Source organism: Lygodium microphyllum, chromosome 3 (assembly GCF_053477565.2).
Source record: "Lygodium microphyllum isolate KBCC chromosome 3, Lygodium_microphyllum_v1.1.10, whole genome shotgun sequence".
NCBI lineage: Eukaryota > Viridiplantae > Streptophyta > Polypodiopsida > Schizaeales > Lygodiaceae > Lygodium > Lygodium microphyllum.
Window position 1 is genome coordinate 34513001 of NC_141137.1, and position 60948 is coordinate 34573948.

Below are 60948 nucleotides of genomic sequence, written 5' to 3' on the forward strand. Positions count from 1 at the left end.
ATTGAGGATAGGGTATTTTCCCCTTCTCCACCCTGTCTTTCTCCATCCATTCATGTTCCCTCCACATTTCCTATTTATCAATTAACACCCTTCCTTAGTGATTCCCTCCAAATTTCTGCCACTCCTTCTTTAACATTTTCTTCCTTTTATGATTTTGCCTATCCCTCACTTCATCCACTCTTCCTTATTCCACTATCCTCTCCTAACACTTCTATATCTCAACCACCTCAGTTGGTTAGTGACTGTGACGGGTTTGATAATCAGATTTCCATAAGAAGGGGATGGAGTTCGGATGATTCCCTTATAGGACCTCAGATCAATTGGCCGGTAATTCCAGGAGAATGGACAGCTTCCAGTCAAGCTTATCAGAACTATGTTCATTTTGCTCAGCAGTATTCACAGTCTACAGATCCCTCAGTGAGATTAGCTACTCACTTTGCTTGGTACCTGGCGTATATGTATAGGCACTCTCATAATGATTCCAAGCCTATTCCAAAGTTGTGCATGAATGCCAATGTGAGCATTGATTCCCAGCAGCTGGATATATTGTATTTTCATACCCTTTGTTTGCCTAGCAGATACGTGGTCCTGTTGGAAAGGATGTGCTATCTCCAGTTTTTTCAAAATCCTCCTAAAAACTTTGTAGATGAGTCCTTGTCTATGGATCGTTTCCGACAACATCAATCTTTCAAGAGGGATCATCTTCATTGATACCTTTCCAATGTATGGTGGATGCTTTCTAATGAAAAACTCTCTTTTTGAAGGAGTCATTCAGATGGTTGTGTTGTATTAGTGTTTGTATTGTGCGTTCCTTTATGTCATACGAGCGTGGTGGTTTCCTATTGGATTTTGTGTGCGAGCTACATTTTGGAGAATTGTGGTGATGGGGTCGTGGTTGCAGAGTTGAAGTTGATGCTGATGAAGACGACGAAAAATCTTATATCCTTTACAAATTTGTTGTGATTTTTAGTTTGATAAGAAGTGTTAATGTATAAAGGGTTTTCCTTTCTTTGTATTTTTATATCAGAAACAGGTTATAAGTTGGGGTCGTGGTGGATGGATTCTTTTTGAAACGATATTGAATATCAAAGTTGCGATTTTAAATGCACTTGTATTCCCTTTTTCCTGGGTCGCGAGGATGCTTCTTTTCTAAGTGTGGGGATATGTTGAGTGTTGAAATGACTTGTTTTTTGGCTGATTTTTGTTGTTTTTGAGAACTGAATGGTTGATTTTATGAGATGATTGATTGGTATGGTTTGAGAGTGTTTTGGATGATAATGATTGTATTTTGGAAGTTCATGATGTTTGTTGGTGGTTCTGTGATGTTCTGATAGGTTCTGATTGGTTCTGTATACCTTTTGTTTTGCTCTGTTTTGGTCTGTTTTGTTCTGATTGTCTTCTGTAAGGAGGGATGGAGTATTGATTGATGAAGATTGAGATCTTGATAAAGCTTATTGAATGGTTTATGAGAGTTTGGAATGGTTTGAGAATGAGTTATGTGGTTTTGATGACCTTCTGTAACCTTCTGTAGGTCTTCTGTAGAGCTTCTGTCTCTGTTCTGTTCTGTACTGTAGCTGTTCTGGTACTGTTCTGTGACTGTTCTGTATGCTTCTGTATGTGTTCTGATGGATGAGAGTGTAGCTTGGGAAAGTTTTCTAGCCTTGGAAAGAGGTGAATACAAGTGCAAAAGAGCTGAAAGAAGTGAAAGAAGTAGCTGCTGAAGACTCAAGTGAAGACTAAAGTGAAGTGACAGTAGTGAGCTATGAAAGGACACTGTAGTGGCTCTGGTGACTCTTCATATCAGACATACCTCTTGGGAGGGGTATCCACGACCTAAGAGGGATTATTGAGAGTGATTTTTGAGAGATTGTAGTGAGGATATGATGTATTATTGATGGAGGGAGAGAGAGAGAGAGAGTCAGAGATAGCCAATTCTACTCAACCAGAGTGATTGTATATGAGAGATTAAGAGAGAAGACTATGAAGATATTGAAGATGAATACTATGTGATGTATTTCCATTCAAAGATTGTGTATTCCTTTGCTTGGTGGTGGAGTAGGGGGCTTGGCACCCCTATACTAAAAAGATATTAATGGAGGAGCACTCTTTCCCCCCCTCCCCCATGCCCCCCTTGTGAGCTTCTATGTGTGCAAACGCCGGTGGGGGGGGGGGGGGGGGTGGAGAGGCGCTAAGCCTACCCTTCTTCAAGACATGGGCATCCATGCTTGTGGGAATGGGGAGGGGGAAGGGGAGCTTGGGCTCCCTATACAAAAAGGGGCTTGTCCCTCCTCACCCAAACACAAAGACTTAAAATGGGGGGACTTTTCCTCCTTGTCCAAACTGAGAAAAATAAAGAAAAGAGGGTTGTCAAGGTCCCCCTATACAAAGAATGAGCATATGAAGGGGGACTGGTGTCGGAGTGTTTGCGGTCGAAAGTCGACTGCGGGGGTAAGACATAGTAGGGTGAAGGGAGATTCAAGGAGTGGAGTAGACAAAAGATAAGGTGTTGAAATAAAGAGAAGATATGAAAGAATACTTGCAGAAAGAAATAGAAGACGTAGGATAATACTCACAGAATTGAAGCCTGCCAGTTTATTTTTCCATTATGAGAAGACAAATCCATTGTACACAAAAACGTACACAAAATAATGCCTTCCTCTTTGCTCTTCAGACTACCAATCTGATGCTCCCATTGGCTCTGAAAGGGGGGAAAAATACTAGCATACCTGGCCAGTATTCTGCCAGATTACTCCTTCTTCATCTCCCACTTCGAAGTGTTGTTCATTGCTTGAAAATAGCGATTGCGACGCATGTGTTTTCTTCCATCTCTCTTTTTACATAAAATCCTCATAGATGGCTGAAAGCTACATGCTTTCTTTTGCATGTCATCCTAATCTAGAAGTTGTCTATACCAGCAACTCTTCTTTATTCAAACCCTCTTCCCATGATAGAACACTCCAAGTAGCAATAGTCTCCTCAATAGGCATGATTGGTTGTTGTCCATACATTAATTCAGTAGGAATATACCCTGTAACTGCACTATGAGTGGTCCTATCAGCCCACAAAGCAAAGGGTAACATTCTTGGCCATTCTTTCATCCTGCCCTTGCATGACTTTGCTAATGCCTTAATGATAGGCTTATGAACTCTTTCACTTTTTCCATTTGCTTCAAGATTGTAGGCTGAAGTTAAAGCCAACTTGATATCCAATCGTGAAAAGAAGTCACGAGCCTCATCCACATCCAATTCTCCTCTATCAGCAAACCACATTACCAACACAACCATACCTGCAAAAGACTTTTTCCAATAAGAACCTGCAAACTGCTTGAGTAGTCTTTGTACTAAGAGCTCAACCTTCCACTTGATTTGTTAAGTCTTCTCATGCAAGCACAAGATATCTCATATTCCATAAACCTATAGGCATGGTATCCAAATCAACTACCCATTTGTAATGCATAGAAAATGGATAGGTTGGTTGCAACCCATCTCTATGCTTTACCATGGAATACATCTGACAGACATTGCATGATTCCACATCTTTATACATGTTTTTCCACCAATACTTTTCTTTGATCTTGGCGAATGTGCCCCAAACTCCTCTATGTCGCCATAAGCTTTCATGAAACTCTTGCATCACCTGTTGTTGAGAAGCCCTATCTCCCAAAACACGTATTGGAGCCCCTCTCTTTTTCTTTGCATGCTTCCATAAACATCCATCTTTTAAGAAAAAACCCATAAGATTTTCTTTTAATCCATTTGAATTCAGCTTCAGACCATTCAGCCTTCTTTGTCATGAGGCTGAGATATTGACCTATTTTCAGCCAATCATCCTCATGCAACTCTTCCAAAAATTGTGTTCTCACTGAAGCATAACACTGATGATTCTTTCTCTCTACTAACCATTTCTTCTCCATGGTTGTAAGCTCTTTTCTTACTGTTGAAATCCCTATTACAACAGTTGTGTTTGCAATAACAGTAGCTGCATACTCATTCCCTATTGTCATAAAGTCATTTTCAGCATCTATCACGTCATCCTCTTCATCTTCCATCAACTCCTCTTCATATTCAAACCTTGCTCGTGAAAGCATGTCAGCCACGGGGTTTTCTCTATGTGCAATATGCTGAAAATCAAGGTTAAGTGACTTTATATATGCAATCCATTGTAACATGGCAATATCAGGAATTGAGCAATTTGCTATCATGCCCGATAGAGGTAGACAATCAGTCTCTACCATTACATGAGCTCCCATAAAATACTCCCTATCACACTTAAGGGCTGTCACTACACCCCAAAGCTCTATTTTGACTTGAGATTACTGTCATTGGTATTCATTGAGGACCTTTGCTCTAAATTGAATGGCATATCTATTCCCATCAGCATCATCCTGACCCACTGCCCAACCAATGCCAATTGGGCTTGTATCCATAGTGAGAATAATAGGTTGCCCATTCTCATAAATTTCTCTCTTTAGTGTTGGGACTGAAATCAATAAGCTCTTTAACTTCTGAACTACCTTCGTATGATGTTTTCCCCACCAAAACTTTTGCTCTTTTCTCAAGAGCTGATATAGACTTTCAGCCACATGAGCAAAATGTGGAATCCATATCAAGTAAAAGACACATGCCCCCAAAAATCTTCTTACCTCGGATACATTCAAACATGTCTCCCGCATCTTGCTTATGGCATCAATATTTCTGGTGAGGGCTTTCTTCCATATGGTCCACACATGTGCCCAACAACCAATACTTTCTCTACTCCAAAAACTGATTTTTCTCCTGACAGAGTCAAATGCACTTCTTCAAGATAGCTCAAAATCCTATCACAATCAGCAATATGATCAGCCACAAATCCTCTACATCCCTGATCATTCAACTCTTCATTCTTCTCATGGATATCGCACCCTTTTATCGGCACATCATCAAGAAAGGGTAAGGCCAACTGAGGAATATAATCCCTCAAAATTTTATGCATAACATTCATCATATGTGCCACTGAATTGGTTGCCCCTTGTGGAAGCGTATACATCCTAACTGCCTTGCTTGTAAATGCTTCTGCAAATTCATCCACTATCGGGCCCGATCCAACATTCCTTATGGTGACTTTATTAACTAGTTGCAAATCTTGTATAAACCTCAATGAACCATTCTTCTTTGGAACAGTAAACCACCGATTCGAATATGGAGTTGAAGAGGGCTCCAAAATCCGCATCCTGATCTTCTCGTTCAAAAGCTTCAACAACTTAGGCAAATATGTCTGAGGTACTAGAATAGGCTTTAAATTCCATGGCACATGAGGTACTGTAAAGATCACCATAGGTGCAACTATGGTAAGATCAACACATCCAATTTCATCTGGCTAAAATGCAAAGGCTTTCCCATGCCTTGCCAACATCTACAAGAAATAAGCTCTTTCTGTAGGTAAAAGAAAGCTTGTATCACAAATTTTCAGCTTTTGTAAAGTTTTAGCTGTAAATTTATGTCCCACTCTATGTGGATCCCGTAAACTAGGCTGTTGAGTCACTTTTTCAGCCAACCCATCACTTTCAGGTGGTAAAGGAAAATCCGCAGGCTTAACCTTCTTTGCGATTGCTTTGTACTTTGTATCCACCCTTGCTTTAGCCCTGTTTTGCAGCCCATATTGTAGCCCATAACATTCATGCTTAGCAAACTCTTGAATGGCTTCATACATTTCTAAAACATAAATAACCTCTTTTTCTGCCATGCTTTCAACATTAATTGCTGCATAAATTTCAGCCACTGTATCAACATCAATTAGCCCTGAAAATAGCCCTAAAATACCTTCATTTGCAACCATCAAACCATATGTCTTTAGCTCTTTTTCAGCCCATCTTACATATTTCTTTTCAGCCTTGTAAATGGCTGAAACATTATTAAAATTGCCAAAACTACATGCTGTCCATTCTTGCAATCCAAACATAAACATAGTTTCCCCCTTTCTTGGAGGCATAATTATCTTCGTAGAGGCACTGCCATAGCCTTTCCTTACAGCAATGCTATCTAAAAACCCTTAAACTCACGTGCATTAGGTGGCATGGGATTATCCCGTAGCTTATCTCGATTGTGGGGATGATTCACACAAACAGTGAGAAACTGTACTACCTTTGTATTGTCTTTACTCCGAACCCGAGGATATGAAGAACCATCATCCAAGTCTTTTGTTTCCAGCCTTGATTGTGAAATATAGGACTGCCCCAAAATCACTGGATAACTACATGAATCTTGCACAAAAAATTATATTCATCCCTAACATCTCTAATATTCATGAATACATTCAGACAAGCTGCATAAAGATCCCTTGATGAATTGTTTGCCGCCCGCATGCGTCATCCTGGATCTACATCAATTGGTCAACCTCCATTCTTATACAAGCTGCGTGCTATAACATTGATTTCAGAACCATGATCCAAGAGAGCTATGCAAGGCGTCTCTCTTTCTCCCACTTTAACAATTGTCTCTATTGTAGCACGAGCCCAATGTATTCGTGAATAATGACTGCTTGGAATAAAATGTGCATCTTCTTCTTCATGTGCTTGTTGATGGACATCCCTATTATACATAGCATTTTCTCTATGCTTAGTGATGCCCATAATACCATTTTTAGCCACAAGCATATTGAATTATTTCTTAAGGCTGCAGATCCCATTCTACAAGAAAATCTTGTTGATCGCCTAGAAGATGCTACCTCCGAATCAGGAGTTAAGACTGCATGGACAAATGTTACTGATGCAGTTAACATGATTTCTCGAAGAGAGTGGGTGCGACTAAGATTGGGCTCTACTTCAACTTCAACAACTCCAAGGTAGAGTAACAAGACTTGGGTAGTTTTGGCAAAACCAACTCTCCTTCTTGGAAATCCATAGGGCACCTCTTCTCATTAGCATACATCTTCATCTACTCCTAGGATTTCTTAAGATTCACTTTGCACTACTGAAGAAGATTAGTATACTCTTTAATTCCTCTTTTCCATGAGGGTTTATCTTCTCACAAAAAAATGACAGTGGGGAGGGGAACTTTATAGCCATATAAGGCCTTAAAGGGTATAACTCAATACTAGCATGGATAGAGATGTTATAAGAAAACTCAATCAAGTATAATAAAATCCTATGTATGTTGCATATCATGATAGAAATATCAAAGCTAGGTCTCTAACCACCTGTTTACCCTTTCTGGCTAGTCATGAGCTATGGATGATAGGCTATAGGAGTGAACTTAGTACTTATAGAGTTGAATACCACCTGCCAAAAGTTACTCATAAAATTTATATCCCTATTATGCACAAGCACCTATAATAATCCATGTAACTTGAAGATATGCTCCATGAACTGACTAGCCCTTTATGATGTAGGGAACTACATCTTTGTGGGAATAAAATGGGCTACCTTAGTGAGTCTATCTACTATCACATAGATGTTGTCCCATCCCTTTTTAGTTGTATGCAAGCCAGTTATAAAATCCATAGTTATATACATCCACTTTCCTTCAAGAATGGGAAATAACTAGCTATAATAAACCACATGACTTATGACTAATATCCTTATTCTATTGGCACAAAATACACTTCATAACATAATCCTTTACATCTTTCCACAATCTTTTCTAATGAAAGATTTTTGTTGGTTGTGGAAATGATTTATTTTTTGGGTTGATTTTTTGTTGTTTTTGGTGATTGATTGTTTGAATTTGAAGATGTTTTGAAGTGTTTGGAATGGTTTGAGTATGTTTGAAGGGTTTATGTTGGTTTTTGATGAAGATATGTTGTTTTAAAGGGTTCTGTGATTCTCTCTGTTTGGTTCTGTAAGGTCTGATTTTCTTATGTTTTGTTATGTTTTGTTTATGTTTTGGTAGTTGAGATGGTTGAATGGATGTTTTGAGAGATGGTTGAGATTGTGTTAAAAGGTTTATGAAAGATTGAATTGGTTTTGGTTTGGCTTTTGTAGTTTTTATGGTCTTTGTTGATCTTTTGTAAGGTTCTTTAGCTTTGGTAGTTCTGTTCTTCTGTTGTCCTGTTGTTCTGTGATTTGTGTTGCTGTTTGTTTTTGTTGAGTGTTATGTTGGATGTATGGATGTTTTGGGAAGTGTTATTGTCTTAGAAAAGGATGAATGGAAGCTCTATTCAAGATAATTGAAGTGAAGAAGTAGCTAATGAAGATTCACAAAAGGTTACAGAAGAATAATGATAGAAGCCAGATCTCATAGGACACTATGATGTCTCTGGTACCTCTTCTCATCTGACACACCTTTTGGGAGGTGTATCCACGAACTAAGAAGGATTATTGTAAGTGATTATTGAGTGTTGTAGTGAGGTTTTGATGTACTATTGAGAGTGTAATATTGTGAGAGAGATCATATGCAAGAGAGTTAATTCTATGCAAAACAATGTATCTATCTATGAGAGATTGAGAGAGAAAACTATGAAGACAATGAAGGTGAATACTATGTGATCTTATTTCCATTAAAATTGGCATTCCTCTTGTGTTCTCTTTGTCTATCAATGAAAAATATGAAGAAAATGAAGAGAATGATGAATTTTGTTGAAGATAAAACCGTGGGAGAATTGTTTCTATGATGCTACATGAAGATTTCTTGTTCATGGTGTTGTTTTGTTTGTTGAGATCATATAAAAGATGAAAAAGATAGTTGTTGATTTTACAAGATAGATTTTCTTTCAGTAGAAACCCCTTTTCCTTGGTGTCTCTCTTGGGGCTCCAATTTTTCTAATGTTTTTGGAAGTCTTAAGCATGCCAAAATGTCTAGCTATAGGTGAAGAATGCATCTCCTCTATAAATTTTAGCTTGAATGAAGAAGTAGAGGGAATAAAAATCTTGTCACTGAGCTAAATGAGGCCATTCTTAAGTTGAAAATATGAGTTTTCCTCCATTATTCATTACTAAAACTTTTGAATTGCATGGCTAATCTCTTCATCCAAAAGATAGGCTTCCTGTATCTCTTCAACATAGTCACTCTATAGCTCAGTTATGGTTGAAACTTTACGTGCTCACATCCTTGAAAGAAAATTGACCACTATATTAGCTTTGGCTCATGTAAGTGTGATGTTAAACTCATAATTTTGTAGGAAAGTCACCCTCCTGTGCTACTTTGGAGTGAGATTTAACTGGATAAGAACTGGTATCACTAATTGAATGGCTATAATTTTGTAAGAAAGTCACATTCATAGCCATCTCTTTATCCATGAGCTTAAAATTCTCAAAGGCAATGATACCATGCTCATGTAATAATACAACCCCTATGCCTCTACCACTGTGGTATCACATTGCATGGTAAACTCCCTAGAGAAGTTTGGACATAGTAAAATAGGAGCAAAATTGAGGAGTTACATTGAAGCTTCTGTTTACAAGGGCATCCCAAAAGAAAGTTTCCTTCTTCAATGTGTTAGTCAAAGGAGCTTTTATAGTCACATAATGCTTCATAAACCTACAATAGAATGATGATAGACCAATAAATCCACTAACAGAAGTAGTAGTGGTAAGTGTTGGCCAATCTCTAACACATTGCACCTTCTTATGGTCAGCTTGTATCCCTTTCTTACTAGCAATGTGACTTAAGCACTCCACCTTTCTCACATTGCACCTTTTTATGGTTAGCTTGTATCCCTTTCTCACTAGCAATGTGACCTAAGCACTCCACCTTTATCTACATGAATGGACACTTTTTATCCTTAACAAAGACTCTATGGTGCTTTAATACATCAAACACCTTCCTCATATGAGATACATTGTTATCCAGAATCTTGCTATAAATTAGTTTGTCATCGAAGAATACTAGATTAAACTTGAAGAGAAAAGTCTCTAAAAACTTATTTATTAGGCTCTAGAAGATGGATGGTGCATTGGTTAGCCCAAATTTCTGCACCTGTCTTCTTGAACCTCACTTCATGACCAAGATCAGTTATGGCAGCAACTGATAAGAGATTTCTCTTGATTTCGGGAACATACAACACATTTGAAAGCTTTTTGACTTCACCATTTGCAGCAACAAAAGAAATAGTACCTGTGCCCGCAGCAGGGCATTTAGCATCATTTCCAACCGTCACAGTGATGGATTCTTGTAGAGGCTACATAGAACTGTATAGACCTTTCTTGTTGGTCATGTGACGGGAGGCCCCACTATCCAACACCCAAGAGTCAGTGGTAGATTCTTCTTGCGCCGAGGAGCACACTTCCTCAATGGTCGCCATGAATAATTCCAACTCTGCTTCAGCCGTATTGGCTGTCTCTTTCCCTTTACTTTTAAGGGTACCATTCTTTTCATCTGCCTTCTTGACACGACAATCTGCAATTGCATGTCCTTTCTTCTTACAGTAGAAGCACTCTCCTTGAAACTTCTTCTTGCCGCCCTTCTTCTTTTTGTCACCATCATTTTTGGTGGAGGAAACACCTTTGCCTTTTGCATTGGCAGAGAATGCAGCATCTCCATTGTTGCTTCCTTCTCGGGCTTTCAGCCTCAACTCCTCCTCCATTAATAATGCACAAAACTCCTCAAAAGTCAAAGCTTGAGGTCTCACCTGAGTATTAAGGGCAGTTACTAGTCCATCAAACTTTTGTGGACAAATCCAAAGACACCTCCGAGCTAGCTCTTCACTAGTCTTTTGTATCCCAGCTCCAGCCATCTGGTCGTGCAGATTCTTAATCCGAGTGATGAATGCTTCCATCGTCTCTCCTTCAGCAAACTTCTCCGCTGCTAGTTGATTCTCCAAGTTTTGAATCCTTGTTTGGTTTCGTGTTTCATACTGACTCCTTAGTACATTCCAAGCATCTGACGCTTTGGTTGTATGCTGAATCAGAGTCAAAACACTGTCAGAATAGCTTGTAACTAAGGCACACAATGCATCTGCATTCCTTCGTTTCCAAGCTCGTAGAAGATCTGCATTCGGAGGAATCATCACACTAGGATTTGATGGGTCAGGGGTAGGCTGTGGTTCTGCGTCAGTCCCCAGCACAGTCTCCAGAAGCTCATAAGAATCAAGGATAGTTGTAATTTTGAACTTCCACAAGGTGTAGTTTGTACCATCTAACTTGCCTTCGCTGAAGGTTGGTGGACGAATCCTCAGTGTTTGAATAGCCGGTACAGCAGCACCACCTCCTGCACCGCTTCCTGATGCACCAGAACTGCTTCCCGGAGTCGACATCGTTTCTCTTTGCTGTTGAAGCCTTTGCCTCTTGCACGGTCTCCGATCTCTAGAGCCCCCTGGGCTCTGATACCATGTAAAATATTACACGGCGCAGCGAACAGAATCTGAGAAAGAGATAGAGAGTACACAACAGATAAGAGGAGAATCAGTAAATTCTTTAACTCCAAACAACTGATACAAAGATGGCTCTGTCCACCCGTGCGCTTCCACTGTGTGAAGCTTAGATGGCGATCTAGACAGAAGATAGGTGAAGAGCTTAAGGCTAGCTGGAACAACAACTCTGACTGGGTGAAAGATGAGTGTTAGATGGCTGCGAAGGGGTTTAGCTTTTATAGCCCGCGAAGGTCGTTAGGTCAACCTGCTGACCGACCTGCCATATGAGCCTCCACTAGTCGGCCAGGGAATATTCCAGGGAATATTGGAATATTCCCTCTACCATCGGGCTGGGGGCGCTGCCCCCGGACCCTCGCCAGGGGGGCCGTTGGCCCCCCTGGGACCCCCCAGCCAGGGGCCGCTTTCGCGGCCCCCGGACCCCACAATAGGGGCCCCTTTTAACTCCCTTACCACGCAACTCAATGCAATGTGCCTCGAGTTGCTACCAGCTTAACCACTCCGTCTAACCCAAAGATTAGACCCACAACAGTCACCTTTTTGCCATCCGGTCACATAGACCTCATCTGATATACAAGTCAGGACTCAACCAATGTCCGGGCTCACATTTGGCTTCTCCTCATAATGGGGGCCTTACAACTTTGAGCACCATGGATCATTGGTAGCACCTAATGAGGGTGGGGCATTGATCATATCTAACACCCCCCCTCAATGTCCACCCATAGGTGAACTATCTCCTCGGCCCAATGCCGAGTCTCTGAAGATGAACTTGAAGCAGATCCTTCGTAAGTGCTTTGGTGAAGATATCTGCTCCGTTCTCCTCTGTTGGACAGTAGACCAATTCCACTATCCCATCCTCCATCAAATCACGCACATAGTGATACTGGATCTCTATATGTTTGGTGCGTGCATGAAACACTGGATTTTTGGCAATGGCGATGCAACTCTGATTGTCACATCTCAGCACAATTGGTTCTTCATCCTGCACTCCCATATGCCATAGAATCCTTCTCAACCATACCGCCTCACATGCAGCAAAACAAGCTGCCTTGTACTCTGCTTCGGTAGAAGACAATGCCACTGTTGGTTGCTTCTTACTAATCCAAGAGAAAATTCCTGAACCCAAAGAGAAACAATAACCAGAAACTGACTTCCTGGAATCAATGTCTCCTGCCCAATCTGAGTCATAGTTCCCCACAAGAGAAGTTCCGAAACTGTATGTGATACCATAGTCAAGAGTTTTCTTCAAGTATCTGAGCACCCGCATCCCAGCCTTCCAATGACTCTCATGAGGTTTGTTTGAGAACCTGCTCAAAACACCAACATCAAAACTGATATCTGGTCTGGTGTTACACAAGTAGATCAGACTACCGACCAACCTCCTATACCTCCCAATGTCTGCTAATGCTGATGTATCCTCGACGGATAACTTTGCATTCACCTCCATAGGTGTAGCTATCTCCTTGCACTCGGTCATGCCAAATGCCTTCAAGATCTCCCATGCATACTTCTTCTGAGAGATGAAGATCTTTCCTGGCTCTTGCCAGACTTCAATCCCCAAACAATAGTGTAGCAAGCCCAAGTCTGTCATTTCAAACTCAGAACTCAAAGCCTTTCGAGTTTGGTTGATCATATCTTCATAGTCACCTATAATAAGAAGGTCGTCCACATATAGGACAATCACTACAGACTTTTTACCATCCCTGTAAACATACAAGTTAGCATCTGAGGCACATCTTTTGAAGTTTAGGTTTAAAAAGAACCTATCTATCCGCTGGTACCATGCTCTGGGGGCTTGTTTCAGCCCATACAATGCCTTCTTCAGTTTACACACTTTGTTCTCAGAATGGGGGGCCTCAAACCCTGGTGGCTGAGCCACATACACCTCCTCCTTGAGGTCACCATTTAAGAACGCTGACTTAACATCCATTTGGTACACTGGCCACTTCTTGTGGGCAGCCACTGCAAGTACCGTGCGAATAGTGGTCATTCTGGCAGTTGGGGCAAATGACTCTTGAAAATCAAACCCTTCAACTTGTGAAAATCCTTGGGCAACCAGTCTAGCTTTGTACTTTTCTAAGGTACCATCAGCCTTGTACTTTACCTTCCAGATCCACTTGGTGCCAATAACCTTCCGCTTTGCTGGTCGATCCACTAGCTCCCAAGTGTCATTCTTCATTATGCTATCATACTCTGCCTGCATAGCATCCTTCCATGATGGATCTGCAAGTGCTTCTTCTAAGTCAGTTGGCTCCTTCACTTCTCTCATAATCTCAACCATCAAGGCCATATTGACTATGTGAGCAGAAGCCCTCCTTTGCTCCTCTATTCTCAGAGACCTCCTTGGTCCGTCTGCCTTCTCCTCAACAGATGCAGGCATAGGATTATTGTGGTCATAGAGCTGCTTCACCCAGCGTGGCAATGGCTTTTCTGGTGGGGTGATGTCAGGTTGGTGAACTTTTTCCTCATCATCTGAAGATGATGCTTCCTCCTCCTTAAGGATAGGGATAGCTCTCGGGACAGGTTCATAGTGGACTACTTCTTCGGTTGATGATAAAGTGGAAGAACTTGCCTTCTCCTCCTCCACTGTATGCGGCTCCTCCTTGAACACCACATCACGACTCGCGATGATCTTCTTTGCCTCTTGGTCATATAACTTGTAAGCCTTCTGCTCATCACTATAACCCAAGAAGATACATTTTCTGCTTTTTGGTTGTAACTTGTTTCTCTTCTCATCTGGAACATGTGCATAACATTCACATCCAAAAATTCTGAAATGTGAAACAGATGGTTTCTTACCAGTGTAAGCCTCATGAGGTGTTTTTTCCTTGAGAGCCTTTGTGTAGCTCCGATTTAGAATGTAGACTACAGTATTAACAGCTTCAGCCCAAAAATGGTTAGGCAATCCCTTGCCCTTTAGCATGCATCTTGCCATCTCCACAATGGTACGATTCCTGCGTTCCACAACACCATTCTGCTGAGGTGTGTGAGGCGTCGTCAATTGACGCTTGATCCCTTTGCTCTTGCAAAAGCCTTCAAACTCCTTTGAGTTGAACTCACCACCACCATCTGTTCTAAATTTCTTCACACTTTTCCCTGTTTCATTCTCAACAAGTATTAGCCATTCTTTAAACTTACCAAAAGCTTGAGCCTTATCACGAAGGAAGTACACCCACATCTTCCTACTGTAGTCGTCGACAATCAACATAAAATAAGAAGATCCCCCCAAGGCCTGTGTAGGCATCTTACCACACAAGTCAGCATGCACCAAATCTAGAGAAGCCTGTGCTCTATTCTTGCTTTCTTGTGGAAATGCCTTTCTTTGTTGCTTGCCCATCATACAAGCTTCACATGGTTCCTTCAATTCAGTTATTGTAGGTAGGTGAGCAACCATACCTTGCTTTTGCATCTCCTTCAATACTGCAAATCCGATGTGTCCAAACCTTTCATGCCAAAGCTTACTTGTGCCCACTCCAGCGGTGGCTGTAAGAGCACTTAGCTCATACAAGGTGTTCCTTCTTTCTCCTTTGCCAACAATTGTGCCAGCACTATCAATAATTTCTGCACCTGTCTTCTTGAACCTCACTTCATGACCAAGATCAGTTATGGCAGCAACTGATAAGATATTTCTCCTGATTTCGGGAACATACAACACATTTGAAAGCTTTTTGACTTCACCATTTGCAGCAACAAAAGAAATAGTACCTGTGCCCGCAGCAGGGCATTTAGCATCATTTCCAACCGTCACAGTGATGGATTCTTGTAGAGGCTGCATAGAACTGTATAGACCTTTCTTGTTGGTCATGTGACGGGAGGCCCCACTATCCAACACCCAAGAGTCAGTGGTAGATTCTTCTTGCGCCGAGGAGCACACTTCCTCAATGGTCGCCATGAATAATTCCAACTCTGCTTCAGCCGTATTGGCTGTCTCTTTCCCTTTACTTTTAAGGGTACCATTCTTTTCATCTGCCTTCTTGACACGACAATCTGCAATTGCATGTCCTTTCTTCTTACAGTAGAAGCACTCTCCTTGAAACTTCTTCTTGCCGCCCTTCTTCTTTTTGTCACCATCATTTTTGGTGGAGGAAACACCTTTGCCTTTTGCATTAGCAGAGAATGCAGCATCTCCATTGTTGCTTCCTTCTCGGGCTTTCAGCCTCAACTCCTCCTCCATTAATAATGTACAAAACTCCTCAAAAGTCAAAGCTTGAGGTCTCACCTGAGTATTAAGGGCAGTTACTAGTCCATCAAACTTTTGTGGACAAATCCGAAGACACCTCCGAGCTAGCTCTTCACTAGTCTTTTGTATCCCAGCTCCAGCCATCTGGTCGTGCAGATTCTTAATCCGAGTGATGAATGCTTCCACCGTCTCTCCTTCAGCAAACTTCTCCGCTGCTAGTTGATTCTCCAAGTTTTGAATCCTTGTTTGGTTTCGTGTTTCATACTGACTCCTTAGTACATTCCAAGCATCTGACGCTTTGGTTGTATGCTGAATCAGAGTCAAAACACTGTCAGAATAGCTTGTAACTAAGGCACACAATGCATCTGCATTCCTTCGTTTCCAAGCTCGTAGAAGATCTGCATTCGGAGGAATCATCACACTAGGATTTGATGGGTCGGGGGTAGGCTGTGGTTCTGCGTCAGTCCCCAGCACAGTCTCCAGAAGCTCATAAGAATCAAGGATAGTTGTAATTTTGAACTTCCACAAGGTGTAGTTTGTACCATTTAACTTGCCTTCGCTGAAGGTTGGTGGACGAATCCTCAGTGTTTGAATAGCCGGTACAGCAGCACCACCTCCTGCACCGCTTCCTGATGCACCAGAACTGCTTCCCGGAGTCGACATCGTTTCTCTTTGCTGTTGAAGCCTTTGCCTCTTGCACGGTCTCCGATCTCTAGAGCCCCCTGGGCTCTGATACCATGTAAAATATTACACGGCGCAACGAACAGAATCTGAGAAAGAGATAGAGAGTACACAACAGATAAGAGGAGAATCAGTAAATTCTTTAACTCCAAACAACTGATACAAAGATGGCTCTGTCCACCCGTGCGCTTCCACTGTGTGAAGCTTAGATGGCGATCTAGACAGAAGATAGGTGAAGAGCTTAAGGCTAGCTGGAACAACAACTCTGACTGGGTGAAAGATGAGTGTTAGATGGCTGCGAAGGGGTTTAGCTTTTATAGCCCGTGAAGGTCGTTAGGTCGACCTGCTGACCGACCTGCCATATGAGCCTCCACTAGTCGGCCAGGGAATATTCCAGGGAATATTCCCTCTACCATCGGGCCGGGGGCGCTGCCCCCGGACCCTCGCCAGGGGGGACGCTGGCCCCCCTGGGACCCCCCAGCCAGGGGCCACTTCTGCGGCCCTCGGACCCCACAATAGGGGCCCCTTTTAACTCCCTTACCACGCAACTCAATGCAATGTGCCTCGAGTGGCTACCAGCTTAACCACTCCGTCTAACCCAAAGATTAGACCCACAACAGTCACCTTTTTGCCATCCGGTCACATAGACCTCATCTGATATACAAGTCAGGACTCAACCAATGTCCGGGCTCACATTTGGCTTCTCCTCATAATGGGGGCCTTACAACTTTGAGCACCATGGATCATTGGTAGCACCTAATGAGGGTGGGGCATTGATCATATCTAACATCAAGTTCACCTTTACTTTTTAGTTTTCAACCAACTATATGTGAATCTATGGACACATTTAGGTGTTGATTTTTTATTTCACCATTGGCTACTTGAACTCTTATGGGCTATTGTAAATCAATACAAAGACAATTCAGCCTATCATCAATTAACTTATTTATAAAACTATGTGCACTACCACTATTTATCAAGATAAACACATCTTTACCATGAATAGTATCCTTCATACGTAGTGTATTAGGGCTCCTAGAACCTATCTAGGCATCCGTAGAGATAGAACAAAGTGTAGTAGTAGTCTACTAGGGTCAAATGGGAATCCATCTATTAGGGTCAAATGGGAATCCATCTACTAGGTCATAAGATTGATCTTGCTCAAAATCCTCAAATTTAGGTTGTGCATCCACAATTGGTTCCTCAATTACTTCCTCATCAACATCCTCAAGCACAATCATGTTATAGTCCTTAGATTTGGCATTCTTATAAGTGTACTTAGATACATAGTTAGCCGTACACTTTTCACCACACTTAAAACATAGATACTTCTCTTTGCACTCTCTAAAAAAATCCATATATATAAAACTTTTACTATTGGTTGAATTGTTCTTGGATCTATTGTCATCCTATTTAGGCTCAAATTTTTGGGTAACTACTAGCTTTCAAGAACTTTGCCATCTTGAAGCATTAAATGTGGGATATGTGAGGACTTTAGGGCTACCAAACAAAGTGGTAGATCCACTAAAATTGCCACAAAAGTTTTCCCTGTCTATTTAGAGTCCTTTGTTATCCAAAGAAAGCCTACATAGGGATATTTTTCATGTACTTTACGAGCATATGTCTCAGATAACTCAATAATTTGGAATAGTGTTGCAGGCTTCTAGGCCATAGCATCAGCTCACAAACTAGGCTCTAGACCATATATATATTTATAAAATTTTGTATCATGATAGCCTTCAAATTCATCCTAAAAAAGGCTAAGAGTCTTTGGATCTACACGGACAAATCTTTGATTTTGTCCAAATTTTTTTGCTATGTACACATTAACTACATTTCATTGATATATATTTTGGTACATTTGTAAATGCTTGCCTTGGAGCTATAAAAGCCATTGCATATGTCTTTTATTCTTAAAACCTTAGGAAATTTTCCTTAAATGAATGAAACACTAAAGGCTCATAACTTAGTTTATGTATGGTCAAATATTTGAATTTAATATCGATCCAAATGGGTGCAATTCTTGGGAATCGGTGATTGAGGAGGTTGGAGCACATCAGATTGTTGTGTCTCTTTATCTTCATTCTTTCTCAAAATACTTTTTTCCATCCTCTCTTCTCTCTCGTACTTTTGTAACAACTATGGATTCTTGGTGTGTGAATTTGAAGGAGGAGCCACCCGATCTTGTCTCTTGGTTGGTGTGGATGTCTTCAGTCTTTTGTATGCGTATATTTTTTTGGAAGAGAGGTGTAATTGCCGTTTTTAATGGTGAGGGGAAAAGCTCCATGCATATACTTTGCTACTTGGTTATCCTGGTTTTGTGCTTCTTTGTGTGCTAGGGTGAGAGCTAGCTCACTCACACTCTCTAGATATATGATAAGGTTCAAGAATTGGTTGGTATACTCTCTAATAGATAGGCTTATTTGGTCCAATAGATACCACCTCATGGCCAATTTCTCTTTCTCTATGGAAGATACAAAAACTTGAGCCATCTTTGCTTTGAAAAATTTCAAACTGTCAACTTGCTAGTTCTCTCTTTTAATGTACCTCCACCATGTGAGAAAAATTCTCAAGGTGAATGTAGAAAAATGGTTTTTTTGATTGTTAGACCTAGGAAAGATGCCAAAGTAAGACTCTAATTTTAATATCCACTCCAAATTTGCTTTGGTAAAGATGAATAGCCACTATATTTAGTCATCACTATTTTATCACTAAGTTCCCTTTCTAAAGCCTTGCTTCCCATTTGATGCTTGAGGATATGTATCCATTCAGCTATCAATGGGAGTTGAAAGATTAGAAGCACTCATGTGATAATTGGTTTGAAATCTTCTTCGAGGAATAGGTTTTGACTTCTAGATATCTTGGAGGAGGGTTAGATGCATGAATGCTCAAAATTGGCTCATTAGCCCTAAAAGTATGTCTCGCCAATCTCATAAAGTATGTGACATGCCTTCTTTCCGATGATACTAGGCTGTGGATTAGGATTTGAGGGCTTAAATGATTGTTGAAATGATTACTTGTCTCTATTTTCTTTGTCTACTATTTGTGCTGCCAGAAGCATAGATATCTAAGCCCTAAGCTTATCCAAAGTCTCTTTAGTGGAAGAGGAAAATTTCTCCAATGAATCCCTAGTAGAGTGGTCCATTTGCTCTATAACTTCCTTAGTTTGGGCATTTGAACCATCTTCTCAACCACTTGATCTAGCTTTGTAATAAGATCCTTATGTCTAGTGGAATTTCTAGTCTCATGTTGACAAAGTGTGGCATTTAACATACTATATGCACCATAACCACATATTTAGGAATTTGGAAATTTTCATAAAGTTTTAGAATTCCTAATGTGATTAATATTTGGACAAGTGGTCAAATCTTATCCCCTTGAAGGTGAAATTTTTCCTAGATACTATATAAGCACCCCCTCAAATCCACTCTCAAATATGGGGTTAAGATTTATCCACTTAGTCAAATCTTTACTCCTTATTTGAAAGTGGAACTTGGGAGATTCCCAAATTCTCTAATATGATATTCCATACACTTGTGATTCCTCTTCATCATTATGTGGCTCACATATTCCTTTACATCCTCATGTGATGTATTGTTGGACATCCTCATTTTCTTTGTTCTTTCCCTTATTTCTAGCCATTTTCACTCATTGTCAAAGTGCAGCCCAAGTAGACCTTCTATCACCAAAATGGCTATGAATTTTTACCACCATGATATCTGAATGAGAAATTTTTTTATTCAAAACAAAGTTAATGAATAGGTCTTTGAGATGAGCTATCAAAATTCACTTCAAAATTGAAGTATAATATTTTGAAAATATTATTTTCTTTCTGTATAGAATAATCCAATAGCTTAGAAACTCACTGTTTTGGTCTCTCAAGTACCTATAGGTCCAAAATAAGGTCTCCAAACCTTACAACAATCTAGATAAGGCATGTTGGCACTAAGTAACAGATATAATAATTGGTATAAGTCTTGTTTAAGCTCTAAAATACCTTGCAATACTTGTACTCAAGTGGATAATGCCCCCAAAATGACTCCTAGTATCCCCTTTTGCTATAATAACATATAAGCAACCTATGAATGGCCTAGAATAACCTATAGCACTTGTAAATGAATAAAAATATACCCCAATAAGTGCTCAAGTGCCCTATTTTTATTGCAAATACATGTAAACTCCTATTAAAGGCCAACATGACCTATAATCAATCTATAATCCCTATAATTTAATAAATAAGTGCCTTGTTTCAATGCTCTTGAGCTGAGATCTTTAAGTCTTCACCTGGGGTCAATTGTTTGCATCCTTTGAGATATTTAATAGTTAGAGAGAGTCATGTCTAGTTTGTCCCACTATCTCTCCTAGTATCTATCTTTTTCCTTGGTGGGTATATCCATGACAAGAGCATTCTACTCTATGAAAACCACGATGAGATGCATTTTTGAAATGATTCTTTCAACCTTTAACAAGGTACATGGATTGGTCAATAAAAGAGAATTGAAAATGGGAATTGGCTAGGGGTCTTATCTCTGCAAATCAACGGCTCACTGATTGCAATACTTACCCTTTTACAATAAATTTCTTGGGTATAAGAGAATCAAAAGTACAAATCAGGGTTATGTATTAAAGCATGGAAAATTGGATCCATGATTGAAAATTAAATGGAATCAGTGATAAAAATTGATTTAGAATCTCTAATTAGTCAAAAGAGGTATTAATATCTAATCTATGTTTCATTAAATCTCAATAAACCTTTCTCTCATGAACATGTAGATAAGCTTGAGCAAGTGGATTAAGAGAGATTTTAGATATTAAAAGAAGTTGAAATACCTCTTTAAAGCTTGAAGAAGATGCATTATTCAAAGGGAATCAACAAGCTTCAACCACCCATTGATTGTAGAACAATGCCTCATTCAATCCATAATGCTACATAGTCCATAATCTTCATGAATCACCTCGTACTTTGCTTGAAGACCATAAAGCCTTTGATTTAGAAATCTAATTAGGCTTGATGGGCATGGATAGAAAGTATATTTTTCTAGATGGGTGCATTGGAAGATTCAAAAGCCCATGTTAGTTATTAGGTCACCTTTTACCTCCTCAAGCATTTTAGCATGATAATCACATATCCTATTTACGTAAAATTCTCGGTAATTGCATAAATATTCAATCCTTTGAAAACATTAACTAAGTTGACCATTAAATTAGTGACCTCACTACAAAAAAAGAGTTAGATTAAGAAATGTTGATATTTACAATACATAATCACACAACAAAATTAGAGAATTATAGTGGTCAAAAGGAGGAAAAATAAGAGGAGAGAGAAGGAGTAGCACGTCCAATAGGATGGAGGCCAACGTTACATTGGATTTTCTCAAAAATTACTTACAAAATAACAAAAAAAACCTGAAAACCTTTTTTGTTTAAGGAGAATACCCTCTAAATGTCACTATCTACGGACAAGAAGAAGATTTGGAAAGATTCTAGAGGGAGGTTTTGGGAGGGAGGTTTTTCAAAAACTCCGCCTTATCCTAGCTACCGAGACCTTCTTCTCCTTCTAGAGTTCTTTGCACTCTTTCTTTGTTGTGAATCTCTAACGGCTTCCCACCCTCATCATCTAAGTTCTGGATATTCTACAGTGGTCGCAAACAATGCTACTCCCTTACCTGGCAGACCTTCAACTTTTGTCTTCTCTATCTTGGTTCCCATTACCCTTGATGGAAATACATGGACAAAAGTTCTCATCTCTAAGGGATCTTGGGTGCTCATGCAACCATGATGAGGAAAGTGCAAGCATGAGGGAAGTGCCTATAAATGGGCATGGAAGGGACGTGTGGTGGACTTTAAAATTCCACAAGGCAAAACAACTGTGAAGGAGATGCTCGTGCAACACGCCTACATGCACCAGTAGATTGTAATGGCACCTGGATATGAGACAAGGCTTCCACCTCATAGGCCAAACCGTAGGTTTGGCTTACCCTCTTAGTTTTTATGTATTGTTATTTTCATTGCTTCAAACATTTATTGTATTCTGTGTGAGAATATCATGTGTCATTGCTTCTTTAGACATTTATCATTCATTCTATGAGGAGTGGCAGCCCATTGAGTGCATTGTAGGAGTCACCCATTTTCTTCATGGACATGTTGGACAATTACAGTATGAGGGAAGGACTCGGGGGAGCCTTGCAGATGAAGGCCTCTTCTTTTATGATCATTTTTACTAGCTTCAAGACCGGTCTCACACGAAAGGTTACCTCCAAGAACTCCCTTTAGATGCAGACAAGAACATATTGGCATGACCAGTGCCTAATTGCTTTGGAGTATAGTCCACACAAAGCAAGATATACAGAGATGTGCAACAATCATTATGGGCTACCATTCCAACGAAATTAGTGAAGATGATGCTATCTATGTTTGTCAACATTTTTGTGTTACCAAGACAATGCTAGTTTGCATGGGAGTGGATAACGAATTATTGGCAAAGGTATTGCGGAGCCAATGGTTCATGAAACAGGTGGGACATGTACATTGTCGCATTGTCCTTGATATAGTTGTGGCAAAGTACATGATCACAACCCATACCTTTATACCATCGTTCTGGTATTGTCGGGAGCACTATATCAATGGATTTCTTGTGCCAATGGATTAGGAGGCTGCAAGATTGCAAGCCAACTAGGTTATAGACATTGAGGTGGTAGATGAGGCCTCATCTCTATTGACCATTATAAGCATAAGAGAGGAATATGCTTTGGTCAAGCTTTGCAAAGACATCAATGATGAGGCACCCAATATGCTACCAGAAGACTTATACTTTGTATACGATAGAAAGTGTGTACTAAAAAGAAGGGAATCACGGATTATGTGCAAGGACCTTCAAGGTAGAGTTTAGGCCAAAGCTTAGTACTACCAACTTGAGCCACTCTTGTAACATGCAACCTTGTAACTTGAGCTTCTCTTGCAAGATGTACCTTGTAACACACAACCCTTCTGTTAAGGGATCTTTTTTAACACACCTTTTGTTATAGAATGGATCTTTTGTAACAAACAAAGCCTTTGATAATTTATGGATAATTCCTGTCAATTTTCTCTCTACAATTAGTTGCATTATTATTTTGGTGTATTTTCGAGTGCAGAGATGGTAATCGACATGATGCAATTGACACAACAAGTTGTACCTTGTAACACACAACCCTTCTTAAGGGATGGACCTTTTATAGCACATAACCCTTTTGTTAAGAATTGGTTCTTTGTGTCATTTTTCTTTTACTGTTGGTAATGCTATTGTTTTGGTGTGTTTAATAGCACTTGCCTTTGAGGAATAAAAAGATGACGCAATTCAAAAATTTTCTTAAATTCACAAGATATCAAAGAAGATACATCACAATACACTGTCCAAATGTCTTTAACAATCAAAGAATAATGTGTTTCTACATTGCTCATTCGACCATACATATTCAGTAGCACATCCTAGAAACCAATACATATTATAGCTATGGTGTCAGAGCCACGAGAAGGTGGACATGATGACGGCTTCATCCTCTTTGGGGAGTGCTCTCGGTCATTCTCGTCTTCCACCTCCAACATCAGCATCACTGTGAAGGGGCCTTCATCAGGTTGTGGTAGTGCACCCTTGCATAGCCTTGCTTTCTTTTCCCTCATGAATCTTCTCTTCCCATATGGATGCAGGTCCTCAACTTGTGTCATCCCCGCTGCAATAGCTTGATCCGCATATGACAAATAATATGGCATTCGAAGTGCTTGGCATCCATATCCTATACCAAAAACTCGCAAAGTGAATTGCTTTGCTACCAATATCACCTTCTCGGCATTGGTTGCCATGGGATGGCCACCCAAATACCTCGAAACTACCTTTAGTGCAAAAAGAGGTAGCACCGCATTGTCTAGGGAGAAATCCTTGTGAAATATTATGATCTGTCAAGAAACAAGAAAAGAAAAGATGCTTGTAAGGAAACATTGCCAAATAATATGTATATAGATATTTGTCTCTCAGTTGTATATATGTACATGTGTACATATGACTTGTTACCTTTTTCTGATTGAAACCTCCCACATAGTGGGCCAACCTAGAATCCTTTCTAGTCTCTTTCAAATTGGAGGAAGGTGAGGATGCATTGCCTACCGACCTGCTTCCTTCGGCTCTTTTAATGAACTCATCTTCTCAAACGAGAAGCTGGAAATCAAACATATCAAAATTGAAAAATGCCATAGCAATAGCAACCACTTAACACTAAGAACTAAAGGAACACGCATTACTAGATGATTCTCATCGTTTTCTAGCCTTCTTCGTGACCATAGCGAGATTGTCCCCTCAATGTCTAGCATTGCTTCTCTCTCTTAGATCTTGCCCATGTCCAACACTCGTAAACGCTCTACATCTTGAGCAGTCTCTATCTTGGGGGGAAATCGGCTCTCTTGTGACTTAGCCTCCTCAAAAAGTTGTGTGAGTAATTGTTTTCATGTCCCTGTAATCCCCCTCCTTGACTTTTGAGTCGGCCAAGAAATATTTATCTTCTTCATCCGCAATGAAACCAATATCAACATCGTTGAATTCACCTAATGTCGCAAGACAGTAGTCCTCATGCATATTTAGTTGCTGCATAATGTCCACTAAAAGAATAAACTCTTCATTTTCTGGGCCCATCTTGAAGCTCAACAAGCATGATAAAGGAAGGCCTTGAGGCTCCTCCTCGGGTAACTTACTCATGGATATATGTGTGAATCACATGGGTTCAAAATAAGGTATTTTTAAAATACCATTTTTATATATTTATTACATATAGAAGGGTATAATATAAAGGGGTTACTTACACATTGAATAAAAAAGGGTTATGTTTTATTTAGGAAATTTTCATAGATAAGGATATTTATAAATAGGCCTTGAATGCACGTGATGTGGAGGATATACATATAGTAACTTCCCCAAGGGCTCGTCCTCCATCTCGTTACCCTTCCGTGGGGCATCCACATCGAATCCTAGCACCATAGGGTCGCTATCTGCCAAGGCTCACTCTTCCTCCAAGATGATGGATATCTCTTCATCATAATGCTCATCCTTTGCCAGTTGAGCACCCTTAGAGGTGGATGAAGCCTATGATTTTGCATCATCTCGAAGCTGAAGGTGCAAAAAACACAAAAACCTGTACTTGTACTGAACAAGTCGACATTTCTTCAAATGTAGGGGACAACTGTCTAGGCACACTATCCCACACGAGGGGATCTTCTCCAAATCCCTTCTAAGCTTTTTTGCACTTGCTGTATTTGATGACCTAAGCCCTGGACGGACATAAGTCACTCCATCTAGCACAACAACACTCTTCGCGGTTATACTTTTGAACTCATGTTCATAGTCCTCAAAGGCATCGAATGCTAGCACTTGCTCTATTAGAAAATCTACCGTAAACATACAAGAGTGCTTGTGTGCTCTAAGCACAACACCTGCTTTGTAAAAAATTTCAAAAAGCTTATCCTATGGAAGCTCCTGGGAAATCTCATCATCCGGAAGAAGAACGACGTTGAGTAGGGAACTTCGGACCATCACTTAATCACAACTCCTAAATAAGGGGCTCAAGAAAACAGGAGCCAAAGATTAGTAAAAGAATCAGGAAAATAGGAACCAAAGAAAAAGAATCAAGAAAATAGAAAAAAAGGAACTTTGGGCCATCACTTGATCACAACTCCTAAAAAAGGGGCTCAAGAAAATAGAAACCAAAGATTAGTAAAAGAATCAGGAAAATAGGAACCAAAGAAAAAAAAATCAAGAAAATAGAAAAAAAGAAACTTTGGGCCAATGGGCAAGAATGGCACAAGTGACGCCCAAGGACTTTCCTAAAGGGGTCTCTATCACATTGTTGTGACTCATGTTGATCACACTAGGCGTGTTGAAGGCCAATGGGCCGAAAAAAAATGCGAGTGAGGCCCAAGGACTAACTAGCGCAAGCCCTAAGGACTACTAATTGGTCCCTTTATTGCACAGGAGAGTTCTCCTAGTTCGACGGTGTAAATGTTTTGACCTAAAGGCAAAGATCCCCCAAATGACCTAAAGATAGACAGAGGAAAGAAAGGAGAAGACGAGAGGTGCAAGAGGGATTGCTTTTGGTTTGTGACAGGAGAAGACGAGAGGCGACAAGAGGGGCCATTGTCGCATACCATTGTGACTAGTAAGGGAAGATGAAGCATACCTTATAGGAGATCGAAAGGAAAGTAGATAGAAGACAAGAGGTACAAGAGGAAAGAAAGCAAGGAGAAGACGCGAGGTTCGTCAAAGGCAACCGTAGGAAGAAGATGCGAGGTTCCTCAAAGCCAACTGCAGACCAGTGCTTATGAAAAACTTTGTTCCAATCCAATGGAAAAAAGAAGTAGACTTAACCCTAACCGATTTTGGGAGGGAAGTAGTTGGTTTTATAACTAAAATACTAAAAAATAGGTAGTTTTCGTCAAGATGAGCTTCAACTTCAACCAGTTTAATAAGAATCTTGCTTAGAAAAAATACAGTAAAGAATGGTTTTATGTGAGCACTAATGACGGAGGAACATGACTCATGAGATTGATTTACTGGGAAGTGTGTCCATAATGTTCACATTTAACGCTACTTGAAGTGACCCACATCAAGTTTGTTACAGGCCATGGCCTCAGTGAAATCTCATTCCTTTTTTTTGAGAGAAATACAATTTAATTAAAAGGAAAAAAACAAATTACAAAGTGCCATGAGGAAGGTCCATGGCGAGACTCTTAGTAGCAACACATACTAACCATGTACGCAGGCTCAGAACCACGCACATAATAGAAATCAAACCCAATATGGAATGTACATAATAGGCTCAGAACCAAGCATATAATAGGATGAGTTTGTAGACAAAACACAAGAAATGGACACCGAATTTGCTAATCAACTTGAAGTTGAGGATGTGGTCATGATGAACAGACTTTCTCTTTCCCCTTCTAAAGAGAATCAGGGAACCCTAATGTCATAGAGGTTCAACCTAGCACTGGCAGAGTCTATCCCAAGATTGCTGCATAAGACATTATTAATTTTTTCGTTGAAGGCGGCATCTCATTCCTTATTATTATTTTTTTCATTGTAGGTACAAGAATTTTAGAAAGACTAGTTTTGGGCTTGTCATTTGATGAGCAGTTTTGGATTTTTTATTTTTTATTTTTTAAAACAGGAGGCACAATGTAAGTCACTTCTTTGTATTGCCACCCATTCCTTGCCTCTTCATGTTCATGTTGCTCACGTCATTCCCTTGCCTCTTCGTGTTCGTCTTGCTCGCCTGGTCCCCTACCACTTCATCTCTGCATCTTCGAGTTGCTCACTGTCAGAACACAAAGCTTCTCATCTACCAAGGTATATTAGGCCTCTCATCTTCCAAGCTTGGTTGTCTTCTTTGCAGTAGGGTTCCATTACTCTCTGTCCCACTTCCTCTCTTCTTGGGCCATCACAATGCGAGAGAGGCCCCTCAATCCGTCGACCTCGTCCCCCTCACCCCATGATGATCTCCCTTCCTAGGCCATCATGGTGCGAGAGAGGCCCCTCAATTTGTCGATCGTGCCTCCCTTGCCCCGTGATGGCCTCCCTTCTTGGGCCATCACGGTGTGAGAGAGACCCCTCAATCTGTCAATCGCATCCCCCTCACCCCGTGATGACCTCCCCTCCTGGGCCATCACTGTGTGAGAGAGGCCCCTCAATCTGTCAACTGCACTCCCTCGCCCCGTGATGATCCCCCTTCTTGGACCATCACGGTGCAAGAGAGGCCCCTCAATTTGTCGACCATGCCCCACTCACCCCCGTGATGACCTCTCCTCTTGGGCTATCATGGTACAAGAGAGGCACCTCAATTTGTGACTACGCCCCTTGGCCCCGTGATGACCTCCCTTCCTAGGCCATCATGGTGTGAGAGAGTCCCCTCAATTCGTCGTAGTGCCCCTCGCCTCGTGATGACCTCTCCTTTCTGAGCCATCATGGTCTAATGCAAGGCCTGAGGACCTTCCTTGTCTGATGTAAGGCCTAAGGACTTACTGTCATATGCTTACAGATGCCACGTTGAAAAGGCCAATCACAACAAAGCCTCACATTAGACCAAGGTGATGCTACGTTTCAGGTTTAGTCTAGGAGATGAAGATACAATGCACACAGGGGAGTTCTTAAGGAGCTTAGATGCATTTCGTGCCAGCCTGCAATCTTGAAGCTCCCTTTCCAGAGGTTGTCAGACAGAGAGATCTACAAAGGGATGCAGTGGACCACTTCTGCCCTCCTTTCCATCCAAGGGATTTGTGAAGTTTTCTTGATTGAATTCATGGAGGATTCCTACATGCTTGCTACACATGCACGTAGGGTTATTGTGATAGCAAGAGACTTTGACACTAATAGGAGGCTCCACTACAAATATGATTAGCTGCTTCACAACCTCCTCCCATCAGTGACCCTCGCATGCATGACATCCTTGCAATCCCTCATATCTATCCAGGGCACCATAATGTAGAACCATATCAAGCGTCCCACCCTCTCAATACAAGGTCGCAAAGAGGGCATGAATCGCAGATTTTTGTTGAGGAAGTGTTGCAAGAGTAGCTCCAACCCTAGGAGTCCTAGTCCTAGGAGCCCCAACCCATGGCCAAGTCGGAGCCCCATCCCCAGTAGCTGGAGTCCCAGCCCCAACCCTAGCTATAATTGGAGCCCCAAAAGCTGGAGCCTCAGGCCTAGTCGAGCCAGAGCCCATGACCCAACCACAAGACTTAGGAGCTATCCCCTCTAAAGAGTACCAAGTTATTAATGATGAGTGCATCATTAGTATGCTCAGGGCGGAGGTGGAGGGAAACCTCTAGGATTACGAGATTATGCTAACCTTCACTTCTTCTTCTTTTGTAAATTGTGGCTTTACAATTCTGGGGGCCATAGAGGTTTTATCGATGGACCTGCATGATGTGCAATGCATGCAACATTTTGAAAGCTAGATGACCATAGACACAGTAGTGCATGTGGAAATGCTGTAAGTATGCTATTCAATTGTCTTCTGCTTAATAAGTACTTGATCAAATGCTTGAGTCTTACTTGCCCACCAATTGTTATTATGTATAGGTTCAATTTGGCATCTCTAGCAGAGGAACATCAAAGACAAGTTTTTGTTCTTGACCCTCTGTTCTCAATTGCATTGCATGATGATGCACAAGCATTCATTTGACAACTTGATTGGTTTAGGCCTGTCAGACTAGATGACACTAAAACCATTTGTATGGCCTATAATCAAAGGTATGTTATGACTATTAAAGAATATCTTTAAGAGGCCTTAAGCAAGCACACTGCCAATAATTTTTTTTCCCTGTTTACTTAGTGAATATTGGAGCTTGTTGTTGTATTCGATCAAGATGAATACAATATTTTTAGCAAATTCAGGGAGATCCAGTGGATTCCATGGTCAAGTTAGACAGTGAGTAATCTCAACACTATATTCAATTATTTCATTCTATGCAAGCTCAATGCATTTGTTGCAACATCAAGGTGTCTTTGTAGTTGTGCAAAAAAAATTGTGATGATGTACGAGCATCTAATGTTGGAGGGGGGGCTGATGGACGGGATGCAAATACAATGGTCATGGTGCCTGTCCAGTCAGACGCGTTCTCTTGTGGATGGAGAACTGCTATGAATGCCTCACTTTTATGCATGTAAATTCTTGATATTCCTAATGTAAGAAGAGTGACTTATTCATGTTTATTTATATGTATGCAATGTGCATTGATAGGTAAGGTGCATGTGTTGCTTTATTTTCAAGACGTTCCATTGCGTTGTTATATTGCACTGTTATAGTGGCTCAACTATCACCCGGTATACCTTGGTCACTCAACAGGGTGGTATATAGTGACTGGCATTGATAGTCGACAAGTGGAGGAGGTATCACTACAAGAAGTTAACGAGCGCTAGCAACTAGAGTGCCTAGAGGCTATGCAAAAATTTGAAATGGACAAACCAGAGGTGGAGGAGTTTGTACGCGCGAGAAGGGCAGCTGACAGGGAGTGGAGAGAACAGCTGGAACAGGTAGCATGGGATGACATGGAGGTTGACCAGAGGGAGTGCTAGACATGATCCCCTCCACAATGCCAGGGGAGTCAACAGAGGGGGAGGTAGAGTGGGAGGGGGAGAGAATCAGCTCATTGATAACAAAAGCAGTAGACATTGACTCCAGAAAATCAAATGTATTATTGTTCAAAAGCATGTATTATACATTGGGGTGATCATAGTTATCAAGTCTACAATGTATCATCAATTTGAGAAGTTTCCTTTTGTATTCTAACCCAATGACAATTGTGATAGTGTAGACCTTGCCTCCATTTTGTGAGTCCTTCAAGTGCATTTGAATTTCTCAATGCTTCGATCTTCTTGTCTTTCTTTATCCTAGCATCTCATATTGCTTATGCAATGGTTGATGATTTTAAGTCGTCTTTTATCCGTAGTATCTGCAATATCCTTCTATAAAACCATTGGAATAGCTCACAAAAATTGTTGGCTTTTCTACTACCACCACCATATTGGGTATGCTTGAAACACGCATTGCGTCATGTAATGGGCCTTTTCCATGCCTTGCATGCTCCAAATACTTGGATCTCCATACTTTTCAATGAAATATGGCATATGATTGTAAATGATGTGCTGTAGATAAATGGTTAGTCTCTAAACAATGTTTAATAGACACGAACAATTTAGAACTAACATGTATGAAACCAAAGACTTGTCTTACCATGTAGTGTGTGAAATTGGTGGCTTCCTGGTGGCTTCCCATGCTTTTAGGAACTCTCTTGAATAGATCTAGAGTATTCTGAAACGTCTTCTTGTTTGTACTTGTCAATGTCTCCTTATCCAGCATCTGGAATATGATATCCATAGCACGCCACACTTCTACCTTTGTATGTCTTGAAAGAGGTTCATGATCCTTTACTGTGTTGTGCAACCTTCTCCATTGCTCAATTTCAATCCTACTTACATGCGTCCTTTTGTAGTACTTTTCACGTTTGATAAGCTTGTGTCACCTATTTGTCGATGGGTCTCGAGAGGAATTGTCTTGCCTTCACGCCTCCAAGAGAAGCTTTTCTTGGTAAGTCTATTTTGTTGTTTGACTTTTTTTAAATCCTGCACGATTTGTATCTCTCCTCCATGAAGCTTCATGCCTACCAATAACATCTCAAGAGTGGCAATCACCTTCTTTCGTTCTGTGTGGTTCCTGATCTTCCAAGAAAATCCAATGTACAGGTTGTCAAGCTTCTCAATCACCCGACAAAGTGCATGCATTGTACATATATGTGCATTCAATAGAGGTATATCAAAGATTGGTTTGAAATCTTTGTCAAATTGGTGATGATTAGGCGCCTTCTTCCACCCCTTTTGATCAAGTGTTTTTGCATCCTCAATGCAATACAGTCAAGAAAGGGTGATTCGGCCTCTATTACAATTATATAAACACTTTAGAGTCTTCAAGTCTAATGCAAGATGCCAATTAACTTGAAAGTTGCCCCTGCTAAGAACTAGTAGTGTCTTCTGTCTCTTCATTTGAGCATTAATAGCATCTGTTAGTGGAGTCTTCTGAAAAACCCATTCCAATGCTTCATAATTCTTTAACACAATTAGAAATGTCCCAAGTCACCATAAATTCATTTTCGACTGTACACTGAAGTAACGGGGATCATCCCTTGGCATGTTTGTTGTTGCCCTATCCATCAATGTAATGGCTACCCTCTCCATCTTAACATCTTTCAGAATCTGACACTCATCCATCTTAATGTAAAGTTCAATATGCCATTGTCTCTGCATGTGAGATGTTGCAAAAATCAACCATTCAAACCTGTAGTATCTCCAAATCCATGAAGATATTGTTGTATTCATCATAGAAAACTAGAACCTTGAAACTCTCCATTGATGTGATAGGGCTTTCCAAAATATTCCTCCTACTTTAAGTTAAGATATTTCTGAAGTCTCTAGATTATTGCAGTTGTGGGCAAGAGCTATGATTTAAATGAACTTGTAACCTCTTTTTGTAAGAAACCATAGCCATTGCGACTTATACCACTCTCATCCATGGTGCTCAGTATACCCTCCACAGAAACTATGTTCTAGCTCATAAATCACTCAACAACTTGTCTCTACAAAAGTGCAAAATTCTTCTCATGTATGAGTTCTTTTGCAATCTTTGAGCTAACAAGTGGCTTAAGTTGCTTTGCAAGGTTGACATTGGGGTTACAAATTTCCTTGTTTGGATGTAGCACATCCCTAAACAAGAGGGACAATGTAAAGCAAGGAGACATAATAACAAAAAAGCACAGAATAGTAAAACAAGAGATTCCTAACTTAATAGCCCTTCTTCATACCTCAAGATCCCACCTTCAAATCCTCTATGTTCTTTAGTTCTTGTTTCCTTTGTTGAGGGTCAAGCAATGTTTGCTTATGTCTCAAAATTTTCAGTTGCTTGTTCAGCCTTTCTATCTCCTATTGTTGTGCTTTGATCTTTTCTTTTTGGAGGTTGCATTCTGCCTTCAAGTTATTGATGGTTCTACTCTTGATGTTGTAGAGATAGCTTTGTAATAGCTAAGAAGGCCATTCTTGCCATCTCTGACAAACCTAAGAAGGGTAGTCAAGTTTGAAAAGGGTGGGGTGCTAATAGAGTGAGGATCTTTGGGATAAAGAGAACCATCACACTAACGGTCAACATGCCTTGCTCCTCCCTCACGTAGTTGCATCTTCATTGTTTCTGAAATGTAATTTCCTCCCCTCCTTTTTTGTAATGGGGCATAAACATTCTCTACATCTATGTGGAGGTGATACTTGGCATTGGTGTTGAGAGGAGGTTGCTGCATGTTTGTGTCTACCATTGTACCTATGTGTGGTGGATTTTGTGAGTTTGTATCTGCCATTGCACCTACATGTGGTGGATTTTGCTCCATTGCTACAGAAGCAGGAAAGGCTTTAGAAGAAACTCTCACTTTTTGAAAGTTTTGAATTTGGGGCATTTAATGATGTTGATTTCAAGGACCTAATTTAGTATCTCGACCATTTGGTACAGATGGGGACACTTTTTTTCCCAAAAATGAGAAAATGTGCTATTTTTCCAGAGAGAGTAAGTTCAAGGTTGTATTTTCTTAGAGAGCCCGTTTTTTACCACTAAAATTATCTAATGTAAGAGCTCTACAAAAATGCTATCCAAATAGTTTTTACCTCCAATATCAAAAGTAGGCTATTGAGACTAGGAGTTGAAAGTTGTAGGATTTGGTGAACTGGAGTCCTAAAGTCTACATCCATGGAGCCTGTTGAAATCATGTCTTCCATGGAAAATTATGAAGATCCATTAGAACTTGATGAGATAATGGAGAACAAAAGTTATGTGCCTCAAGATTCATAATATATTGTGGAGATAGTACTTCAAATACAATAGCATTACACAAAGATTATCCACGCATTGTAGCAAGGTATTGAACTGTCCTCTTCATATCCAAGGATATGGAAAAAAAAGGAAGAATATTAAATAACCAATAAGAAGGTATCAAGAAAGATAAGCAGATCTAGCAATAGCCTTTGACTCCACCCTTAAGCAGAGTACAAACAAGCTAGGAAGAAGCTTTGCCAAATATGATGAAAGTAACAAGAAAGAATACATAGTGGAAAGCTTGTTAGCTTCAATAAGGTAGGCTCAGAAGTGGGCACTTGACATTAAAGCTTCAAGATGTCTAAAAGTGTGACCTAGAGTGGCAATACATTATACTAGAGCCTACAGACATTGCAAGGCCAACATTCTACTACTCATAGCCTCTTGAAAGGATTGTTGAGCTTCATTACTCTTATCTAAAGCTCGGGGGGTTCACTATATATATATTCTCTATATAACGTGCATTCATGGCCTATTTATAAATATCTTAATCTGTGAATTTTTATTGAATAAAACACAACCCTTTCTATTCAATCTATAAGTAACCCCTTTATATGGTACCCTTCTGTATGTAAAAAGTGTATAAAAATGGTGATTTAAAAAACCCTTATTTTGAACTCATGTTATATATACATATATTAATGAGTGACCCCCCGAGATCTAAAGCAAGACAAATTATAGAATCCACAGTGCCATGGCTATAAATCTACATGAGTCATCTAGTAGTTGACTAAAACTCAAGTCCGTGTGCATCACCATTTAGTCTTTCTCCCCTTTAGAAATAGTGAACTTATTCATTTTGATTCTATTTGATAGTGGAAATTTGGGATGGTCACCCCTAAGGGGAGTCTCAAGCCCATTTAATAAGGGACACATCATACCCAAACAATGGTGAGAGTGGGCTTGGTTCAAAGAGAGAGGAGTTGTCTTTTAAACTTCTATGGACATTAGGACTTGTACTCAATTGCACTCCAATATTGAAAAATGGCATTAAGATAACTCTATCCTATTGAATTTGATGGATCATATTCTAGTAACCCTATCTAGAAAAGTTACTTGAATTATTAGGTCCACCCAGCTATAGGTGATTGATTGTTAGGACAAAGGACTCCCACCTTCCTCGGACAGGTTTGTTTTAGTCATTTAAGCTATACTACCACATTTTTGTGATATATGAAAATAGCTTTATTTTATAATCCATTACATAGCCTTTAGTACATGACAAAAACATTGAAAATCAATAGTTTATATTAATTCCTAAAGTGTACACAAAGACACGACTCTTGCAAGAGTGGTACAAAATCCATCTCTCCTACAAAAGAAGACTATTGTCTTGCCTAGGATGGGACCTTCTAGCCCCACAAGGTTTGGCTATATGTACTCATATACCTTCTACAATCATACAAAATTGATGAGTTCAAAGCCCTATCAAGCTTCCCTGATTCTGCACATCCATCCAATATACTAGGGACACTACACTTGTCCATTTTCCCTATCATGTTTTCCCTATCATGTACTAGAATGATCACAAAAAAGTAAAACACCTAGCTCCAACAAGAGCATAGAACCCTCACCTCAAGGTTTCTAGGCATCTCGCAAAATTCTAAGGTGTTTTGGTGTGGGGATCCCAAAAGGACTAAACCATCACAATATCCTTCTCATTTGGTCGTCAAAGGGCTAAATTCTAGGATAAGATAACCATCATTTTCCAAATACAAAAGCAACCATCTAAATCCATAAAACAATGCTTTTAAACACTTTTTAAATACCAAACCTAATTATCTTCATCACACATTTGTTATTAAGTGGATCCATCATGGCTTTGGGTTGGCATGTTACCACCATTATCTTAGATTACATAGGTTTCATAGCCTCCTCATATTGTACTTAAGCTTCAAGATGTGCCTCAACTTCAACTTTAGCTTCAAGATGATTCAATGCAATTAAAAATAGTCTTCAAGATGCAAACATTGCAAATGCATGTGAAGAACTCTAAACTTGGGTCTTTTATTTCTTTATAAAGAGTAGGGGTACAACTTCATTTATAAAATTTTTGGAGGGAATTTGAATTCATTTTGGCCTTCAAATCAATTTCCTAGGTCAATTCATAGAAATAGGCACTAGAGTAAGTGGCTAGGAGCAAGAGATCATGTAAATACACTTAAAACTAATGTGACATGAAATATTTTGCTGTAGTCATTTTGAGTTTCAAAATAGGGCAGCAAATTTTTGAAATATTAGGGGATTTTTCTTTCAACATTAGTTGGAATCATCTCATCCTTCAAATCATGCACATCTATCAGTTTTTGTCTCTCTCGTGAAGTTGAGAATCCATGGTTATTTTTCTTAAAGGGGAAGTTCTATCTAGATGTTTGGGAGAGAGAGGGAAAGATAGAGCCTAATATGATTTTTTTCTTTTTCTCTTAGTTTTATCACTCTAAATTGAGTTTAGGTTTGTTGAGTGTGCCACTTTTTCCAAAAAGTGACAATTTGTTTTGAGTCCCTCTATTTCACTTTAAAATCCAATTTCTTTTTTCCAACTCCTTATACTTTTCCATTGTCCCATGATTTATTATATCAAAAGAACTTTTCTTTCTTGTTTCTTTTGGGTTAGGTCTACTGCACTCTCGATGTCTTATTAATGATGTAAAATTATAGAGCGACTAATTTTCTTGAAAAGCTAAATGTAAAAGTTGTATTTAAGGAAAAAGGCATCAATGCAAGAATCTATAACAAAGGAGACAGAGAGGAGAGAGATAGACTATAGAGGAGAGCTAAAGATTAGAAGTAGATGGAGAAAGATAGAAAGATGAGAGAGAAAAGAGAGAAAGCCATAGAAACTCAAGGAGAAGCTGGGAGATGAATATTATCTTGTATTATTGACTGAATGAATGAAAAAATTAATGCTCTTACATCTTATACTCATGTAAGTGTGGCTAGAGTATTTTTCACACAAAAAATAATTATCCATTTCCCCCTTCATTACAATCTGTCCCCACCTAAGAGTTTTTGTCCTCATGTACAAAAGAAGAGCTTATCACCAATAATTACTCAATGAGGATGATATGGCACTAGTCTATTTACATGGTATACAAAAATGGGAGAACAAACTAAGGAATCTCTTCCAAGAAGAAGACAAGTAGACCATATACACATCTATGTTGAGCCATAAAAGTGAAGCCTTAGTCAAAATATCTTCATAAAAATCCTCCTATAAACAGTAAACATCATGTTGTCTACAACAATTCCTGCTGGCATAAAGCTAAAATAACTTTTGATAGACTTATCTAATTTGAGCATGCTACATGTCAAAAGAAAGCTCATAATGTGTACTTTCATCTCATATAGATAAGTCATCTTTAAAAATTGATCAGAATAAAAGTTATTCTAAAATAGTGAGCAATCTACAAGGAAATAGGGTTAAATATGCTTAGTTTTTCAGCCATTTCTCCAACCAAAAATATATATTTGAGGTAAGAAAACTCCTCCACAATAGATGTTGGTCTCCAAGAAGGTTATTTTGAAAGTAAACCTAGTCACTTAATAAGTTATTCCACTATAGATCTAGTGTGATGATCCTTTTCTCCCTGGCCAAAGATCAAATCTGAAATGTACTGGATAAGTGCGTCTTCATCCATAAGTGGAAACTCTTCTAAATAATCCACTTATGAGCCAACAAAAGGTTTTAATTGATTCACATGGAAAGCATTATCGATCCTAGTAGTACAAGGGAGTGGCAACATGTAGTCTAGGTCTCCAATCTATTTAAGAACCTTGTATGGTCCACAATAGCAATGTGCTAATTTGTTACTAGAACCATCCTTCAATGAAGAATACCTAGACTTGGAAACCCTTAGAAGCCCTAACTCTCCTTCCTAAAAATCTAGAGATCTCCATCTCTCATTTGCATAGAGTTTCATCTACTCTTGTGCCTTTTTGAGATTCATCTTACATTTATGAAGTACAATGTGCATTCTTTCTAGCTCTTTCTTTCCTTGAGGATTAATCATTTCATTGAACATAATTGTAGGGAGGGGCACCTTGTAATCATATAAAGCTTCAAAAGGGAAAACTCCTATAATTGCATGAGTGGTACTATTGTAAGAAAATTCAACTAGATGTACCTAGGCATCCCATGCTTGCTACACATCGTGCTAGCAAACAATGGTGAAGGTAAGTCTCAAGCCATTTGTTGACCCACTCCATTTGATTATCATTCTAGGGATGATAAACTATGGATGGAGCTAATTTAGTCCCCATATATTTAAAAAAAAGAACGAATGAAAAATTACTCATGAATTTGGAGTCACTATCATGAACAATGACTTGAGAAAAGATATACAATCTAAACATGTGTTCCATAAATTGACTTGCCACTTTAGATGTTGAAAATTGTGCCTTTGTTGGGATAAAATGAGCTACTTTTGTCAACATATCCACCACCTCATAAATACTATTCCACCCCTTCTTAGTTCTAGGTAAACCACTAATGAAGTCCATAGTGATATGCATCCATTCACCCTCTAGGATAGGCAATGGCTACAAGGGATCTCCTAGTTTTGTGTGCTATCCTTGTTTCATTGACATGGAATGTAGCATGACAGAAAGTCCTTCACATGCCTCCATAATCCTTTTCAATGAAAGATTTTGAAAATCATAACATAAGTTTTAAAAACCCCTAAATGACTAGCTATTGTGGTGAAGAATACATTTCCTCCATGATCTTTTGTTTGAATGGGGAAGTGTGAGGAATGGGAATCTTTCCATGATACCAAATAAGACCATTCTTGAGTTGAAAATGGGAATTTGTCTCCATTAAGCCTTGCTATAATTTTTGAAAGACATGGTTGAATTCTTCATTCAAATGATATACCTCCTATAATTCTTCAATCCAATCATTGGTTAAAGAAGATACTCTGTAAGCCCACATTCTTGATAATGAATCTGCTATAATATTATCTTTGCCATTAGTGTGGATAATATCACTATAAGGATATGAGGGTATAGCGATGGCGATTTGTGACGTGGAATAGCAGTGTCACTATTTGCGACGCTAATAGTGGCGCAAATAGCAATGGTACTCAGACGAAAAAGCGCGGGCCGAAACCCGAGCGTGTTATTTTGCGCACATTCATGAAAGATAGAGAAATACGGAGAGCAAACATCTTACATTTGAGAGGGAGAGGGAGAGAAAGAGGGAGAAAGAAGGCTTCTCACCGCTACCACTGGCATTCGTGAAGAGGAGGAGGAGGTGTACGGAGGACGAAGAGGAGCGATTGTCGCAAACAGGAGTTGCCAAACCCTTCTTCGAGCCTTTACGGTGAGTGCATTGTCCATTCTTGCTTTTCTTTTGTGTTTTCTCTCTCTCTTTTACTTGTTTTTGGTATAATTTGTGTGTCTTGAGAGAGGGAGAGGGAGAGGGAGAGGGAGGAAATGGGAGAGGAAGGGAGAGGAAATGAGAGAGGGAGAGGGAGAGGGAGAGGGAGGGATAGAGAAAGAGAGGGAGAGGGAGAGGGAGAGGGGGAGGGGGAGGGAGAGGAAATGAGAGAGGGAGAGGAAATGAGAGAGGGAGAGGGAGAGAGGGAAACATTAAACATAATAGGGAAAGAGAGAAAGAGAGGGAGAGGGAGGGGAGGGAGAGGAAGAAGGAGGGAGAGGAAGAGAGAAAAGGAAATGAGAGAGGGAGAGGGAGGGAGAGGAAGAGAGAAAAAATATTAAACATAATAGGGAAAGAGAGAAAGAGAGGGAGAGAGAGAGGAAAAGAGAAAAGAAAATGAGAGAGGGAGAGGAGAGAGAAAAAACATTAAACATAATAGGGAAAGAGAGAAAGAGAGGGAGAAGAAATGAGAGAAAGAAAGAAAGAAAGAAAGTTATATTAACGTCTTCTAAAGACCAAAACTAGCCTATGAGACAAACTGTGATACAACTGATGAGGTCCAGCTATCCAAAATAAAAGTGCTGAATGAAAAGCTAAAAACTGGAAACTGAAAATACGGTGCTGTGAGTGTGATAAGTGTCGTATATGTGTATGTGCGTATGTAGCTCTGGTACTCCAGATAATGGCTACAAAAGGGGAACAAATGTCGGCTGTGATAGGGGAACAATTGTCGGCTGTGATAAAGTGGTGCGATGTGTATATGTAACAGATGCAGGGAGATATACTATCTTGGGATGTAGTAGCAGTCGTCGAAGTCGCTAATAGCAGGTGATCCCTCTTGGATGCAGGATGTGGTACATCGGCGGTGGAGAAAGAGCAAACTGGAGATCTGAGATCCAATGTGTCGAGTGTCATCGGATCTCAGTCTGCTGTCGATGTAGATCAAGAATCCTCCGGATCTCCTGTCGGTGTGGCTGTGGGGTTCGAAACCCCCGGATCCTCATGTGACGTTGGGTACGCTGGTCCTCAGCCTGCTGTAGTGTGAGTCCGGAGGTCTGGTTGGAGGCTGGTATAGTAGCTCTCACTCTGTCTGTCTGAAAGAACTGTGTAATAGTCGTCTGGGTGGGCCCCTCTCTGACTGGGACCTGCTGTGTGCTCTGCTCTCTAATGTGCCATGCCTCTCCCAGAAAACAGCCAAATGATCTCTGATCCATATTAGTCATACATCCCTGAAGTGAGCTGCTCAATGTGTATCTAGATCTCAACTCTGAGTATGCCGGGCATTTGAGAACAAAATGCTCCTCACTCTCCACCTCTGATCTGCAAAGGGGGCATATCCTCTCCTCCCGTGGGATGCCACTGGCTCTGCCACTCTCAATCATAAGTTGATGTGATGATACCCTGAGCTGTCCAATAAGAACTCTCAATCGATGTGGCATATAGATCTGCATATATCTCAAAATCTCTATGAATCCCTGCTCTGATATGCTCAAGAACTGTGTATAATAATGTGCCATCTTCGATGGCAGTGGCTGTGCAGGGCTGACCCATGTCCTCTGTATATAAATATGCCATATCTCCTGTCTGATGACTCTGTTCCTCTCAGAGAGAGAGAGGGTGTAAGTGGGAGCCTGAGTATCATATAGAAGAGGTGGGAGTCTATCAATGTCCAGCCCATGTCTGTCAAATCAAGCTCTAGTCTGTGCATACCATGATGTGGTATCCCCCGCTCGAGCCATCTCCTGAGATGCCATATATGCTCTATATGCAATGCGATCTCTGTCCATATCCTGAAATCTGTGTAGGAAGCAGGCTGTCTGAAATAATGCCTCGACTAGCATGGGTGGTGTGGCAAGCTCTGCTCGCACAATGTCATGTGGGACTGAGGCCTTGCTGCGAATCAATCTAGATATCATGATCACTTGAGGTCTCTCCATCAATGTCCATACATAATCGGCAAGGCCTGGCCCCCATATAGCTGCTCCATACATCAGTGCTGGAGTGACTAGAGTATCAAAGAGCCACCCCTTGGTGCGGGGCTCCTGGAAGTGTGCCTGATAACACTGTCGCTCCATAAGAGCCAATGCTGAGTATCCTCTAGTGAGGCGGTCACGAGCTGCCTGTGTCATCGAGAAAGTCCTTGAAGCTGCTGTAAAGGTGACTCCCAAATATACATATGATCCAGTGACCTCAATACTCCCTCCTGCTGCCATGAAAATACTCTGTCTGCGTATCTGAGCTGATGTATGGAATATAAGAACCTTGGTTTTACCAAGGTTCACTGTCATGCCTCTCTGTATACAAAAATCATCCAATGCTAATAAATGTTGTTGTAATCCCTGAGCTGAGTCTGAGACCAACACAATGTCATCTGCATATAGTAAGATATGAACTGTGGCTCCACTGAGATCTATACCTCCACCGGCTCGCTGTTGAATAAACTCTACTATCTCATCAATGTATAGCCCAAATAGAGTCGGTGAGAGTGGGCATCCTTGTTTCACACCAATGGTGCTCACAAGGGGATCTGATATACCTCCCGGACATCTGACTCTGCCAGTAACCCGCTCATATAGTGCATAAATATCCCACATCATGTCATCATCCACCCCCAGATCAAGTAGGCGTCTGAAAAGCCTCTCTCTCGGAACCATGTCAAAGGCTTTGCGGAAATCCACAAAGCAACAGTACAATCTCTGTTTCTTCACTCGTGTCTGGTCGATCAGACAACGGAGAGTGAAGATGTGGTCTATGGTAGAAAATGCCCGTCTGAACCCTGCCTGTCCGGGTGTGTGCATGCACTCTCTCTCTACTAGCGTGCTGAGCTCCTCCTCCATCACCGTGCCATAAAGTTTGGACAAAACTGGCCCAATCATGATGGTCCTATATGTGTTAGGATCCATAAGATCCCCTGACTTGTGGATAGGTACAATGGTGTGCTCTGTCCACGAGTCAGGGAACCCCTCTGACAATGCACGGTTGAAGAGGTGAGCAATGAGTGGAGCCAATGTGTCTCTGCCATATATAATATGCTCTGCCTGAAGATCAAACTGGTCTCGAGCACGGCCATACTGTAACCGTGAGATAGCATGTTTCACCATACTAGTGGTGAAAAAGGATGAAATACCCGGTCTTGGTGTACATGGTGTGGGTATCAGCGGCGGCTGTGCGGGTACATGATATAAACTCTGTGCGTATCCATGCCATACTGTAGGGTCATGTATCGGTATGGGTGAGCGTGGTTCTCTGATCTGCCTCCATGCATCTACACAATCTCTGCTCATAAGAAGGTGGTATATATCCCAATATCTCCCCTCCTCCCATTCTCGCTTTTTACGACGGGTCAAACGGTGCATGCGTCTCTACGCCTGTCTGTGTGTGATCTCTCCTTTGGCCTCCAAATCGCGTAGCTGTCGACGTAGATCTCTGCACTCATCATCATACCACCTGTTCTATGGCATGGTACCGGTCCGAGGGGGGTGCATGTATATGTGATGTGGAAAACTGAGTGTAGCAGAATCATGCAGAATGCGTGTGATATCAGTGGTCAGTGTATCAAGGGGTGCGTATGGATCAAGTGACGTGATGTGCTCCTCCAGATGTTGTGAGTAAATATGTGAGAGCTTATGAGTGAAGTGTATGGTAGTATGCATGTGGGGTACGATATCTGCAGGTGGTGATGGTAATGAGGTGAGGAGTGAGAAACTGAGAAAGGTGTGATCGGCACCGAGTGGAAGTCTCCCAAGGCCGAAGAACTCGATAGTATGCATTCCATCGATCAGTCCGAGCAGATAATCTACAGTACTCTCGCCCCCCCCATGTGGGAAGCATGTAAGACCTCCTGAATATGGCCATCGTGCCAGGAAGAGGAAGAGAAAACAAATGAGAGAAGGAGAGGAGAGAGAAAAAGAGAGAAAAAACATTAAACATAATAGGGAAAGAGAGAAAGAGGGGGTGAGGGTGAGGGTGAGGGAGGGAGAGGAAATGAGGAAGGGAGAGGAAGAGAGAAAAGAAAATGAGAGAGGGAGAGGAAGAGAGAGAAAAAATGAGAGAGGGAGAGGAGAGAGAAAAAGAGAGAAAAAACATTAAACCTAATAGGGAAAGAGAGAAAGAGAGGGTGAGGGTGAGGGAGGGAGAGGAAATGAGAGAGGGAGAGGAGAGAGAAAAAACATTAAACATAATAGGGAAAGAGAGAAAGAGAGGGAGAGGGTGAGGAAGGGAGAGGAAATGAGAGAGGGAAAGGAAAAGATAAAGAAATGAGAGAGGGAGAGGAGAGAGAAAAAACATTAAACATAATAGGGAAAGAGAGAAAGAGAGGGAGGGAGAGGAAATGAGAGAGGGAGAGGAGATAATAGAAAAAACATTAAACATAATAGGGAAAGAGAGAAAGAGAGGGAGAGGGAGAGGGAGGGAGAGGAAATGAGAGAGGGAGAGGAAGAGAGAAAAGGAAAGAAAGAACGAGAGAGACAGGGAGAAAACATTAAACATAATAGGGAAAGAGAGAAAGAGAGGGAGAGGGAGAGAGAGGAGGGAGAGGTTGTTGTTTTCTTGTTTGTAGTAGTAGTAGTAGTTTTTTTTATTTTCTTGTTTATTGTTGTTTAGTTTTCTTTTTTTTTTGTAGTAGTAGTAGTTTTTTCTTCTTTTCTTGTTTATTGTAGTAGTAGTAGTAGTAGTATTTTTTTTTCTTCTTTTCTTGTTTATTATAGTGGTAGTGGTAGTCGTGGTTGTGGTCGTGGTCATTGTTTTTTCTTCTTTTCTTATTTATTATAATGGTAATGGTAGTGGTAGTGGTAGTCGTGGTCATGGTCGTGGTCGTCGTGGTCGTCGTCGTCTAGTCATAGTTGTAGTTGTAGTCGTAGTCGTAGGTGTGGTCATGGTCGTGGTCGTGGTCATTAAAGAAAATGAGAGAGGAGGAGGAAGAGAAAAAAGAAGAAGGAACAAGAGAGAGGGAATAAACATATATCATAATAAGGAAAGAGAAAAAGAGAGAGAGATAGAAGGAGAGGAGATAATGAATGGATAAAAAACAAAGAGAGAGTGGTAGCGAGGTCTAGTGCAACATCACGAGACGGGAAACACTCCGACATATATACGTTAATGTGTGGGTGGGTGGGTGGAGACTTTACATACGTTAATTTTTGCTGAGTTACAAGAGAAGAAATCCCTTCTCAAACAATTTAAGAAAGAAAAAAAGAATGATAACAAAAACAAATTGTTTGTCGTAACGTAGACAAAATGGAAAACGATGAAGGTCTTGTTGTTCAAGATCACAAGGCGTATCTTAATCAGCGTGTCCCATGTCCTTGCTCTCAATGCAAGCTAGCAATTAGATGAAAATGTCGATTGTCTATAGAACACATACGACGCTTTGACGAGTTTCAATTTGAGATCATTGATTAGGCGATCTTGGATTTTTAGCAAATAGTAAGAAAAGTTAATATCAATCATGAATTGTACTCGCAAGCTAATTAAATACCGAATACAAGAAGATTGGGTGTGGCTAGTAAATTTTCTATCCAGGGAGACGACGTCTCGTCCCAAGGAGGAGTGCACCCTTTGCGGCCAATTAGAAGAGTTCGTGGGCGTACGATGGATGGAGTGCCTGAGCCAATCCATCACTTGGAAGGTACTACCCAATCTATACCATCAATACCAGAGGAGATAGGCAACCTTCCAGACCTACCTACAATTTTGGAGCCTGAAATGGAGGTAATGATTGATGCATTGATTCCCATGGATGTCGAGACTTTTGATCCGCTTAGAGAGGAAGCATCCATACCATTATATGATGGGTGTCAAGTATCTCGCCTGAAGACACTGCTTGCACTCCTAAGTGTGCAAGCAAAATATGGGTGGAGCGATACGAGTGTGACCGAGTTGTTCAGGTACCTTGTACATACACTGAGTTGATTTCTTTTCGGCACTATCATTAAAAATATTTGTGCTTTTTCAAGGTGTTTTATGATTTTTTAAAGGTTATTGAAATATCATATATTACCACCTGCAAATACCATGCCTGAGTCTCGTGATGATGCACGACATGTTTTACAAAAGCTTGGCATGGATTACAACAACATCCATGCATGTATCAACGATTGCATACTGTTTCGAGGAGAATGCGAGACTATGGAGACATGTCCAAAGTGTAGTGCTCATAGATATCGACATGACTTGCAAGGGTAAACCATCCCTCAAAAAGTTCTTAGACACTTTTCGCTTATCCCTTGCATAAACCACATGTTTCGTACGTTCAACATGGCGAGCTTGACAACGTGGCATGCACAAAATAGGTCCACAGATGGAGTTCAACGAATATTAGCGGATTCATGCGCATGGAGCCACATTGACTCTACCTTCCCAGGCTTTGCCCGAGAGCCAAGGAATCTTCGGCTCGGTCTTGCAATGGATAGTGTGAACCCATTCGGTCTACGCTCAACTTCTTACAGTGTGTGGCCTATAGTCCTTGTCAACTACAATATCCCTCCATGGCTTTCTACGAGAAAAGGACATCTCATCCTTAGCTTACTTGTCCCCGGTCGCTACAAAGTCAAAAATATGGACGTGTATCTTCATCTATTAGTCAATGAGCTTAAGATTTTATGGGAGGAGGGGTCACTGTGCAAGATATGGGCAAGCGCAATGGTCGACAGTCCACCAATATTCGAGCCATTCTCATGTGGATGATGCATGACTTTCCGGGATTCAGAGAGTGCTCAGGTAAATAAGCTTTCGTTCTCATTGGTAATATCTATCATAGCTCGTTCAAGTTTGTATTCACAGGATAGAGGTGTTGGAAGAGGTTTGGTTATCTCAAGTTATCATGCATGTCCATTGTGCGGCTACAGTTAGACTCCCGAAGATCACGAACCATGAAGAAGATGGCAAGGACATGCCGCTTTCTTGCCAGAGGGTCATGAACTCAGGGAAGGTTTTCTTGGACGACCTCCAACACGTATGAATGTCGCAAGCTGGTATGAGCTGAAAATGGTCCATGGCGCGGAGTCACATCCAAACAGAATGCGATGGTTCTCAGTTTTTACGAGTTGCCATATTGGACCCACTTATAGATCAACCACTTGTTGGATTCCATGCATATTTTCAAGAATGTGGGTAGCTTGCTATGGGACCACATCATAGGAAAGAGAGATACTATAGGGGCACGAATGGATTTGAAGGAGGTAGGAAAGATGGAGGCGCTTTGGCCACAGTCGAGTGCTAATGGTCGTGTGCAGCTTCCTTGCGCTCCTTGGGTTTTGTCCACTAAAGAAGAGTGCATTGTGAAGCAAATAATCAAGTCTATTTGTACTCCGACGGGTATGATGCATTCTCTTAGGTCTGCATTTTCTAAAGACGACCAAATATTAGGGCTAAAATCCCATGACTAGCATAAGATATGTCAGGTTTGTACTACAAATGGATTGTAATTAGCGTGTATATTTTGCTATTTGGAGTGTAGCCATTGTTCATAATGCTTTCTCATTTGTGCCAGTTTGTACTACCGATCGCGATCGCAGGATGCCTTACTCCAGAAATACGCGGGGCCATTTATAAGTTGTCAACTTTAGTGCAATGGATCTCACAGAAGGAGATTAAGATGTCCTCTATTGAATCCGTGAGGCGGAGAGCAGTGGAGACGGCTTGCTCTTTGAAAAATACGTGCCTACTAGCATGCTCACAATACAAATCCACCTTCTTGTGCATCTTGTAGATGAAATGGAGATTGTTGGACCTGTCCATACGCGATGAATGTTCTTCTTGGAGTGCTTCATGAAAACCCTGAAAGGCTTTGTGGGGCAACGAGCTCGGCCAGAAGGTAGCCTGGTTGAAGGTTGGTTGGTGTTTGAGGTGCTAGTGCATATTTCACAATGGCTACCAACGGTGGATCCAGACAACAAAATGTTATGGTCGCTGAAGGACGATGATAGACTGACCGGAGATGTGGTGGTTGTAAATGGGGTAGAAAAAAGAATGGATGCTGCAATGAAGGAGAATGTGAATCGCTTTTGTATGTTGCACCATGCCTCTATGGAGACGTGGCTCACAAGGTACCAACAAGCTAGGCAAGATCGAGAGGAAGTGCGATCTAAATTTCAACGTAGTACACGACATTGACCGATTCAATATCTCGAGGGCATGGAGGAGATGCCTCAGTTCATATCAACGCGATGGTTGCATGGAGCTTTGACCGTAGCGTCTCGTGAAGGGGCAGAGATCTCAACCGAGGAGTGGGAATTCTCGAGGGGATGTAGTCCAAAGATGATGACGTGTTTAGGATTTATCGTATCTATATTTTATATGCGATAACTAATTTGAGTATTTTAATGTACAGTACAAAATATATAGTACAGCATGGTCGTGCAGACGACATTTTCACGTGGAGTATATTGACAAAATGCGCTCCACAACAGACTGTGGTATCATGGTAAGATTCGAGCAAGAGAGCCGACGATGAGCAACGGATCCAAACACAATTATAGATGAGATGGAGTATTTTGAAAACTTGCAAAGTATAGTTACGGTGGATTACCGTAGCTTCTCCATGATATTATTCGATGTGCAGTGGTTCAAAGTGGTACTTAAGGACTTGGAGCAACAGTTCGACGAGGTCCATCTGGATTTCTCGAAATAGATTCCGAAAAAAAATGGACGGATTTGTGTGATACCTTTGTGTTGCCGGCCCATTGTGAACAAGTGTATGAACTCATTTGTTTATTAATTGTATTACGACATGGTACATGCCACAATAGTTTAATCTCTCTTGTACGTATTTGTGAATAGATAATCTTCTATCCAAACCCCCGACAACCTCGATGGTGATATGTTATACCTTCAGCTCCCCGAAGTGCGAGAGTATATGATCAAAGCGATGTTCCAAGCATAGATAAGGACAATATGCAAATAGAGGGGTCGATATTGCAAGGGGTGGAGGCCACTAAAAGCTTGGAGCATGTAGAGGAGCCAATATTGGGTAACAATAATGAAAATATAGGAGTCCAAGAATTCTTTGAGAACAAGGTGGACTCATCCTTTTGTGATGACATGTCTATCAACCTTCCAGTGTATGTGGAGTTGTGTCGGGAGATTGACATGGGACCATGGGATACTTTATACTTGGAGCATCCACTTACTCAATTCGTTGACTAATCGCTTATAAGGATACATAAGATATGCATTTTAAGTGAGATCAATTTTTTAGGATTTATATTACCGTGCTTTGTATGATTTAAATTGATTATGCTAACATCATTTTTTATCTGTGCAGGTGACCTTTTTTATACTTAAATCATCAGGATGAGTCAAGGGATAAGCAATGGGGAGTTGCAGGATATCTTCATGTGCATGTCTCCAGATCAGATGGCGAGATTCAGAGACATAGAGGACCAGGAGCTGTCTTGGACATCGTTAGGCTGGTCTATTAGATCTACTTCGGTGCGATCAGATGCTTCAACTTCGAGCAGACGAGGTCGACGCTCCAGACTTGGGCTACAGGGAGGAGGCACGGACGTGGTGCCTTCGTCTCGTCATTCTGCTGGAGTTTCGTCACCTCCAGGATTTGTCCACCTGTGGGAACATATTTTCCAGTTACTCCGGCTTTTGCTCAATTGTCTACAGGTGGCACCCCTATGGGTACTACACCGATAGATGCTACTCCGGTCGGTACACCAGATGTACATGGGTCTCCTAGATATGCCCAAGAGCGTGGTTGCAAGTGGGAGAGGACCCATCTTAGGCATACCCCAGAGGGATATGCCTATCTTGTCGATGATAGGTCAAGAGCCATCATCATGAATAATGAGGGGAGGAGGGTGATGGCTTGCATGAGAGAGTTTTGCCAACAAGTTTTTCGGCTCAATGTCTTAGATCATTGGAAAAACATACTGGAGGGGAGCAAGGACTACATAGTAGCATCCTTGCATGCGGAGTTTTCGATTCTAACCAAAGTAGATAGATTTTCTATGAGCTGTGGATGATGGAGTGCATGCATGCATATATGTCACACACAGATGATCGGACGCACGCAAGGCACTCAAGAGGGGGGCTGCAAAGCCCAAGTGGCTAGACGTGGACGACTAGCACCAACTGAGGAAGGAGGCTACAGATTCTCCAGGATATCGAGTTAGCAGCGCAAGGTGGCGCGGGCACGACTAGAGGCCGGAGAGATCCATCATCTTGGGAGTGGCGACCACAAGATATATATGGAGGACTTTGTAAGTTTTTCTTTTGTTTTGCTTGCTTATTTTTTTCCAATATCCTTTGTACTGACAATCATGTTTTTAACATTTAGTATTTTGTTTTCTTTGTAGCACTCCATTACAAATCGCGATCCGACCAGCCTTGAGACTCGATATGTAGAGAGGCACAGTCTCACTGCATTGATCAACAAATTATATAGACGTGGCGGCCCTGTAAGTCACTAATCTTTATTGTCTGTAGTTACCATGTTTAATTAGAATGCATTATTGTATGGTGGACTGATGTGTAGTTGTTTCTTTTTTTGCAGAGTCCGTTCGATGCTCCTTTGCAGTGGGACGAGCTTTCGGATGGCAAGGATATATAGCTCGCCCTTGGATCCCTGGAGCTCACACACCCTTCTTTTTTGGTCGCCTGATCTGTATAGACATTTTCTATGTAGTAGTGATATCTTGCCATGATTGTACCAGTCGCTTTCATTATGCGATCATGTATTTATTCCATGTATTAGTGTTATGATTTAAGTACACTTTGCACAAAAAATTTCTTTCCCTGTTACCATCGCTATTAGCATCGCAAAATTACCTGCACGCATTGTCATTGGCGTCGTTATTAGTGTCGCAGAGCATTGTTATTAGCATCGCTATTTGCATCGGTATCAAATGCAATGCTGATACGACGCAAATAGTGTCGTTGATAACAACTCTAATACCGATTATTCTATGGCGTTGCCAATAACGACGCTTTTTGCAATGGCGGAGGTAAATTTCTTTATTTATATTTTCGTCACTTTTAACATCGGTATAAGGCCTATATCTTGTAGTGTATCAAAGTCATAATTTTGGAGAATAGCTAGTCGTTTTCTTTGCTTTGGAGTAAGATTAGACTATGTGAGAAAATACTTGAGTATTATATGGTCACTTTTCACATGGAACCGACTGGCATAAAGATAGTGGTACCATTTCTTGATAGCACACAAAATAGCCAGCATCTCCTAGTCATATATATTCATTTCCATCTCATTGTCACTCAACTTGTAACTTTAAATATCAATAACCCCATCCTCTTGAAGTAGGATAGCACTAATATCCTATCCACTATCATCACACTGAATGGCAAATTTCTTGGAAAAATGGTGATAAACTAGGATAAAGGATAAAGTAACTCCTTCAATTGATTGAAACTACAATCAGTGATAGAGTCCCAAAAGTATACTTTATTCTTCAATCTATCTCTCAATGGTGCTGCGATAGTCACATAATGCTTGATAAACCTACGATAGGAAGAATATAGATTTAGGAATCCATGAAGAGGAGCTGCATTAGTAGGTGTTGGCCATGCATGAATAGATTTTACTTTCTTTGGGTTATCCTAAATCCCCTTTTCACTCACAATGTATCCCAAGTACTCTACTTTAGTTTGAATGAATGCATACTCTTAAAATGCCACAAAAAAACAAACCAAGAAGAAAAATTTATTCTCAGTACGCAAGGCACCATCATTGAGAAGGAAGACAAAAATTATAATCTACATCCTCACTTTCATCATCACACTATTCAACCTTATCGGAGAGAGAGAAAGAGAGAGAAGGCAAATTTGATGCTTGAAAAAAGGAATTTGTGATAGGTTCTCTATCAAAGGTGAAGAAGAATAATAAAAAGAGGTGCCTTGAGGCACACCCCTTCACCCCACAACCCATAATCACATATCTTTTCATTAAAAATGAAGTTACATGGACTTAGGTACATGCCTAAAATTTGAAATAGCTACATGTGGCTTTCTGTATTAGCCAATTACATATCTTTGCAAGATTTAAATGGAAAATGAATTGGTAAAAAGGGTTTTGATCGATGTAGAGATGGAATATTATGTTTAGCTTTTACCATATTTCTCAGTCCATCTCTTACCCACGCTGAAGAGTGAAGCATCCTTGCTGTGAACAAACTCGAAGAAGAGCCACCATGAGCACAAAAGGTCTTTGGAATTGGCTAAAGGAAAAGACTTAGCAATGAAGAAAAACTTGATGATGAATCCAAGCCAGTTCATGAACAGACTAGGAAAGTAACCCTTGCTTCATCTCTTCCACATGAGAAACTTTGAACAATCTTCAAAAAGGATGACTCTAACTCCAATATTGTTATGGTGGGTAATTCACACCAGAGTGTGTTGAAATGCTACTAAGAAATATTCACATGTGAATGACGTTGTCAAGAATTTTTGCAAAAATTGAAAACCCCTAGTCAAATTGTAGTTAGGTTTGATTTCTTCTAGCTTATTTGTTTGTGTGACTCATTGCTTTGTTTTTTTGTAGATGGCTTTTCTGTGTTTGTCTTATGTAGGATTTATTTTTGTCATTCTGTTTGATTTTTTGAGTGTGGAAACTTGATAGCCTTGGTCGATAGCTGCTAAACATTGTGGAGCATGTTTGCTTTTCTTGTCGAGACTCTTGCACATCACATGGAGTATGGGTTCACGAGCACTTCACATTGCACTTATTGATACACTGCACTCGGGGGTCCTCTCCTGATTTTCTGAAATACTTCCATGCCATGGGTTGTGTTGAAGCACATATTGCACCATCATTGAGCACTAGCATGGCATGAGGCCCATTGCAGCTATATGCAGTAAATTCTAGTTGCACGCACACTTGAGAGAGCACCTTCAATGAGCACGCACAATTTCTTGTACACATGAGAGTTGGGATTTTCATCACCAAATTAGGAGCCTCTGTTTGAGTGGGAAAGGTGGTTGGGTGAGTTTGAGGGTCGTGAAGGTCGCCTGTCAGTTGTGAGATGGGTTGTTCTTACCTGGTCGATATCTTGAGGACCATAATTGATTGATTAATAATGAGAATTTGGGTGGGTGGAGTGGAGTATAGATATTTCTTATTGTTGAGTGTTGAGAGGTGAGGATAAGGATCTTAAATAAACAAGGAACTTTGTTTGCATTTTACATGACGCATGAACACATGTAGATAGGCTAGACATAGTTCTTCAGTGCATCCATAATTTTCATGTGAAGCATAGCTTGATTGGTTGCATAGCATGGGTCCCCATCATCACATACTTCTCAAATCATGAATGACTGGGCATGAAGTTCATTTCAAAGAGCATATGTTGTTGCTAGGACACAATACATCGTAACAAAAAATGTATGTTCAAAGAAGACATAATAATTACGAAGGCTCAAAAGATCAGGTTGGCAATAAGGGAAAGTGAAAGACTTTCATTATTTGAATATGTATAGGTGGAGGAATTGGAAACGATACTTATATAGAGGGATACTTGAGAAGTTATGCTACTAGTACAAATATCTTTTTGACTCTATATTCAGACCAAGAAATGTTTGGGAAGTTCAATCAACAACCATGTATCATGTCTGGCAATAACATACTTGAGATGGTTTATGGAGCTTCAGACATCTCTTATGAGCAAGGAAAATAGAGGATTCAGCCAAGTAACAACAAGACATGGATAGAGTTTTCTGCATTGGAATGACTTGCTGTGAAGAGCATTGGTGGATTTGCTCTAAGACCATTTTAAATATGTTTGAGGCCTTGACACAATGCCTCACAACAAGATTTTCATGAAGGGTGTTGCTATCAGCATTTGGAGTCCTTACACAACAAACTCTAGACCACTTACTATATAGAAAGTTCACACTATAACTAGGAAGAATAGCAACCAAACTAGGAAGAATGTATAATTTTCTAGTTATAACTAGATAATTTTGTCATCACGAATCTCTTCTAACTAGTAAATCCCTTTTTCTAGATAGTATCTAGAAAGTTGAAGCCTTATCTAGTAACATTATCTAGTAAGTTTTTGTATATCTAGTAACAATATCAACATAACTAGGATTTTTTTTTTCACTAGTCATAACTAGCAAGTACTATCATCTAACTAGGAAATTATGGATAGTCTTTCAAGTTAACGTAGACTCACAATTTTGCTAGGTAAAACTAGTAAATAAATATTAGTTTATTTGGAATTTACATTTGTATATTACTCACTTATGAGCAAAGCTTTCGATTCCACACTTATAGCTATACTCACTAGTTTGTGTAGCCGATGCTTAGTCTAGCCTATCCATAGCTTATATATAGCCTAGCTTATACATTAGGCATAGGATAAGCACATGCTAGGTTAGGCATTGGCTCGATAATATAAAGTAGGAACATTATATGCTATGCATAAGAATACAACTTATATCTGGCATTTTCTAGGCACAAGGTAACCATAGAATAGGATAGGGTTTTGTTAGGTGTTGGCTCCTAGCATATGCTTACCCTATGTCTAAACTCTTCCTAGAATATGCTTAGCCTATGTATACACATAGGATTGTCTTATAGTATGCCTAGTATTTTCCTAACTTGCCATATGTGTACCCTATGCCTACCCCTTGTGTATTTATGTTAGACATACCTATGTCTAACCACTCTATAGCCTTTATCAGTTTGTCTGTATGAGGAGCCTATGCATATACCTTGCCTATATAACTAATCCAATCTAAACCTAAGCCTAAGCTTAAGCTCTACCTTACTACGAGCCTAGCCCTAATTACACTAACCTTTAATGTAGTATAAGCCTTGTATATATTGAGTCTAATTCTAATTTAAGGTAAAGAATATAGAGAGTAAGATGGGCTCATACAACATGTGTTACTTCTATAAAAATAAGTTGTATTTAGTCATTTTGTGGATTCTCATTAATTTTGACCTATTTGTAGTACAATTCTAACTTTTTATATGTGTGATGATGATCATATTGTGCTAAACAGATGATAATAGGCAATTAATTTGTTTTACTTTTGGTGAGCAAATAACTAGACAAGTATAGAGATGTAATGATTGTAATATTGATCACTAGTGGAGTGCAATGTAAAATTATTACTATTATGGAGACTGTTATCACATAAAGCTATTTATATGCTTTAGCTTTAAAGCGATTGTACTCATCTATTTAGAGTGCATTGTTGTCTCTATTTTCTTTTATTTTATTCATATTCATTAAATTTTTCATTAATTAATTGTAATTATAATATTAAAAATAAAATATCAGAGCTAAGTTGAGGCTTATGTTAGAACTAATCATTTTGACTGCGATTGAGTCATCCTCATTCACACTGTTTGCTAGTTATAATATGCTTTTGTAATTAATTTGGCTCAATTTTCCATTGCAATCATTGCTCTAATACCATGGAGTTGATTATTACATATGGTTTATGATCATAGCAGCAAAGTAATGGTTGAAATATTGGTGTAGTGAACCACTAAAATATTACACCACATACTTCATAGATTATCTTAAGGGACTGAGAATTAGCAAGATTAGTTGAAGAAGTTGATCTCTCACTTGTGCACAAGTAACTAGCTTATTGAGGAGTGGAGTGTTGTTCCCATTGCATCGAGTAGCATTTTTCTCACTTGGCTATAGGTTGAGGTGTACATGGCATCTCCCCTATATCATAAGTACCTACGTGAGTCTCATCTTGCAACATATCTACAAGCTATCAATATTATATGGGTATATATTTGCATCAACCATGGCTATGCATGAGCATTCACCACATTGGTTAGTACCCTTGAACCACACTGTCTTTTCTCTCTTCATCATGCGGACCACACCACACATTGTAGATGCATTTGTACACACACTTTCAAGTACCTTAGGATAAGAACTAGGGTACAAGGTCTTTGGGGCAATTTGTACATGTGTGAGAGTAAGATGCAATACATAAGTCCACATGTACATATCATGTCTGGAGAGATTGAAGTGCGAGTGTGGACACACAAGTACATTTGTATAGAACATCTAGTATGCATTGTGTAGAACATACTTTTATTTTATTTGAATTCTTCCTCAAGCTTCTATGTGGTTCTTTGAATATGAATTAGCTCTCTTATAGATTAGGAACCCTTCACATTAGCAAATCTTATAGGAAAAAGGATAGCATGCAATCTATTGATTTTAGTGGGGATTAGAAGAATAAGGGTATGTAGCACATGAAAGACAGTGTGGAAGAAGAGGTTTTAGTAATGGCTAGTAGGGTTTTGCATGTTTTCTACCTAATTAGCTATGAAGCCAAAGAAGCTTTGTAAGACCTCCATTGAGGCAGCATGATGCATATAGATATTTTCAAGATAAGTTTTCTTAAAAAGGACATCTGTGTTGGTGTTGTCTAGCTCTATGTGTATTCAAAGTGTGTTGCACTCGCAAAAGGAAAAGAAGTGTTTGACAAGTTCCCAGTACCAAACAAAGTCTCTTGAAGTGCCTTGATCACTAGAGATAGGCAAAGCATGGACATGGTGCCGAATCTTTGAGATGTTTTGGCAACATCTCAAAGGTGAGTGTCTACAAATTTGGTCACCCATACTTGCATTATGAAAGCTTGTATCAAAGAAGGGAAAAAAGATACATACCAAGGTACACAAGCTGGGGCTTATTTAGTCACTTTTGGTTGCATCTTCAAGGCATGTGGATGCATAGAAGTGGCATAGAAGGGCTAAGAAATACACATGATATAGTAGTTGTGGCATTGTATTGGTAGATATGTGCGTTGAACTTAGCTTGCTTGCAAAAGCACAAGAAGTGTTTAATAAGCTACCAACTCGAAATTTAGTTAGCTTACTAACCAAGCCAATGAAAGCCAAAGTTGGAGGCTTTGATCATATATTACACGACTCTTTACATATTGGAGGGATTTCGGAGCACTAAATATTGGAGGGATTTCGGAGCACTAATTAATGGTGTCAGGTTACCATCATCGATCTAGACAAGGTGGCTCAAAAAGATCATTCACTGTGGAGGTTGGGGCATAAACATGAGTCAACACTTGGTCACTCAGTTCTCACCAATTGTTGAACTCCATTGGCAACCCCTTTTCCTCTATACATGCTTCTTCAGCAATACATCTATAATATTTTTACTTGAAAAATGTCACAGAGCATATCATGCTCTAATACCATGAAGAAACTGTAAGCAAGAAGGGAATAGAGATAGCTCTAATACCTCACTTGACTATAGAATAGAGGGGTTAACATCCACCACTCTAAAGGTATTCTTGTTATTCAAAAATTCATGCCATCTTGGTCTTTCATCTCTTGCACTCAAGCTCTAACATACTCGTTCAAGCAATGGTTGATTGCTAACTACAATTACTTTATCCACATCTACCACCACAATCTATTCAAAAGGAAAACCCTTTGTTGGCATGAATGATAATGACAATTCACAGATAAGGCAAACATAAACTCATGATTTACAACTTCAACAATTATGCAGTCTCTCTTTTCCATTGAGTTCTTTTCATCATAATTGACCCCAATGCAAGTAATGAAAATAGTTCTCGTGTTAGAAGTAGCTCAAAGGGGTAAACAAATCCATATGAAATCCAAAAGGAGAGTAAGGGAGGGAGTACATAGTAGTTACAATGTGGAGCCCATTTTAGAACACACAAAATAGAGTCAAATTTGAAAGTTCCTCCACTAAGGCATACAATACCAATTTGATATGGGACCTTGTCAATCATGTTATGAGTAAAAATGCAAACTAAGGCTAGATTCACACTAGGTGGTAGAAGGAAGAGCAAAAGGGGGTGCGCCTCAGATGTTAGTCATTGCTTAGGCGAACATTTTCAGAGAAGTTTTCCAAACCCACAATAAATGTGGCGACCCTTCTCCCCTTAGAAATTGGTGTTTGGTTTTAGTGATTAGCTATTGTGCGGTGTTAAATATAATCTAGTAAGAACCAATTTGGATAGAAATTTTGCTACAAGGCTCATATGTATCTAGCTTGATGTACCATGGCATTGTTGCAATAAAGGGGATAGTAAATTTATATTAACTCCCTTAGAGCCATGTCGTGCTCGAGGATATGGGCTTGTGAGTGTGTTGTGAGGGCTTTAGGTCCTTATAGTCACAACACTTGAGCCAAATTCATCAACTTGGCAAGAGCTTTTGTGTGTAGAGAGAGAACACAAAAGGAGAATAGATAAGTTCTTACTGATCAATCTCCAATTGATAGCTTCTATGAACTCCACCAAGTTCATGGGGTACCCTCAATTATAGAGGGTACTCCATCATCTCTATACGTGTTGACTCACAAGTTGCACTAGTTAAAATGTGTCGGCCACACATGCTATAAATTCAACGCCATAGGCTAGCGAAGGTACAATTTACATGCGTGTGTCTTGTCCTATCTATTACCCTAAGTGCCTCTCAAAAATGTTTCAATGCATGCACTTTACCTCTTTCACCCTTAATTATAAGCAAGGGCAAGGAGCGATTAACCGAACCATGGTTAGACCTTTATTAGGCTTTGCGTATCTACGGGCTGTAAATTGCTTTGAGACGCCATAGCCAGGCGACATCACAAGGTATCATTACAGAGGCAGCCTCCTTCCTCATCGACGTTCAATCTGATTGAAGGCCTCAGCGGTGCATAAAAAGGATCGGTGGCCTTTATCGGCATTGCGGGCATGGATCTGTGCGCCTACTCTGCTTCCGTGCTTCAGCTGGTCCTCAGTCCTAATCCAGAGGAGCACAAAGCTATTGAAGCTGCGCTCGCTCAGGTATGCTCTCTTGCTTTTCCCGATCACGCATATCTTTGTTGATTTTTCCTGAACAAAGTGTAATAGGCATGGCGCTTGATTTGGAATAAGTATCATTTTCTCTATGTCTCGGTTAATTCATGGTTTCCATGCAATCTTCTATGCTTCAGTCAGAATCTGTTTGCAACTACTCAAAGCAATGTTATGATCAATTTTAATATGAGAATCAATACATTGAGAGACAAGAAACCCCGTTAATGTCAGAAAAAAAGCCGTAATGTCGTTCTGAACATACTGTGCAAGCTGAATTTATGTGCTCAGATAATGCCTCACAAATCAATGGATTCAACTAAATTTGCTACTCTGAATCTTGATCGCCTTCTAAGGAGCATTAAGCATTGGTGTCCTAGCTACTTTATGATTTTCAAGTGGTGCCACATTTTTAAAACTTGCAAGCATATTGTGCAGGCTGAATTTAACTACTAGGATTGTACTTCATAGATCAATAGAGTCAGCTTCTACTGAAGTTACTAGTTGAAACAGAATCACATTTGAATGGGCATTAAGGAGCACTAAGCAATGATGACTTAGCTGGTTTATGATTCTCACACCATGTTGCATTTTTAAGACTTTCACTTCCACTCTAAAACTGTCTTAATACTAAATTTTTTGGATGATTTGGAGTTGGTTCTAGACAGCATTTAGAGTTTCTTCTACCTTATGCAGCTAAATCAGAAGAGATAATAAGATGGCATACCTAAAGTACCACCTTAGGCATGTTTTGAATGTTAAAGCTAATTGTGTATGGTTCAATATGTCAGTGATGTCATTCTTTGTAATTGACTACCTAAACATTTGGACTTTTAATGATCAGTTTTCAGTATCAGCATGTACCTAGTCACCTCATGGGTTTGCTTCAATTTGTTTTGACACTAAGTGTAGAAATTTCTGTACGTCAAGTTGCAAGTATACAGTTTAAGAACCTTACTGCAAGGCACTGGTCTCCAGATAATTCAGGTACTGCTCTTCTCAAGAAAGCTTCAAAGTTAAGAGTATCTTTATTTTTGGGCTACTTGAATCAAAGTCTTATTAACTCTGCTTAAGGGATGCAAAGTTAAAGGGATTCTATTGATTTTAATTTTTTTTAATGCTAGCTAAAAGAATATCAGCCAATTACAAAAACGCAGTTCGTGAAAGTCTTTTGGAAGCCATTGTTTCATTAGCAAATAATTTTAATATCATTTCATTATTTAATTGTCTTGTGGTGGATAGGACTACAAAGCCTGAAGTGTACAACCACTAGCACAGATTTTTCCATGGAGCTATGGGAGATTGCACTCTTGCAAGATCAAAGGGAAGGTAGTTTACTTAAAATGGCAGGGTTTCTCTTGGTTGTGATACATCAGGGCAGCTTTGACATAGTGCTTTTGGCCTTTGCCATTGATCAATGCTTGCACCTCTTGAAAAGTAGTGGATTATAAGATTTTTAAGGTGATGCATCATTTGAAAAGATCTCTCCCAAGACTCATCAATAGGAGCAGTCCATAAATTTCTAATGATGTTTCCTAGTGTGTAGGAAATGCAGATTTTGTTGGGTGGATGATGGCATCAACTCTCCATGATGGTGCAGGAGTTGGGCATTCTCCATGATGAGAGGTACCAAATGTTTGAATTCATTTTTAAGGACACAAACACTTTTTGATTATACATCACAACAAATTCATATACTAATGTACATGTTGATGGCCCTAAGTTGTAGAGAGGCATCTTACTTGCACTTGTCATGTTGTTGTAGGACTCAATATCAGATTCTCTAAGAATCTTCAAAAGCAGGGATTCTTTTCAGTATGCAACTACTTAGCCAATTCTATTTAAGCTTGTAGGAAAATTTTGATCTCTCTTAGTATGATTGAGGGACCAAATCAAGGCTCACCACATCAAATACTTTCATGGTTGACAGCATCAAACTTGCTATGAGTTTGTCCTCTTTAACTCTCATCTACATGTCTTGACAGATACAAACATATGCTCCTGAGTCCTACCTTGCCGCACATAATGTAAATGGGATCTCATATCCTGATGCTGTTGCTTGTCAATTTGCAACATCGCACAAGCTTGGTAAGTTTTATTTTGAGATAGCATTAGTGAGTCCTTACATTGAGAAGAAACTTAAAGCTGTTAGGTGTAAAGTGCTTCAGTTTTGATAATACATTAGTCAGGTTTCTCTTCAATCACTATTTTTACATCAAATATTTTGGTTCTTCCAGTTGTTGTATATGCCGATCATAGTTTATTTGTTTGGATATTGAGAACTTTCCAAAGGTCAAGACCTCTATTCCAGTATTGTTCAGGCCTATGCTTATTAGAAGTTGTTAAGTTCTCTATTGAGTGGAAGATCTGGTAACCAGTCCTTGACAGTAAACCTAAATGAGTAGGGGCACATGACTTGGACTTCTGCGGAGATGCAAATGGGGAGGGAGGAGGACTTCCTCTCTCATGTGCTTCTGAAAACAGGGTTCGAGCTTTAGATAATGCTTCTTCCATTCTTGCTACACTTGCAGACCCAGTGAGATGCAACACTCGTTCTCTTAAAAGCTCATCCTCTGAGTCTTCAAAGCCTGAAAACTGGTAAGACATCTTCCAATCTGCAAAATACCAAAGAAAGTTGTGCCGCTGACGAAATAGGACCAACAGTGTGGTCACCAACCACCAAGATGCAGGCTGAAAGTGCCTACAGCCACCTGGATCTGCAAAACGCAAATAGATCTGATGGCGAACACCAGAAATGAGACCATCAGCACTGGGAACTTGCCCAGACAGAGGTCGCCTGCAGGATAGGAGCTGACAGGGTAGAAGCGACCTGCAAAACAGCAAAACGCAGCTGTAGGAGGGTCGCCCTGCAGCAGAGGAGGTCGCCTGGCAGCAAACGCAGGGTTGCTGCGTCACTGGATGACGTGGCAGCCCCTGTGTACAGCAAACGCAAGCTGTACAGCCTTCTGATGCAGTCGCCTGGCTGGAATAGACCTGTTGGCAGCCTCCTGAAGGAATCGCCTGGCTGTTGTGGGACTGTGGACAGCAGCAGTAAGGTATTTCTCTCGTCCTCCGTGCTCTCAATCAGGCGATGATACCATGTGAGAGTGCGCAGCGAAAGAAGAACATGAACACAGAGGAGAGGAGAGAGGAAGCAGAGAATGAAGGAAGAAAGTCTGCACTGACTGAGATGAATGCTGAATACACTGGAATGGACAGAACAGTCCTTGCACGCA

At 40.3% G+C, this 60948-nt stretch overlaps 1 protein-coding gene and 1 pseudogene across 10 annotated transcripts; one reads left to right on the forward strand and one right to left on the reverse strand.

Moving 5' to 3' along the window:
* Positions 1 to 31787: 31787 nt before the first annotated feature.
* LOC148038219 (uncharacterized) lies at positions 31788 to 42864 on the reverse strand (annotated as a pseudogene).
* Positions 42865 to 57589: 14725 nt separating this feature from the next.
* LOC148038220 (importin beta-like SAD2 homolog) lies at positions 57590 to 59748 on the forward strand. 10 transcript variants are annotated; one of them, XR_015690420.1, is made up of 5 exons: positions 57590 to 57703; positions 58625 to 58699; positions 58955 to 59173; positions 59252 to 59338; positions 59698 to 59744. XR_015690420.1 is itself a non-coding variant. In XM_087675391.1 (5 exons), the coding sequence occupies exons 1-3, from the start codon at positions 57611 to 57613 to the stop codon at positions 58967 to 58969; spliced, it is 183 nt and encodes a 60-aa protein (XP_087531517.1). In that variant the 5' UTR covers positions 57596 to 57610; the 3' UTR covers positions 58970 to 59041; positions 59268 to 59338; positions 59698 to 59748. The 10 variants fall into 10 exon arrangements, 6 of the variants coding, with proteins under 6 accessions (XP_087531517.1, XP_087531516.1, XP_087531515.1 ...); XR_015690419.1 differs by lacking the exon at positions 59698 to 59744 and adding an exon at positions 59478 to 59635; XR_015690421.1 differs by lacking the exon at positions 59698 to 59744 and adding an exon at positions 59478 to 59635 and having other exon boundaries at positions 59259 to 59338.
* The last annotated feature ends 1200 nt before the right edge of the window (positions 59749 to 60948 follow it).

Excerpts from the sequence above, each read along its gene's own strand:
- LOC148038220 (XM_087675386.1), top strand. The coding sequence starts at position 58,549 with ATGATCAGTTTTCAGTATCAGCATGTACCTAGTCACCTCATGGGTTTG. Across the intron at positions 58,700-58,954 it reads CTGGTCTCCAGATAATTCAG|GACTACAAAGCCTGAAGTGT; the intron begins GTACTGCTCTTC and ends TGTGGTGGATAG. Across the intron at positions 59,042-59,258 it reads CTTGCAAGATCAAAGGGAAG|GAAATGCAGATTTTGTTGGG; the intron begins GTAGTTTACTTA and ends CCTAGTGTGTAG.